This window comes from Carassius auratus, unplaced genomic scaffold (assembly GCF_003368295.1).
Source record: "Carassius auratus strain Wakin unplaced genomic scaffold, ASM336829v1 scaf_tig00216989, whole genome shotgun sequence".
Lineage (NCBI taxonomy): Eukaryota > Metazoa > Chordata > Actinopteri > Cypriniformes > Cyprinidae > Carassius > Carassius auratus.
Window position 1 is genome coordinate 160181 of NW_020528838.1, and position 72089 is coordinate 232269.

General features: G+C 35.7%; 4 protein-coding genes across 6 annotated transcripts; 2 read left to right on the top strand and 2 right to left on the bottom strand.

Moving 5' to 3' along the window:
- The first annotated feature begins 14564 nt into the window (after positions 1-14564).
- On the top strand, positions 14565-29753 carry LOC113099651 (prepronociceptin-like). Its single transcript, XM_026264539.1, has 3 exons — positions 14565-14667; positions 24783-24935; positions 27931-29753. Exons 2-3 carry the CDS (start codon positions 24813-24815, stop codon positions 28519-28521), a joined length of 714 nt encoding a protein of 237 aa, XP_026120324.1. The 5' UTR covers positions 14565-14667; positions 24783-24812; the 3' UTR covers positions 28522-29753.
- A 382-nt stretch (positions 29754-30135) lies between these two features.
- Positions 30136-38392, bottom strand: LOC113099650 (zinc finger protein 395-like). 2 transcript variants are annotated; one of them, XM_026264537.1, is made up of 10 exons: positions 38062-38392; positions 35348-35581; positions 35048-35235; positions 34867-34973; positions 33725-33918; positions 33532-33632; positions 33201-33432; positions 32970-33068; positions 32312-32430; positions 30136-31514 (listed from the first exon to the last, which is right to left on the bottom strand). In XM_026264537.1, the coding sequence occupies exons 2-10, from the start codon at positions 35489-35491 to the stop codon at positions 31403-31405; spliced, it is 1296 nt and encodes a 431-aa protein (XP_026120322.1). In that variant the 5' UTR covers positions 35492-35581; positions 38062-38392; the 3' UTR covers positions 30136-31402. The 2 variants fall into 2 exon arrangements, with proteins under 2 accessions (XP_026120322.1, XP_026120323.1); XM_026264538.1 differs by having other exon boundaries at positions 37953-38392.
- Positions 38393-47843: 9451 nt separating this feature from the next.
- On the top strand, positions 47844-57236 carry map7a (microtubule-associated protein 7a). 2 transcript variants are annotated; one of them, XM_026264532.1, is made up of 15 exons: positions 47846-48281; positions 49756-49869; positions 50093-50167; positions 50258-50421; positions 51908-52013; positions 52138-52251; positions 52408-52556; positions 52660-52781; positions 53123-53310; positions 53626-53782; positions 54049-54220; positions 54532-54633; positions 55217-55267; positions 55340-55532; positions 55843-57236. In XM_026264532.1, exons 1-15 carry the CDS (start codon positions 48161-48163, stop codon positions 55851-55853), a joined length of 1839 nt encoding a protein of 612 aa, XP_026120317.1. In that variant the 5' UTR covers positions 47846-48160; the 3' UTR covers positions 55854-57236. The 2 variants fall into 2 exon arrangements, with proteins under 2 accessions (XP_026120318.1, XP_026120317.1); XM_026264533.1 differs by lacking the exon at positions 52138-52251 and having other exon boundaries at positions 47844-48281; positions 52432-52556.
- A 1628-nt stretch (positions 57237-58864) lies between these two features.
- On the bottom strand, positions 58865-70891 carry LOC113099649 (calmin-like; the record flags this gene model as incomplete). The annotated part of the gene is made up of 12 exons (XM_026264536.1): positions 58865-60496; positions 61750-61808; positions 62751-62829; positions 63243-63406; positions 64904-66874; positions 66966-67048; positions 67646-67839; positions 67928-68121; positions 68910-69002; positions 69086-69169; positions 69259-69354; positions 70799-70891. Coding segments are annotated over 12 exons (3276 nt in total), but the record flags the coding sequence as incomplete, so codon positions are not given.
- Between the last annotated feature and the right edge of the window lie 1198 nt (positions 70892-72089).

Below are 72089 nucleotides of genomic sequence, written 5' to 3' on the forward strand. Positions count from 1 at the left end.
TGATTTTCTTTTATTTATTTGTATGTGATCACTTTTGGAACTTCACAGCAATGTTCAATATGAGCCATCTTTGTACTGAAAATCTTTTCTTTTTATCTGCATTTATGTTTTACTCAAAGAAATTACAGAATTAATAGACTTTAGAATGAAAGAAGTCAATATATTTCTTTTTTGGATGAACTATTTATTTAATAATATTTCCTGATATGTGGAATATTTAGAAAAAAAAATTATTAAAGGAATTGTTACATTTTTTTAATTTGCTGAAAATAGTACTCACCTGCAGGCCATCCAAGATGTAGATGAGTTTGTTTCTTAATTGGAACAGATTTGGATAAATTTGGCCATCATTTGCTCACCATTGGTTTCTCTGCAGTGGATGGGTGCTGTCAGAATGAGAGCCCAAACATCTGATATCTGACATCACAATAATCCACAAGTAATCCACATGTGAAGAGTTGCTTCTTCGTAATAAATTAATGCATCATTAAGAAGTTTTGCACATTTAACTAAAATATGGAGTCCTCTATCCATAGTGAGGCTTTCTACAGTGAAAAAAAACTGAATCAGGAGAGAAATATGCAAAGATCAATCACCATCTACAAATTGTTCTAAACAATTATGTCTGTAGATTTTGATTAGATTAGATTCAACTTTATTGTCACTGCACATGTAAGGTACAAGGCAACAAAATGCATTTAGCATCTAACCAGAAGTGCATGAGTAGTAAGTACAGAATATACAATGTACAATAACTATACAGATACGTATTATGGACATCATTTACAAATTTAAATACTATCAGCATGATATACAGGTGTGCTATGAACATACTATACAGATGGATTATGTAAAAGTGTATGTACACTATAGGCAGAAACTATGAATATATGAACATCATTTACACTAGTGCAATGGACAGTAAAGTGCATAGAAAATATTTCATTGTGCAAATGGGTTATACAGTGTTCCTGGATGAACAGACAGTAGTGCAAATAATAACAACTGTTTTTTGCTTGTTGTAAATAAATAAATAAATCAGTCAGATGTAGTGATGAGGAGGGGTGAGAAGTATGTGTGTGGGGTGTTGAGGGGTGTCAGAGGACAGAGTTCAGCAAGGAGACAGCTGTAGAGAAAAAAAAAATTCTGAATCTGCTGGTCCTTGTCAGGAGGTCAGGAGGTTAAACAGTCCGTGGTCAGGGTGAGGGGAGTCCTTGAGAATGCTGCGAGCTCGACGTAGACAGTGTTTTCTCTGGATGTCCTCAATAGCAGGAAGTGGTGTGCCTGTGATACGGCAGAGGGCCAGTCAGCCACTGAACAGTTCCCATACCAGACTGTAAAGCAACTGGTCAGGATGCTCTCGATCGCACACCGGTAGAAGTTCACCAGGATGTCTGAAGAGAGATGGTTCTTCTTCAGAGTCCTGAGGAAGAAGAGGCACTGGTGAGCCTTGTTGACCAGGCTGGAGGTGGTCCAGGACAGGTCCTCCGAGATGGTGGCTCCCAGGAACCTGAAGCTGGAGAAACATTCAACAATCATCCTGTTAATGTGGATGGGGTCAAGCATGCTTCCTTTCTTCTTCCTGAAGTCCACAATGAGCTCCTTTGTCTTGCTGGTGTTAGGGAGCAGGTTATTGTCAGCACACCATGTGGCCAGGTGCTGTACCTCTTCCCTTTTTATCATTGTCACTGATGAGGCCAATCACCATGGTGTCATCTGCAAACTTAATGGAGTTGGATCCATGCACAGGCTTGCAGTTGTGGGTGTAAAGGGAGTAAAGGAATGGGCTCAGCACACAGCCCTGTGGTATGCCAGTGTTGAGTGTGATGGTGGTGGAGCGGGTGTGGCCTGACCGAACATGCTGAGGTCTGTTGGTCAGAAAGTCCATAATCCAGTTGCAGAGGGAGGTGTTAATGTCCAGATCTCCAAGTTTTGTGGTCAGGTTGGAGGGAATGACGGTGTTAAATGCTAAACTGAAGGCAACAAACAACATCCTAACATACGTGTTGTTATTGTCCCAGTGTGTGAGTTCAGAATGCAGCAGTGTGCATATTGCATCCTCTGTGCTTCTATTCCTACGGTAGGCAAATTGGTGTGGGTCCAGTGTGGGTGGTCTTTGAGGTGTGCTAGGACCAGTCGCTCGAAGAACTTCATAATGATTTGTGTGAGTGATACGGGGCGATAGTCATTCAGGCACATTGAGAGGAGTGTTTTCGGGCCAGCAGCCTTGCGTGCGCTGATCCGGATCAATGTAGTTTTTACATCTGTGGAGGTGAGTTTGAGAGGTTGGTGGTTGATGAGTGTGTGATTTTGGTGGCCATCTCCTTGCTGTCGCTGGTGAAGCGAGCATAAAAGTCATTTAGCTCGTTAAGGAAGGAGACGTCCGTGGCTGTTGGAGCAGAGTTGCTTGTGTAGTCACTGATGATCTGGATGCCCTGCCACATGCGTCAGGGGTTAGAGTTGGAAAAGTGTTCCTCTACCTTCAGCTTGTAGCAGTACTTGCCTTTTTAATGCCCCTTTTGAGATTAGCCCTGGATTTGATATAGGCCTGAGCGTTATCTGACCTGAAAGCAGTGTTGCGGGCTTTCAGCAGAAGTCGCACCTCCTTGTTCATCCATGGCTTCTGACGTTGTTATCTGTTTTTCTGTTGTGACACTGTCAATGGTGGTGTTGATGTAGTCCAGTACAGAGGAGGTATAGATATCAATGTCAAAAATGTAAGAGGACACCAGGAGATGGACTTTTTACTCGAGGAATCACTATTATGTGCTCATATTTTGGTAAGTATCAACGGTTCAAACAATTAAAAAATGTGTTCATGGATTTTTTTTTACTTACAAACATTTAACATTTTACATATTGAGTCATATTGATAACTTGTTGATTAATGTGATGTTTATATCAGCTGTTTGAACTCTCAATCTGACGGCACCCATTCACTGCAGAGGATCCATCCATTGGTAAGCAAGTGATGCTAAATTTCAAGAAGAAACTCATCTACATCTTGGATGCATGGGTGAACTATTCCTTTAATGCACTTGTTTAATTCACTTGTTAATGCACTTTTTGTTTAATTAATCAATAGTCATTATCACCACTTCTTTAGTCAAGCTCCTGGCTTCTTGCAGAAACTGATGCAGCTTCAGGTGATTATCTGAAACCCATTTGCTCCCCTCACGCATCAAAGCTCATTTGGCTTATTCACTTCGCAGCCCTCGTCTTTTAGCCTCTGCAGTGCAGCAAAAGAACAGTAAAATGCATAAAAATGCTTTCAGGTCCGTCAGCTGCAGAGTTCAGTCGATTGGGAGTATTTATCATGGGGGTGCTTTCTATCTTTAGAAAGCCTATCAACACGTCAGTGCAGTCAGGACAAGTGTCCACATCGCACTGTCATCCGAAGACGTCTGTGTCTCCCGGCCAGGACGGAAAGAGCACTGGTGCATCCGTTCGGTTCAGCGAGCTGATGATTGCCTCAGACGAACCCTCCATCTCAAATGGAGGATTCAGTCAAGAGGAACAAGTTAAAACAAAGCTTTTGGTTCAGTTTCATCAATGCATTGCACATACACACATAGCATGTTTCATCTGTGAAATCAAAGAAGCACTTGTCTATATTTTCTAGGATCTAGAATATATTTAATCATTTTAATCCTAGTTTGGCTCCTCTACCCAAAACCTTTCAGTATCCAGTAGACAGACTATATTTCTCAAGCTGTTTATAGTGGTTCTATTCCCATAGTTATTTCTCATCTCATTATTTCTTTGTTTTAAATAGCCAATTATGCTTGCTTTTGTGGCACCATGACACAAACAACATGACGTACAGCTCTTGAAGATAAAAGCCATAACAGATTAGCCACCTGAAATATGATTTGCAATAAAACCAAGATAGTCTTCAATAATGATATGTCTGCAGCACTCATTGAGAAGATAATGGCGATGAAGGATCAATGTGTTTTTTCTCAGGGTCACAAGCCAATGTGTACAAAGCCATTCAAATATGGAATGTCTTAAAGGGATAGTTTGCCAAAAGATTAACATTCTATTATCATTTACGAAATTAAAAATTATTATATATTAAAAATTACAATTATTTTAAACTATTTAGGACACAATTCTGTACACTGACACTTTTACAAATGAAATTGTCTATATTTGTTAAATAAATAAATAAATTAATTAATTAATTGAACTAGGAAAGAATATTGTACAAAGACTTATAGTGATAGAAAAAAAACACTTGGTCAACTTGCCACCTATATGTATGTCAGGGTTAAGTAATTAGAGATACAGTCAATTTTTGATTCCATGATGTCTTTGAATTCACTCTTTCTTCAAAAACTTATCTGGAATAGTTCCTCTGGGAGGCATTATGGGAAGGCAGATAAATTATAGCCACGCTGGCCCACGAGATGTATTTACGCATACAGGGTAATTATCAATTATGCCTGAATCTAATGAAGCTTTTTTCTCATCTGAATTAAATCTCACAAGAACCACTGATCTCTGTTGATGCTGCAGTGTTGTGTGTGTGTGTGTGTATATATATATATATATTATATATATATATATATATATATTTATATATATAAACAATGTTATTATGACACAATTCTGAGAACCTTTTCCTTTTAAAATTCTGTATCAGTGGCAGAAGGAATTGATTAAGAAGTCATGTTCAAAAAGGCTTTTTTTCTCTTTAAGGAGGGAACCCCCATCTAAGCCTGCCGTTATTTCCTCCATTATTCTTTACTGGCTTATCTTGTTAAGAACTTTACTTTAGGAGAATTGAAGCACTGAAAGTGGTCTACAAGTGCGAAAGTATTGAGTTGTACACTTTAGATGCACAATCAAACACTTCCATCATCACCCAGAATATCTGTCAGCACTGGAGAACTGGAAATGTGTGCTACATCACGATGGGTCCATTAACTTAATGGACAAAGGGTGGTTGTGAAAAGGGAAAAAAAGATAGAGAGTGTGTTAGAGAGACAGGAGGGGGCTGGGACAGTAACCTTTGGGCTTTTTATTGGAATGAGATGACACACTCGAGGAGCTCTTAAATGAATGGCGTCTGTAGTGCGGTTTCTGCTGAGAGGGTTGCCCTTTTCTTTGCAGCACGGTCCAACTGAAAATGAAACACTGCTTCTTTTCTCTGAACACCTCAGAGTCAACCTCCCAGCCTCGCTGTGTCCCTGCCAGATGTGGCATCAATGTACCTTTTCAGCTACGTTATCGAACTGTGATGCTGGGTCTGATCTGTGGTTCAACACTTCCTGTTCAAAAGGTTAGCTTCAGTTTCACAAAAATACTTTTTTAAATAGCGGCATCGTGCGAAATAACGCTATTTCATTACGACTCACATAGAAGTGCTCTAAATGCAATTACCAACATTCTTATCGTTGTTATTGTCCCATTTGAGGATTCTAATGTTCATTGGTTCTTTTTGAGGACTCTACTCTGAGCAGTTAATTATATAATCATTTTTAATGTCCACACGCCATGCATACAGACGAGACACGCTTCCATAATTCCTCGCTCCATTGCACTTACAGAGATTGCTGTTTTAGAAATTACACCCAAATTGCTCTCAGCTTTCCGGCCAGATAACACCCAAGGACCTCACATACAACTCGGAGGATTTCCTTGTATCACCTTAAATGAGAAAGACAGGCGTCTTAAAGTGGACTTATCAAGAATGTACAGGGAAAATTTCACAGTTGGCCTACCAGCATAAACACACACACACACACACACACACACAGCTTCTCATCCTTCACAGCTAAAAAACAAGCTCTTCTGGGATTTTCATATTACATATTTCTTTGTAAATCTCTGTGGCTCAAAAAAATGCTTAAAGAGTGCTGATGTCATACTTCATACTTATGATTTATTATAATAAAAAACAATACACACAGTTTATCTATATCCTGCACCTTTGTTCTTTAATGATTAGAGCTTAAATGACAGGTATTGTGAGAAACCAAAGTTTCTGAGCACGGGCAACGTTAAAGTCGAGTCGGGGGAAAAGAAAAAATTGCAAAAAAAACAAAAACAAAAAAAAATTCCATTTGTTTTAAATTATAAGTACCAAAACCACGTCCTACCTCACTGCACGGTGTCAAAGCAGTTAATAATAACAGCAGAGTCAAGAATAACTTAAAGAGGTTGAACTTTCTACAGTCGTTTACTGGAAGTTAATTTACTGGTTGATATGGCCCAATCATAAAGTTTGAACTGGATCTAGCTCTGAACGAATGCTGTCTGTGGAGGTTTAGCCAGTCCACATTCCAGAATTAAATCACTGAGTGTGCTCTAGCCTTAATGTACATCTATTTTCACATATATTCTGCACTGAACAAAAACTCTGCGTTTTCAGCAGTGAACGAATTCTGACCACCTTAAACACCTCTGATTGGCTGTTGCATTCAAGAAATCAAGAGAAATGCCTGTGATTGGCTCGATGAATGCAGCAAAAATCTGTTGAAATAGAAATGTTGATGTTTTCTAGAGTGCAAACACAAACGCCCACTGGATTGACACAGATCCAGGCATGGGCTTCGCTAACCACTCCAAATAGGGAACATTTCAGTATCCACTGGTACCAAAGTTGGAACTTTTAACAACAATATGCACCTGATTGGTTCTTTTTGCAACTGCAGCCAATTAGATTGCTGCTTAACATTCAAATACTTGGTTAGGTCCTGCTTTAGCAGTTGCAAAACGCTTCAGAAACCCTCCACCTTACCAGCTCCACCTGCATAGATCTGCTATGGGGTTATTCGTATGCTATTTGGGTTATTTCATATATGTATGCAGCAGCAGAATTTCTTACATGATCACAGCAGCATGTTGTGGATGCACTGGCATTATCAAGTCTCTGTATTTGCTCTGCTGCTGAAGCAACAGCATAGCAGAACTATTCCCCTCAATTTCGCCCCCTTCTAAATATTTTTATTTGGACATTATGAAAGGGCAAAAATCTTACTGAACACTAAACTACTCCTATAATTTCTGCTATTAATATTATATATGTTCATGGGTGCTTCTTTATTGATATTGACCTTTTTTAAGCAAATCAACTGAGTTGTAAAAGCCACGTGATTAATCATTCTGAAGCTGCAGCAAAACATTTTGAAATGCCATAAAAACATCAAAGGAGCAGACATAGAAAAAGCAGCATTTCGTGCTTTAAAGAGCCCTGCTTTTGAATGATGAAATGTGATATTTAGTAAAAACACATCCAAATATAATATATGATAAAATATAATATATACATGGTTAATTCTGAATGGAGAAAATGCTTTTTGCCCTCATGTTAAAATCATGTTAACCAGCAAAACCAGCCAAAAAATAAAAATAAAAATTGCAGAACATGATAGTCTACACCACAATAGAAAATGAGATAATTTTCTTGTTTCACTGCCTCACTGGACTGCCAAGAGTTTTACATAAATTGGATTAAAATGCAAAATAAACATTTCTGTTTCTGAGATAAGCACACTTGCTGAATTAAAACACGCAATGTGATAAGGTCATATAATAATTTGTAAAGAAAATTGTAGGCAGAGTACAAAACTGCACAGTATCCATTAAGTAGATACTATTCGATTCCTCTTTGCACAAACACCTCTATTAGGACACTTACATTACATTCACATACTAGACATATTTACTCAACACTGAAGTGACCACCTGCTAGTAGCCTGCCATACTAGATATTTCAAACAAGATTTTTTCACAAACATACTGGATCTACAAGAGGTCAAGAGTCAATGAATTCCTTCTGAAATTCCCTGATTGGATCGCAGTCTCAAACACCTGCAGAAAGAGAGATAAGCTACTTATCTTCGAAATGTTCCAAACCCCAGTGTTTCCGCATCCTTTCACAGTGGATTATGGAGAAACACACATAAAAAGAAATATAATTGCCCGTTTACTGTTATAATTACAGCATCGCGGAGCTTGGCAAAGAGTTTTCTTATAGTCACAGCATTATTAAATGCAAATTAAAATCGGCAAATTAACTAAAGCAATGATGATATTCGTGTTGATATATTTTAGTTTGTTTCACTGTGCACTAAACTGGAAAAAAAAGAAAATAACTGACTTAATTATTGCTATTTTCTTTAAATATAGCCTGGAGCCAGCAAAGACTCTCTGTCATTCCTCCTCAGGGTAATCATAAATGAGCTGCAACTCCTAATGACTATTTAATTAGCGGCTAAAATGACTGAAATAATGAAAGGGATTTGTCATGGCTTGACTGTCAAATGAATGCATTAATTTACACCATCCGTAAGTTTACATACAGCTTGCAGAATCAATAATTTTTCATTTTTAAATAAAACAGAAAATATATTTTTAAATATATAAATAAGAAACTGCATGCATAAAAGACTGAACGGTCTCAAAAATGTGGTCTAACCAAACCTCAAGTTCTCCTCATGTCTGGCAGCATCTGTTTTGGCTCCTACAGGCAGAACGCTGAGCATCATACAGGAGAGTCACATTAATTTGGCAGAAACACTCTGACTAAACAAGTGTGTGGTTTTGTTGCACAATGGTGATTCATTTTCAAGGAGATTTTGTTCGGCAATGTGAATGGCTGCCTTCCATGATGTATCATCTGTTGACAACAGTCTGGTGTGCATTGTATGATTAATTAAATGTGTACCTTTCTGCCATCGGGCGATTTCATAAATGCTTAGTTTGACAACATCTGTGCACATTTTCATTTTATGTGACAGATCATGTCATTTTGTGCACATTTTGTGCAGTTTAATCAATAAATCACCTGTCAGTGTTTGACAAATTCTCTTTTATTTAATAGTGTTGTTTACTACAGCAAGCATTAATATATTTTCACAAAATCTCTAACCCAAGTATTCAACTTTTTTTTGCGTGCTTTAATCGTGCAGCATATTGAGGAGAGGTGTGTTATTATCACTTTTCTAAGAAGTCAGGCTTATGATTTTCATCAGTAGATGATAAAACAGATGAACAAATCCCACTGAAGGAGAGACTTGAGAGAGATCTCGAGACCAGAATATCATGGTGACTTGGAGCTGGGTTTTCTTGTGAGAAATAAACCACCAAGCAACCACCCAGATTACTATAGCTGTACCAACTGGTATTTTTGACAGCAATACTAGTAACTACAAAGAAGAGGTGCGCAAATACATAGCAGCATCTTGGCAATCACCTCAACATCTTGCACCATTATTGCACAATAATCAGCAACCAATACAGATTAAATCTAAAAAATTTCATATTAAAAATAAAGTTTCTTTATCAGCATCTATGGTTTTATATTATAAGACATTTTGATGTTTCTATACACTAGTGATTTATTAGTCAGCCTGAGAGTCAGTAATCCCCTTAAGGCCATGTAGAGTCCAAATGTACTGTATCCCAGTCTGTCTATTGAGCAATGATGAAAGAATCAGCTGGTAATGTATTCTGATAAAGTTTGCTGTGGTGAATCACAGTAAGTAGCCATCTAATGCTAATGCTGGTGGCAGCCTGTTTAGTGCAGAGCGCAAGTCAACAAATGTTAGCCTTCCGTCTGGAGCCAGCTTTAGTGCACATGCTGTTGCCCTGATCTCAAGCTCTTATGGTCTCTCAGTTTCTAAGGCACTAAGCATGGTCATTAACCATCAACATGGTCACTTTCCTGTGTAAATGTACAGGGGTTGATTTGGTCAGAGTGTCCAGAAACCCATATGCATGGACTTAATATGACCATGGGGAAAAGGTTTTAATGTTTGACCACAGTATAGTCCCACTATTTACTCTCATGTTGGAAAACATGTTTTTGACATCTTGTTAAATAGTGAGTAAGCTTGTGGCAAGCATAATAGATGTAATTTTTCTTAATTGAGGAACTATGTGACCATTAATACTTAAGCAATGTTTTTAATTTGTTGGCTTCTTAAAGATGCTGCAAATGCCCTTTGGCGATAGCACCCTACATAAATATCATGAGAGGAATTTTTCAATTAAGTTTCAACATGAAGCTCGTACTCTTTGATTGACAACCACTCCAAAACCATTTTACTCTTTTGCAGTTCGCCCTTGGCGATAGAAATTGATATGACGTTGTTATACTTTTAGCTATGCTAAGTGACAAGGGCAAATTGGAGCTGTCTTGAACTTTCTAATAGTTCCATTGCATTCCTGCATCCTAAAAATTGCTGGTCTAGACACTCAAAGCCAAACTTGTCTGATTCCACACATAACATCATTTAATATAAAAGGCACGAATAATACACAGATGCATTATTAAATGTAGCAGGATTTACATTGGCAAAACATTTGAGATATTTTGCTTTGTATAAGATGCTTTTATACAAACATGCATTGAAGCTGCATATTTTACAGTATTTTTTAAATGTTTTGCTGGCACCATTTTCTACCATTTTCTCACACAGAAACAACTGAACCACTGAAGAACACTTAAGTACAAAATGTAAAATTTTCAGAAAACTGATGCTGATTCATTTGCATCTATTATTTCTAAAGTATTTCTAATTCTATGAATTAATCAAACAACTCAACAAAGGAAAAAAAATACTACAAATGAGTATATAAATCTTGAATAAATCAAATGTTTCTTGTTTGTTAAGTATTTGTTAAGAAAATATGTCATTTAAATCCCACTTGCTTGAGATAATTTGATTGTGTTCATGATTCTGAGCAGAAGTCATTTAGATTTATTATTATGTGCACATGCAGACTTGTTAGGTTCCAGTCTAACTTTGTTTTATTTGGTCTGAAGCTCCATAAAAATGTTTTGTGCATATTTATCTCTTCTCCGAAGTTGAAAAATCTGAAGTAATGTTTACTTCATATAGGACCAATCCTGTGGGATTCTAGCAGGAGCAGCTCTATTAATCAAACTGATAAATCTCTGTTCTAGCTCATGTTTTTAATGATACTGGGGATTTCTAAGGCCTTTGATTGATTGCATTCATTGTTGTGATGCATTCTTATCAATGACTCTGATTTTGGTTGACTCAACTCGGAAATGTTCAATTTACAATCAAGCGGATGATGCCAGGAAGGAAATACAGCTGTAGAGGGACTCTTGGGAGGGTTTCTGAAATTGCATCAACAAATTGAGAGATTAAGTCCTCAGACACAAGTTTGTAATATCATCAACATTCAGAGAATGTTACGTTGTGATACTTTCATGAATGTGTTACACTTTGGTATCTCATTATCTTTATTCTTGAGACTATTATATATTGGTGACAAACTACTATATAGAAAATTGAAATTAACCTAGCATGGGAAGTAACTAGTCTTAAACACATTAGATGTCCCTCATGAAAACTGGTCATTAGGGCCTGTGCCTGTATCAAACAAATAAAATCTATTAAACTCATATTCAAATGCTTGTTTAATTAATTTAATTACCAGAAACATATATTTTTTTAACTCTTTCACGTTGCATTCAATTGAATTACCACATTTCCATCCCCAAATAAACAGAAAAAGAATTATGTAATCACCATTTCTTCTTCAACTCTGCAGTGATAAATTACAATATGCTTGCAACACTCTTACCCATTCTGGCAGATTAATTATCAAATCACTGAAGAAAAGAAATTGTTAAATTAGGATGGATATTAGCCTTCTTTTTGAAGTCTTTCCTTTGTTATTCACTGCATTGCGTGGGACTCAGATTTCTGTAATATACACATTTTATCTTCCATGCATCATGCCCCGAGTCCATAGCACAATAATCAGCAACCAGCACAGATGCAAACTAACAGTTCTAACCATGGCAGAGTCACCCTAAAGCTGACCCCCAGAATATCTCACAAAATGCTTTCTGCTCTCTCAGCAGGAGTTTCTTCTCTGGCCCTGTCTCCTCAGCATGGTGACACGCTGAAGCCAGATGAGCGAACACAACTCATCCTGTAACGCACTTATCAGATCTCCTCCTCCATGCCATCCAGCTGAGAGCTACAATGATACATCATTTGGGCCAGAAGCCCTTGTTAGCATCACGAGATGGTCATCACAGCGAGAGGCTGCTTTTACCATCACCATAATCAGAGGTTTTCTATATACCCGCCCAAGGACAAACACATGACTGTTTAAACTCACTTTATATGATCTGGCCTAAACAACTGTGGAGCCAACAGCTGGGAGGGCCAATTTTTCTGGTCCCTTCACCTGTAGACAGAATGCTGGTCTGTTCTGATTTGGCTGTTTTGGACTTGCCAGACAAGACTGGGTTTCAATTCACAAGCAGCTCACCGCTAGAAAAGCAATCTCAACACTTTCAAGTCCTTACACTGTATTTTGGATTTGGTTTCATCACCATGAAATAGTTTTATTTTAAAACTGCCATTCATTGTGAGACTATTCAAAGGAGCTTTCGCTATCCGTCAGGCACATTTATCTACGGGGTATTTCATGTAAAAAACACACACTCACCGTCAGACATGTCTTGATTCTGAGCGCTGTGAATTTCTCACCTCACTGGTGTGACTGTCAGTACTCAATAATTGAGATGTCTTAAAGATTGATTTTTCAGAACTTGTTCGGGGAATGTTGCGTTTACTACAGCCCCATCTAACAAAAATATGTCCTAGGAGTATTTAAGCTAATGTTTCCATTAAGTTATGATAATGCTATTTCTGAATATTCTCTGTTCAGAATGACTTGCTTTTAAAAATGTTTCTTGGTTATGCAAATGTTAAGGGGACATTATGTGAACACAACTTTTGAATGCCCTCTGAACATTCTGAAACAAGTAACACCAAAAAGTGTGAATATTCTAAAATGACTATGAATGAATATTCCATTAGCGTTACTGGAAAAAAGTTTGATTAAAACGTGGCGCGAACTTTACCAGATTACCTTAGCCAAAGTTCCCTGCTAGATGGAGTAGTTTTCTAGACGCCTGTTTGACTACAAGCATTTAGAAATTAGAAATTAGAAATTAAATTACTATGATTGGACAAAAGAAAGAATTTAAAAAACACCCTGATTTGATTTTTAAAACTCTAGATTCTTTATATTGTTTTTCACTTTCTGTCAATCACTTCTGGCATACTTTTAGTTTTTAATTTTTCTATAAAAACAGTCTCAAAGAAACTGATAAATTAGAAAGAAACTCATAAATTAGAGAAACTTCCCAAAGAAAACTCATAGCCAATGTGTTCAAATCTGCATAGAATATGAATTTACAAGATTCAAATAATTTTTTTGCTACTAAAAGCAACTATCTTCACAAAGAACAGCAAGTAACACATTGCATTAAAGGGACAGTTCATCCAAAAATGAAAATGCTGTCATTAATTACTTGCCTTTTATGTCATTCCAAACCCGTAAGACCTTCATTCATCTTTAATACACGAATTAAGATATTTCTGATGAAATTCAAGAGCTTTCTGACCTTACATAGACAGTGATGCAACTGACATGTTCAAGGACCAGAAAGGTAGTAAGGATATTGTTCAATTAGTCAATGTGACATCAGTGTTTCAAACCGCAATTTTAGGAAGCAAGAATACTTTTTGTGCAAAAAGAAAACAAAAATAACAACTTTATTCAACAATTTCTTCGTTTCTATGTCAGTCTTCGATGTGCGTTCACTAGAGTACCACTGATGCACTAGCCAGCATTCGTACATGTAAGAGAAGAAATTGTTTCCTTTGAGCATACAAAGTATTCTCATTGCTTCATAAAATTAAGTTGGAACCCCTGATGTCTCCTGGATTATTTTAACAATGTCCATACTGCTTTTCTGGGCCTTAAAGATGGTAGTTGCATTGCTGTCTATGCAGGGTCAGAAAGCTCTCGGATTTCATAAAAATATCTTAATTTGTGTTCCAAAAATGAACAAAAGTCTTACAGATTTGGAAAAACATGAGGGTAATTAATTAGTGACCAAATTTTTCTTTCTGGGTGAAGGTGAAATTTTGAAGTAAAAAGGCACAAATATTATTTTCTTGTGACCTGAACATATTCAAATAATCTTTGTTTTCTTTTCAACTTTGACAGTGTATAAAAGACCTATGAGCATTAAAAAAATTATTTTCTTTGGCTCTGTCTCTCAAGATGTTTGGTTTAATATTCCTAATTTCCATTGTTGACCCTTAAATTCATAATTTAAACTTTTATTGCTTGATCGATATTCATTTTAACTTTCAGACTGCAAATTAAATATTGAGAACAGCACAGATTGAAATTTAATCCATTGCAATGCCAATGGTCACGCTTTTTGCACACAGCTCTCAAAGCATCATTATTGTCTTAGAGCATCGCTTCATCAGAGGATGAATGGACACCGGACACACTGGAATTAGTCTATGGGTATTTTGGGAAAATGTTAGCTTGTATTTTTAGTTTTCTAGTTTGTTCTTAGTGACTGCAATCTTTGACGTAGAAGATAAGTATTGACGTCCACCCATCCCAATACGTAAGTCTTCTCCTGTGTCCTCTCTCTCTCTCATCCCACTCTCGCACACACACACTTGTAAAACAGGGGGTTAGGGGTTGGACCACAGGGAGGGGTGTGTCTCTATAAGACGACCGTGCAACAGCATCCTCTTAGGAAACAAACAGAAGCAGGCGATAGGAGAATATAACCGCCTTCAGTTTCAGCAGATCTGCTCAGGACAGGTGCCTGAACCGCACACAGCTCAGGTAGGCTAACTCAAGGGAGAAACACTTTAGATTCACATCAATTTACTCCGGTCACTTTGCACAAATCTGTTAACTGATTATTTGTAATTTAGCATTGTGCAATATAATGTATTTTTCCATTAAACTTAAATTACTCATTTACTCATCCTCTTGTCCTTCCAAACCTGTAAATAAAATACTTTCTTCTGTGTTATATCTTCTTTTGAAAGAAAGTGATTCAAGTTTTGAATGGCATGAGGGTTTAACTGAGAATATTTTCTAGTTGAACTTTCTTATTAGATCAGGAGTTTATTTTATCAGTAACTATTCTGTACACTTTTATCTGCAATTATTTAGTTGACTGCATGCAAGAAGTAAAAATAAAAATATTTCCACAATTAACTGGCATAAAGAATCAAATTATGTATAAAAGTTATGGTTTATGGCTGTTATACATCTTCTCAAACCTATTTATGTGAATGACAGGGACATATTTTTCACTTTGCTTTCATAATTGTGTCATCGATTGATACATAGTGAAATCAATGCATTTCTGTACATGGCATAATCCAGGCTACTATAGACCCAATTACATTTTAGGGAGAAATTTACTGTACTCTGGGGTGTTTAATAAAGCTAAGAGGAGCATTGGCAGTATTGTGAAATATTTTTGAAAAGGAGCTGACTTTTGGTGCATAGAACGCCTGGCACTTGCTCCATTCATGGACCATTACCATGTAATTTTCTACTATCTTTGTCCAGTGCCTACAAATGTCTTATCTGCTAGAGTTAGTTTGGATTTAGTGCTCAGGTTTCATAGTCGTTCTTTAATTCCACATGAGGTCATTTTGAATTAGCCTATAAATATCATGGATCAATTCTGCCTTGGGTAATCCAGAATGTAGCTTTCTGATGTTGCACCTTGCTGGATAATTGTATACTTGTTCTATATCCAAGAGTGTCACTAAAAGCTTGGTTGGAGCTGAGATTGCAAGAATTGTGGCTATGATCATAAATAAAAAGTGGAAATATTATTTTCTCAAAGAAAGAAAGAAAGAAAGAAACACTGGCTGACTTAAAAAAAAAAGTGTTTAAAAATGTGATTCCTTCTATGCAAATTTCTATTGATTCCTTCTATGCAGATTCTTAATTTTGTATGTTATATAAGAACATTACATTTAGGTGATAATGCCAATGTAATGATGTAATGGTGTAATGATGCCAATTGCCTAAGTTCCTCTTTTTAAAAATATGTAAATGCAAATCCACATGATGAATAATATACATTTTCAAAAGTAAAATACAAAAATCATTAAGGATAGGTGCAGCTAGGATTTTAGAAGTCAGATTATTCCTTTAAAAAGGCCATGAGGTAAACGTATCGGCTCATCCAAAACTCATGGCACAATTTTAGCCATTATGAAATTGAAACCTGATTAGCTGTCCTTGCAGTGCATTAAATTTCCTGATGCACAAAAAGCATAAACATAAGCATAAAGCGTAAGCATAAGCAAAACATATCAGCATAATGAACGGAGAAATAAATAAATTATATATATATATATATATATATATATATATATATATATATATATATATATATATATATATATATATATATATATATATATATATATACAGTACTTATTAAGATTAAGTGACCTAATAAATATGAGCCACATGTTGTAAAGTATTTTCAAATAGCATAAATTACCAATTTTTCACATATTAATATTTTTTTTAACCTTTTTTGTTTTTTAGATCGATATGAACAGTACAGTAGATATGAAGGATATAGGCATTGAATCCTGAAAAAGCTTTGTTCAAAGATGGATGTGTAGTGCAGTGCAGTGCAGCACTGATGTGACTCAGATTTATTATTTCTTTCATAAAACTAGTTATCTTTATACATTCTAAGTATATTATCTACCATCCACCAGTTTCCATACTTTTTTTTACCAGCTATTTCAATCCAGGCTTACATCACTGTTTGATACTGGTCAACGAAAAGCAATGTTAAACTGCATTGGTATGAAGGACTGCACTGCAGGAGGAGTTTGTCCTTAATGATATTTCATCAAGGAGTTTCTCTGTCCTTAGAGTCAGTTTAACAACTGCATTCTGTACAGCAGATGAAACAATTACTTTCACATCATAAGCATGGAAACAACCTTAAGCTTTTTGATGAGATAATCTATTGTTATGTCATGCACATCAATGCAAAGCTCGTCCTGAAGGCTTTGTATAAGTGTGGTGAATCCATCTATCCCAGCCACTGATTATTTAGCATCAAAGAAACAGTTGTGGTCACTGGGCGAATTTTCCATTCAATATGTGGATGCATTTATCTACTATTGAGTTTGCAGGTGTATGTGCACAAATTTGTCTTTGACCTTCATGGGCTGCAGTGGCCCTACTGAGACATACAGGTGAAGCTGTCAATCTGTGTGTTTGCCACTGATTTGAGGTTTTCATTATTTCAGGAGAGATCTCAACAACACAGCTCAGATTGGATCAAACATAAGAGATCACAATATAAAATTCAACATTTCTCATCAGATTCTTCTAAAGCCAAAATATTATCCACCTTCAATATGAAGCTCTAGACTCTAACTGTACACCAACAATTGTTCCAATGGAATTGGAAAGGAATTTAAGGAGAAACATAAATGATCCTTAAGTGAAGCCTAACAGAGACACACCAATGCTATGTAAGAGCAGCATATGAGCAATAAAATGTTCCTCGGGGGTGTTGTTCCATCATTTTTCATTTCATTGACAAGTTTATAGCCAATAATAATGACACTTTTACACATCAACTATTGGATACTAAAGGCTCTTAGCCTAGGTTAATAGCGGATTAGTAATAATGGTCATTGATTTCTTCTTTTCAAACTTATCTAATGTGTCATGCTTGAAGGACACTGACATCATTAATCCAAACCAGGTACAGCAGTTAACGTCATCATATCATCATATTCCACTATTTCTTTAGTTTATGGTGGTAGTGTCATATTTCTCTATATGTCATCGGAATTACGTATTTACAGCAGTTTCTCTAAGCTTTCCATCTCCAGTTGCACAATTCTGATCTAATTAAATACAGCAGTGGGCTGTCCGTCTCCGCCACTGAAAACCCCTATGGTATTTAACTTTGATTATAATGTGTTTGATTAAGAAATGAGCTGTGCAAATCAGCCCCGTTTACCTCTGGAGTTTAATTTAGTGTTTTTAGACAACCGTATTTGGCATACATTGAAAATCTCAGGAGATAACACATCTGAAATGATGTACAATATCTACAGAACAGGAGCAACTGGTGATGAAGACGGGAAATGAACCAGAACATGGAATTCTTTCCACTTGCTATGTTTACCAGACAATGTCTGTCATTTCTCATCATGATACATATGAGTAATGACCGAAATGCTTCATTGTACTCATTAGAAGACAGTTCACGGGGTCTTATCTCCTTTTATCTAATTGGAATATGGAAAAGAAGCTGACAGTGGAAGATGGATTTAAATAGGAAATGTATGGGTGAAATTAACACTTAAATTGTGTTTAAGCTGCTCAGAGTAGACTGTGTGTCTGTGTCAGATTCTGCATAAAATCCATACTAAGGTTATGTCCACATGAAGCCACAGCTTTGCCTATCAAATTACCCCCCCCCCCATCAGCATCCAAACGAAACCCAGAAACCGACACAAAAAGATGTAGCATATATGCCAGACCAGTATATGGCGCTGTAATTCTCAGTTAACACTAAAAGCGGAGAAGAAGACTTGGACTATGCGCATAAACCTTGTGCGTAGTATACAAACAAACGAATGAAAACACAAAGCTGGCATTTTAAGATTTATCTATTCTGGGACCCGGTTTAAAAAAATATCAGTTACACTCTCCCAAAACGCCTGATCCGTGTGGACGAAACGCCTATACGACACAAAATGTATGGATATATAGCTAAAAGTGTGGACGGGGCCTAAAATATGCTGCTCTGATCCACCTATCCTAATGCTGCTATTCAACTTCAAATCCAGATAAAATGAAGCTGAGTATATATTTAATTTATAGTAACGTATTTTTAAACATTTTAATTTTTTTTTTTTTTTTTGGAAACCCACTTCAGTACAAAACATGAAATGGATTACTGTGAGACAAAATTTAAAATAAGGACTAAAGCAACATTGTGAGAGATGGTCATTTTGCAAGATTTAGTTTTAATTATGAATTCAACAGTGAGCTATTAGTCACACTGTGCGTGTAACAAAGGGAGTTGTGATGACGAAGTACAGATCCATTTGCAGGCTTTATTAAAAGAGTGTAGACAGAACATGCACAGTAAGACACCAGCAAACTGGTTACATTCAAGGCACAGGCAAAAGGGTAATCCTACAAGACAGGCAAAGAAAAATACATTATATAGAGAATTTATACAACAAAGAATGAGAGATGCTGAAAATAAATATAAAAATAAGTTAAACAATATTTTACACGTATGTAGAAAAGAATATTATAGTAAATTGATGAATAAAAATAAAAATAATATTAAAGGAATATGGGACATATTAAGCAGTATAATTACAAACAGTTCTGGGCAACAAAGTTATCCTCATTATTTTATTGATAACAACACTATAAAGGACAATATGGCAGATGTGGTTAATAGCTTTAACAATTTGTTTGTGAGTGTAGGAGCAAATTTGGCAGAAGATATACCAGATACATTGTTATCTGAAGATTGGAGTGAAAATTGTATAGAAAAGAATCCTAACTCAATGTTTCTTACAGAGCTGGAAGAAAAAGAAATAATATATATTTTAAATAATTTTAAATACAAAACATCAACCGATTGCAATGAACTTGATATGAAAATTGTGAAAAAGGTAATTGAGGGGATCTCTAAACCAATAACATATATCTGTAATCTGTCATTTCACACCGGTGAATTCCCAAACAAAATGAAAATAACGAAAGCTGTTCCATTGTATAAAACTGGGGACAGACACAAGTTCACAAATTACAGGCCTATTTCTTTATTACCACAATTTTACAAGTTATTTAATGGATAGGAAAGTTGGGGGAATACTCATCGTCGTGCTTGGATATTACTTGTGGTGTCCCCCAGGGGTCAGTTCTAGGTCCAAAATTATTTTTATTATATATAATGATATATGCAAAGTTACAAAGATTGTAAAACTAGTTCTGTTTGTGGATGATACAAATATTTTTTTTTTTTTTTTTTGGGGGGAATTTACAGGAGTGGAGACTATTACTTCAGCCATTAATAATTTTAAACGATGGTTTGATAGAAATAAATTATCGTTAAATATTAATAAAACTAACTTCATGTTATTTGGTAACTGTAAAATTAGTATACAAGTCCGGATACAGGTAGATGTGGTTGATATAGAATGGGTTAATGAAAATAAGTTTCTCGGGGTGATAATAGATGATAAAATATGTTGGAAATCTAAAAAAAAACATGAACATAATAAACTTTCAAGAAGTATTTCAATACTGAATAAAGCAAAACATCTTCTGAACTACAAATCACTCCACATTCTTTACTGCACAGTGATATTACCATATCAACACTACTGTGCGGAGGTTTGGGCCATAAGGATGATTCATGTATACATTCACAAATTTATTATTTTTCAAATCAAAGACATTGAAATTTACTGATCTTGTTTTTATTCAAACTGCACAAATAATGTATAAAGCAAAAAATAACTTACTCCCTGGCAATATTCAACAATTGTTTCTTAATAGAGAAGGGAGATTTAACATTAGGGGTGAGTGCAACTTGAAACAATTAAATTTAATTAAATTTAATTAAATAAAAAAGTTTTGTGTTTCGGTATGTGGAGTGAAATTGTGGAATAGATTAAGTTCAGAACTTAAACAATGTCCAAGTATGATTCAGTTTAAAAACCACTGTAAAAATATGTTTTTTGCAAGGTACAGAGAGGAAGGTCATTGATTAGGTGACAAATTCATTTATATATTAAAAAAAAAAATTCTGGTCAACTGGCCAACTGGTTAATTATTAAAAGTAGTGAAGAAGGGGTAGGACTGAATAAGCTTATGCTTCTTCCTTATCCTTTTCAGATATGTATAAGTTAAAAGGGGAAAAAGGAAAGAAAATAAAGATAAAAAATTGTATCATTATGACTATAACTGTTTGTATTTTTTTATGTTCGAAATAAAGTTTTTTCATTCATCCATTCAATGGTCAGGACAGGCAGCAGTCAATCAAAAACAAGGTAAAACAGACAGCAGGGCTAGATTATATCGCCACCTGTTGGCTTGGCATGCTCTTTACAGTGCTTCATAGCATGCTTTTGCGTTTTCATGGGGATGGAGATTTTTTTTTTCAAATGAAAGAAGGAAAAACTCCATTTATAAAAATACCAGTGTACGTCTGGACATGGCCTTATAGTCCTACTAATGTGAGACAGCTTTGAACTGATGATGAGATCTGATGAGTGACAGGTAATGCAGTTGATGAGCCCGGGCAAAGAATTATGGGAAATGATGTCCTGAGTGAATGGCAAGGCCCTCTAGAGGAGTTCATGGGCACTACAGTTGTGATATAAAGTCACAAACACACACAAAAAAAGAATTTGTAGTTACAATGAATAGAGTTGTAATTGTAAGACATAAAAATATCACTGGGAGAGTAATAAATATTAAAAAACAAAGTTGCAATGGAACATGAATTCACAATTAAGAGAAATAGTTGCAATTGTGAAAAAAAGACATTGTGCAATATATTGCACACTTTGAAATATAAAGTTGGAATTCTGTGATGTAAAATGATATTGTGAGATATAAAGTCACAATTATGTGAAATTACTTCACTATTAAAAGAAAGTTGCAACTGCCAGATAGGCTAGTTGCATTTGTCAGAGATAAAGTCCCCTTTATATTTATTTATACACTGAGACAGAAATAGGCTTCCATGTTTCATATTCAATTTCATATTAAAAAATATTAATTTCATAAGTTTATTTATACAACTGTAATTTCTGAGTAAATGCATTTATGTTGCCTCTGTGCATTATTAAACTGTTTGTGTAAATAAATCTTAAATTTTGTCACAAATCACTAAACGCGCTGCTACTGTTGGAAAGATATGAAGCAATGACATTCTGTAAATAGAGCACTTAGTCTTTCATTTCAAAAACTGAAAAGCTTTCTTATGATATAAAACACACAGTTTCTCAAAGTGCATCAATTTCCTCCCACTTAGTCAATGAGAGATTGTTCTTTCCTTTGAGTAAATGAGATAATTCCAAAGGTCACAAGTTAAATCACTATGTCTATCTTGGTTAAGTCTTTTTTTATTACATAATTGAGTTAGTTAATTAAATCTTGAAGGCCTGTCAAGCTCTGCATCCCACATGTGCGTATGGTTCCGTACAAACCATAGTGAGATTAAGAACTTCTGGGGCACTTGAGGTGCACAGAAAACGTGTACTGTAATCTAAATTTAAATGAGAAACTTCAACCAGAAAAATAGCTGATGAAAAGGAAAAACTGTAGTTGTAAAACAATCCCCACTTGAAATATCACCTCTAAACAATGCACCCTGGCCTAAATCCATTTAGGTTTGTCATCTTGTAGTTTCTGAGAAAAAGTAGATAAATAAATAAATTAAGTAAAAGGAGTGACAAAAATCAATATCCAGTTCTTTCCCTGCTGCATAAAGTTGTGTGTAATTCACTCACACACTTATAATTATGTGTCTTTCCTTGTCTGTTACTCGTACAGTGACTGAATTCAATAAAGCTCACTCAAGGGAAGCCTATCGATTCTCTGTGACTTACACCTTTGCTTTTGTTCCTGGTGACACCTTCAGTACAAGTGTAATGCAGGTGAAACTGATTTATCTTGAAGTTGCTTCTGAACCATGCAACTGATGGTTTGGTGGGTAGCACCATCAGTGCTGAAACAATACATTCATTGGTGCTTTATTTGATTGACAAGGCAGCTGCAGAATAAGGTTATTTTTCTTAAAGCTTTGGCATAAAAAGGAATGAAACACTTTATAGTAATTTCTATTGTTTGCACTAATGTGGTGGCTAAGACTGCTTATAACAAGCACAGTAGCTCAAATCCTCCTCCTCTTGTCCATTTTGCTCCCATTATGCCACAAGCACTAATTCTAGCTTCAATTACTACAGATGATGAGTTTTGCTAATGAAGTACTGGCAAACGCTAAGTCTGTCTCAAAAACATTCAAAAAGTACCTTTACATATGGTTAGCTGCTTTTTTTTTGACTAAATCTAGTTTAAGATTATGTGAGGGATAATGTAAATTTCAGACAGTCATTACTGCAAAATAATCTCACCCTGAAGGAGTTTATTTTTCCAATAATGACCTTCTGACTGTACATTACACTGCTCATTAAATGGATGCTTGCCAAATAAACAAATAAATGAATGTTAAATAATGAATTGAGATGAAACTCTGTTATTAAATGAATTTATCTTAGATTATCTTAAAGCTTCTGCAAATAAAACCAGCCCATTACAACGTAGAAAACAAGTAATCCTGCAACTACCCCAACACTGAAAATAAAACATTTATAATAAATTATAATTAACCTGCTATCATTCTTTTTTTAGGTATAGCATATTTTGCTCTATTTTCAATTCTCTCTAGCAGTGAGTCTCTTTCTGTTTTTTTGTTTAATTTTTTTAACTGCATCTCAAAGGGTTAATGCGTCAGTTTCAATGACCTCATAGACAGCGTACCGAGATGTAGCACCATTGTGCTTTGGGCATCCCGAGTTCAAGTCCCGTCTTGTGGACCTTTCCCAATACCCCCACACATCACCCACTTCATGAATAAAGGCATAAAATGCCAAAATAAATTAATACTTTTATTTAGCAAGAACCCATTAAATTGATTAAGTGACACTAAACACTTTTTCAACGTTTCCATACAAATTGTAGACTGTCTTCAACATTGATTATAATAAGAAAGGCACCAGATCAACATATAAGAACTATAAGAACTGAAGGATAATGGGACAAAAGACTGGAGTAATGATGCTGAAAATTCAGCTTTGCCTTCAAAGGAATACATTACATTCTGAAATATATTGAAATAAAAATAAAAAGTTATTTTTATATATATTTTTAAATTGCAATAACATTTCACAATATTCATGCTTTTACTTAAATTTTGTATAAGCATCCCGATCTCATGGCAATTCGTACATATTTTACAAAGTGGCGAATTCGTACGAGAAAAATTTGTATGTTTTGTGAAAAATCGTGTGTATTTCACAAGGTCGCAAATTCGTAGGAATTCGTACGAATGACCACCCCTAACCCCACCCTGAACAAACCCCTCACAGAAAACGTACGAATTATTATGACCTTACTCACGACTTTTCTAATAAACCACCTCATAAAAAATTTTAATCATAGTTTGTTTACATAACATTGAAGTAATTAAGGTAATTTACAGTTGGTTATTTTTAAATGTATTAGATTTGAGGCACAAAGACGGCTACTTATGTTGCAATTGATTAATCAGAACAGAAGAATGCCAGAAATACTCTGTTATTACTAATATATTGAACTAACACATACACATTAGGGCTGCACAATTAATCTAATTTCTAATCGTGATTACAATTATGGATGCCACAATTATGTAATCATTCAAAGAGCCAATTAATCATTCGAAGTCCACTTATGTTATTCAATGTGCTTAAGAGTTTTTTCTTTCTATGTGTTATCTTAAGGGTTTTTCCCATTATTAAATTTTTTGCTTAAGTATAATATTATAAAACCATTCATATTTTTACTTTTTTATAAATTAAATAAGAAACCAAACTATAGAAGAGCACAAGTGTTTTCAGCTTGTTTATTTTCATATACAAATATGACATGTAGTTGCATCAAACAATGGTATAAACATCATTCAATATAAATTGTGATAATCCAATGTAATAATCGCAATTACAATTTAAAGGGAATAGTCGACAATTAGGATTTTTGTCATAATCGTGCAGCCCTAACACATATATTGTTGTGGTAAGATTTACTTCCAGGAATTGTAACCTATTTTCTTTCTCACACCATCATCTCTGTCTCTACTCTCCCTACAGACTGCACTTCAGCCGTTAAAACACTGCGTGATGAAGACTCCACTGTGGACACTACTGTTGCTTGGACTGTGTAACCCAGCATGGTGTGACTGCCAGAAGGATTGCCTCTTCTGCAGCCAAAAACTGCATAATGAATATGCCTTCAACAACTTGGTAATTCCCTACAGTTTCAATCACTTCACGTAGGAAAGAATATCACAAATGATATCTCTTTCTATCTCTTCTATACAGCAGTGAGTTTAAATGGGGTGCAGTTGGAAACTTTTGCATAGCCTCGTTTTTTCCCCCCCGAAAATAAATACCCTAATAATCTCTCACGTCTTGTCTAGAGTTTCTGAAGAGATCCCAACAACACCATAGATTGTGCTCAGATTGTGCCAAAACTCTTTATAAATTTTTATTAAATTCTCAAACAGAATATACAGGTTATGCCCAGCATATTAATTTTACAGCTTTTTGTTCTTATATACATCAATAACATTTTACTCAGAAAATACACAAGTCTAGTTTTATATGTTACCCTGCACAGATCTTCTACAGCTTCCTGAATTTTATTTCATTTTCTGTACTGTCCAAGACCTATGGCCTCAATTGTATTGAATTTTCCTGAGACACGCCATTAGTTGGCATAATTATAATGATCATAACAGTGGAATGTGGTTGTGTTCTGCAGCTGATTATAGCTCCAAGGAGGAGGACATACTGTCTGATTCATGTCAATAACACGCATTTGAGGGGGAAGACGTGCTAATTTGGTTAAAGATGTCCCTTTGACTCAAAACAGCTGGGGTGATTCAGTTATCTTGTTGTGTAATTAAGTAGAAACCCAATAACATCATTCGGCAAGGCTGCTTACGGAAACTGATGGGCCTGAGTAGCCCTCCATAATGCAGACTCTCCCTGAGGTGTTCTTATCATTTTTCAGCATGAATGAACAGTTATATCCATTTCTGGTAACTAACCAACTCCATCGAAACTAAACTTTTAATTTAAAACGGTTAATTCATTCCACCACATAACAACTCACGCACATTCCATGTTAACGCACGATGGTCATGAAGTTCAAGGAAGTAAGACTATGCAGTGTTGCCAACTAATTTTCAGGTGAAGTTGCTAAATGAAAGTCAATTTGTTGCTAAATCATATTGTGATGTCATTGCGTGATGACGTCATTACGTAATCATGATGGAAAGTTGTGTCACTACATCCAATCTAAACAAAATCTATTTTATATTATGTTTATTTCGATTTGTTTGTACAATAATATAAATACATAATATAATATTAAAATATAAATAAATATTTTTAGATACAACATTGAACAATAATACTCTTAATCAGTCTATTAGTAGTTAGTATGCTAATCTACAATGTTAAAAAAAAAAATATATATATATATATATATATATATATATATATATATATATATATAATTTTTTTTTTTTTTTTTTTTTACATTCTGCATTATATTTTGTGTTTTCGGGTTACAATGGATAATGGATAATATCCTGGGATTGTGAATTACTATAACTTTTCCATTTGTACATTTTTTTTCTTACAGTGTACTAACTGATCAACAAACGGAGGTACAAGCTACTAACGTTGTGTATCAATTAAATTGAACAGTTGCAAATAGCAATTAGAATGTAATTCATATGATGTGTGTACTTCTAGGCATCTAAGGTTTCCACTTTTTGTGTAATTTAGATGGAAAATATGTGCTTTTTATAATTTGAGTCACTTAAACCAAGTTGCCAAAAGTTGGCAAATAAATGTTAAAAATAGCTACATTTGTTGCTAGGTGCTTTTGAAAAATAATAATAATAATAATAATGTTGCCATGGTAGTCTGAAAAGTTGCTAAAGTTAGCAACAAAGGTGCTAAGATGGCAATGCTGAGCCTTTGGGCAAACCTCTGGATTAACGTTAGAAGCTATGGGGAAATAAAGTTAATAACAATATGCATTAAACATGTAAACTGTTGGCATTACAAACCAGTGTGTTCATAATTAAGATAATACACTAAAATAATATGGTAAGACACACCATTTGAACAAAACAAGCAGTTCTGTACGCATTCCTATGCAAATTATCAAATAGGCCACGCCTACCCGATGACGCAATATCTGTCACGCTGTTCTGAAATCCTGTACAGCTAGAAATAGTAAGCAAGCAAATGAGAAAGGGAGTAAGACCTATAAAATTTACAAATGACCACGCCCATTTGTACATGAAGAATAAGGTGGATATGTTCTCATTAAATTCACTTTTCACAAACACTTTTGAAAAAAACAATCTCTGCTCCAGCATATTCACAAATTAAACTGTCTAATCAAGCAATATCCACATTCAAGAGAGCAGTGGTTCCAAACAGCCATCGCAAGTGTGATATTGCTTTCATACAGTAAAATAAACCGTTAAAAATAATGTAACATTGGGTAACTTACATTTTACATACATTATTTCCAATTACAGTTGTCTAGTTTTCTGCCGCCAAAAAAAATTATTTCACACGAAGCCAAACAAGATCAACCGTTGCCATTACCTGTTTCCTTATTGATCGAATCAGTGTTATGAACGAATCGACTCGATGATTCAATGATTCACTTGTAACGTGCAAAACGAGTGGCAAAAACAAACTGCCGTATTATTAAAATTAATTAATAAAATTAATGCTGTATAATTACTTACTAATTCCCCTTTTACCTCAGTAATATTTCTTATTGAGACAAAAAGGGGTGACTTAATTTAATCAATCAGTAGAGCTATAGTGTCAAGTGTTTAAAAAAGGGAGATGTTGAAAATCTTGATAATATTTTTATATATATATTATATTTTTTAAGATATTTGTACAATAATTTGTGGTAAACATGGACGATTCTGATGTCATATAGCTTACTTTGCAATACACTGCTAAAACCAGGCTAAACCAATATATTGACTGGTGTCCAACAAAGGCCAGTAGACTAGCTACTGAACACCCATTTGTCTTGATAGACAACGCTTAAAGCAGACAGGACCAGATGAGATAGCCTAAATGATTTCTGAAAATAAAGTTGCCTACAAGACAGGTGCACCTTTATGTTATAAATGTTGCTGTATTAAAGTTTGATTTTGACAGTGTAATGCGTTTGTGTGTCTTTGTTCAGGTGTGTCTGGTGGAGTGTCATGGTAAACTTTCTCCAGGCGACACCTGGGAGATGTGTCGCAGGACCACTGTGGAGCAAAACCCAAAAGCCTTGCTATCGGTTGGCTATGGCGTGCTGAAAAGAGCGGAAGAGGAAGCGGACACCTCTCTACCTGTGGACCAGGACGATGGCCAGGGTTCTGAAACCCTCCAGAGGTTCGCCCACATAACACAAGCCTTGGGAACAGATGATCAGGACCAAGATATGCAGCTCAGTAAAAAATACAAGTTCCTGCAGGTACAGTCAGCACAAGAATCTGAAGAAGAGCGAGATGGAGATAACGAGACGGAAGGCGATGAGGAAGAGGCTGCCGTCCACCTAATCAAACGCTTTGGAGGCTTTCTCAAAAACAAGTATGGCTACAGGAAGTTCATAGACCCTGGAAGGTCTTTGCAAAAGAGATATGGGGGTTTCATAGGCGTCCGCAAATCTGCCCGTAAGTGGAACAACCAGAAGCGTTTTAGTGAGTTCCTCAAGCAATATTTGGGCATGAGTACTCGAGCTAGCGAGTTTAATAGTATGTCTGCTGATGTCACCCAGCAGAATGAGTAAGCCTTGACCTTTAAAGCGAATAAACTTACCCAGCAAACCATTCATAATGCTCATTCGAAAGATATCATGCACGGTTCTCCTCAAACACAATAGTCCCACAGGGTTAGATGTGGATTTACTCACCGAAGCATCTAATCTGTGTCAAACAAAGCTTACATATATAAGCTTGAAGTTTGAAGAAAACTCTTCACATTCAATTTGAGACATCTATAGATTGCATAAGATGATTGATATTGTACATGATGGCCCATTTAGTGTAATTAAACATTGTGCAAAGACCATTTTGAAAACGTTATTGGTTCCAAATTCATCTCCTTTTCGACACTGACACCTATTGGCCAATGAGAGTTCCCATAATGAAATCTCCATGAAAATACTTGAAACTGAGATGAAATATCAAATAGAGAGGTAATTACTAGGCAAAATAGAATTATTAAAGAATTAGTTCACCAAAAATGAAACATTTGTCATAACGCACGCAAATTTATGTCATTGTCAGCTCCAAATGGAACGTAAATACGCATTTCAGTCTAATGAATGCATGAGAAACAGACTAAAATGTAAGTTTTTAATTTTAATCTTAACCAAATTTTTTCTTCCAAATCTCATATGCATGCACTGAAACCTGCAATTCTGTCATGTGCTAACCAATTATGAATCAGTTACAATCTCAAATCTATTATATGGCTTTAGAAGACTTGGAATATAGTGCACAAGTCATATGGACTATTCTTTATGCCACTTTTTGGAGCATAATGGGCCATAATTTCCAATCTTCTAACGTTGAATGCAAAATTCAACCCGATCAGGAAAACATAATTTTATCAAGTTGCCATTTTGTATGAATTTGTACACAGTAAATGTACATTTCTTAAGACCAAATAAGCATGAAGATCCACCCCTGAACATCACTGGAGCGTAAACAGATTGAACAAATCATACAAATTATTGTCATATTTATTGTCATAAGATAATGTTGGGAAAAGATCAGCTTTAACAATCTGCTTAATATCTCTTAAAATAAAATGGGGTCTGAATGATATGGGCATGAGTAATTGATAGAATTTACATTGTGGGTGTACTGTTCTTTTATGAGGATTAAGGAAAGCTAATCTGTTTACGGTCTCTCCCAAAAAATAAATAAAGCCAGATTTTGCATAAACCATTCTAGCAAAGACTCATCACTGTAATATGCCTATACAAACAACAAATTCTGTCATGCACATGCACACAGAGTTTGCATCCTCATCTAACAGTGGGAAACCTAAAGCTTTCATTTTATTTTTTTGAAACTGACAAAGTTGATTTTTATTTGTGCAGATGAAATGATGTATTTATGCAAACATTGCCGAGTCATGCTTTTCCCTTTATTCTAATAATAAAAATCATGATGTTGACTTAATGAACTGTACATAGTAACTGAACTATGTCAATAAAATAGTTTACTATTTTCTGTGGCTTGTCATGCAGCAAATGATTGTGTGTCCTGAAGTATTTTGTTCATTTGGATTTCAAACTTGTAATATTTCCCATCAGTTCTTCTTACAGCATACTGAAAAGCATTCCACCTTTTCATCCTCAAAAGGACAAATATTAAAATTAAACATTCTATGGTCATACTTGTTTGCACAAACGTTTATTTTTTAAAAAAGGTCTGAAGCAACATGAAGTTTCATGAAAAGAAATTATACTTTTATCTTGAACAGCTCTAGACTTTTCATAAAAGAAAACACTTTGGAAGTACTTTTACTTGAAAAATGTACAAAAAGATTGTTTTCCACGAGGTTCATCGAGTGTCTCTCAGACTAGGATGTCCTCAAACAGAAAGGTGTAAAGATTTACGGAGATCTTCAGGGTAAGGTACATTCAGATTTATGTTGTCAAAGCATCAAGCTTTGCAAAAGATGTTGAGCTACACATAAAAAAAATATATATATATGTATAGATGTGTTCAACAAAGAATTTGGACCCAGTATTAAGAGTATGAACCAATCAAACAGTTTGTAACATGTTTAGCATAAATGGTCAACAGATTGATTTTTGCAGAGTTGTATATGATGTATTATCTTGCTTGCACACTATTTGGCAAGAACACAATCCAAACAGGTGGACAGCCAGTGAGCAGACTGGGGCAAAAGCACAAAAGTAAACGAATAACTGTATCAGATCATGCATGTTTACACAGAAAAATCCTTAATATTGATGTGACAAAAGTGAATCGTCTCATTCCACAGAAGTATAACCTGTGACACAAATACACAGATAATGACATACGATTTAACACATCGCAGATATCAAAATCGGAATACAAAATGCTTTTTTCCTTTTCAAAAGTTTGTTTGATAAAATTTTGCACTGGAAACCGAAGAAAGAAAAACTGCATCTCAGCAAGTAAACATGGCAAACATGAACAAACGTTATATGCCATTAATAAAATGTATTCCTCTTTCTTGTTTATCTACAATTAACCATAAGCTGCCAATTAGGCCCTTGAAAGCAATGGACCACGGTAAAGACCTCCTGTCTCATATCAGTAATTACGTTGGAATGATAGGTAAACTTTCCATCCATGTCTTATGTCGACACTGTTTACATCACACTATACAAAAAGTAGATGGCTGCTTGTAAAAGAACGTCAGACTTCATCAGTTCTTGATTTAAGAGATAGGAAGACTGCATCCTTTTTGCTTTATCATTCTTCCAGCACCTACATGGTTCCTTAGCACAATTCAAAAAACACATAATCGCGATAAAAAGTAGAAAAAAAGTGTTAAGTCACAAGGTGCTCTTTTGGTTTCTTTGAACCATAGTTCCAGGTAAGATGCCCTTTTGGGGGTCTCTGTAAGGTTAGTGTTCTGTTTCCATCGATCTAAAGAAGGAATCAGTCGAGGAATCTCTGACAGGCCTTTTTCCAGCGGCAGGCAGTGCACCACTGGTCTCGGTGTTCAATGCCATACACCTTTCGGCATTTCTTGGCTTCACCCCGAATCCTCCTAATAATATGATAGAAATTCAGAGTTATATTTGACATCTAATTTCAACACAAAACAATAAAAATTGCTACTGATAACATTTTAAAGGTGAACTATGTAAATTTACATTACTGTTCATAAGTTTGGCTCCAGTATGACTTATTTATTCAGCAAGGATGCATTATATTTCATCAGAATTGTAAGTGAAGACTTAAGAGTGTTACAAATTATTTTTGGAATTCAATTTCTTTTGAACCTATTTCTGAAAACAAAAGTATCACAGTTTGCAAAGAAAGTATTAAGCAGCACAACTGTTTTCAACATTAACCCTATTCAGACATTAACTGTTTCTCATGGGGACGCAAGGTATTTTCAACATTTTTTAGGGGTCACTCGGTGGTTTTATTGCCATCCGAATCCAGAACGCCTGTGTTTTTCCTCCTACCACATGTCTGAACTGGACTAGAATTAATCCATCAGAATTGAAATCGTGTACAAGTTTTGTATTTAGTAGTTTTATATTTATTACCACAATGTTATTTCTCTTTTCCTTTTCATTTTTCCCTGCCCACCCAATCTTGGTTACGTCAACAAAAAAGCCATTACAGGTGGAGAAATGTACAACATATTGATGGAAAAAATCATGAAAACTATTTTTTTTCTTCAGAATAATTGGTAGTCATCAGTTGTGCATAATAAAGCCAATCATTTTCTGATTTCAAGATCAAGTTTTTTTTTTTTTTTTATTCCAACCTTAAGTTCATAAATTATAAAGAGTAAGAGATTTAATAATTACTAAAAACACAAACTAATCCCACCTTGAAGTGCAATGGTTTCTTGGAGGTGAAACACTGGCAGGATGTGGCCTGAAGGTGGCATTGTTATTTTGGAGCCACTGTTCACCAACACTAACTGAACGACGGCGGAATGGTGAGCCCTGGGGAGCAGAGAAAGAATCCAGACCACCATTAGTCTAAGAATGACGCACTGCAGATTACATTACAGCTGCAAACACTACAGTACAAACAATGCATCAATGCAGCAAACCTGTGAACTGTTACATGCATTAAGGCTAATACATGACACCTTATTTCAGAAGATATTAATCAGCAAGCAAGATGTTTAAAACTAAGCAAGCAATCTCAAAATATGCAATTAAGATTTTTTGCATTATTTTTTTTATCCTGTGTTCAGACAAAGAGAACACGGTGTCCTCAACTCCACTAGATGGCACTGCAATAGCATCCACATTTATTGTGGGCGGAACAAAGGACACAAAAACAACATGTGCATGTCCCTCCCATTTCCAGTGCAAAAACACAGAGCGCCTTTGAGACCATGTGGTGCTTTGTATGATCTGAAATCCTCAGAGAAAATGTTGCATAAGCAAACCATCAAAAAGCCCTCTTTTAAGACCAATGTGCTGAGATACCTCCAGCCTTGTAGATGAAAATGGTGAATGAAGCAGACTCTCACCTGTTTGCTTTGGTGAACTGTGAGAGATGGAGTCCGATGACAGGACACTGGAACAGACACTGGTTTGCTCTGAGTGACAACCTGAACGGATGGAGGAGCCTGAGGAACGGACATCAACATTTTAAACAATCCTCTATGTTTGTTCATTTATGTCAATTTACTTGTAAGTGACATGACACTGATCCTATCTTTGAAGGAACTACAAGTGCGCCACAACGTCAAGCTTCATACCTGGTAAGAGTGCTCAGAATGGACCTGCCAGAAGCTGCCCGGGGCGGACTGACTGAGCGGGGTGTGCTGAAGCATGTCTGGGGTGGAGGGAGGTGGGGGCGTGAGCCGGCTGGGACTGGATGGAGAAGTGCAGAAAGGCCGGTGGCCACCAGAGGGAGTTGTTTGTTCCAAGTCCTGATAGACTTCAGTGTAGTAGAAGTCTTCTTCCCTTAGGGAGTGCTCATCACTTTGTCTGCATAATACACAGTATGATTACGATAAAAACATCCCAGATTGTAACATTGACTGGTAAGAACATGTGGTTGTGATATTTAAGGCTTGTGATTCTTACCCAAGATGAGAATTTCTAATGTGACGTTTGATGCCCACTACTGTGGTCAGAATCTTTCCACAATTTGGCCACAAGCACCGATATGCAACTTTTACAGAGTTCTATAGGGCAAAAAACAACGAAAAAAAAAGATGAGCTACATTCTCCGTAAACCAAACCCTAATATATTATTTTATTAGGTTTTACAATGTACCTTGCGTTTCCTTGGCATTGGCTCGTTGAACAACACTTGATCTAGTTCCATGTCCAGGCCTTCATCGACGACAGGGGTGCTCTTGTCCACCTCTGCGATGGGTGGGGATGGGGCGGGGCTCCCGTTTCCATGGTCGCAGCTCCAATATCCACCATCAGATGGTTCGATAGCACCATTTTCCATTCTACACAAAGCTAACACAAACAAAAATAACAGAGGTGAAGGAGAAGATGTGATTCATCTAAAACGTAAATGTCCTTTAAACCAGTGGACAAGTGTCCAACATGTTAATTATGAAAAATTTTAAATAAAATCTTAATTATATAAATAAGTATGGGATAATACAAATTAAATAACTCATACTATATAAAATGTAAATGCACAATAAATTATAATGTATAAATACACTACATATTTTTTAAAAAATTACAGAAATGAATGCATTTATTGAGCACAAATCCCTTAGAGTTTATCAAAAGAGACAGTAAAGACATTTATAATGTTAGAAAAGATTTCAGTTTCAATTTAATGCTGTTCTTTTGAATTTTTCTTTTCATTTAGATTCTTAAAAAATTTGTTTTTTGAAAATTTAGAAAATTCAGCTTTGCCATCACAGGAATAAATTACATTTGAAAATATATTTTTATATATATTTTAATTATATATATATATATATATATATATATATATATATATATATATATATATATATATATATATATATATATATATATATATATATGTTTATTTATATATTTTTTTTTTTCAAATTGTTACAATTTCACAAAGTAAAAGTTTTTACTGCATTTTAAATCAAATAAATGCAGCCTTTGTGAGCATACAAGACAAAAAAAATAATTTATATAGTTATTTTATTCAGAAGTTTCAAAATGTGGGTTTAGTCTGGTTAACTCTGGTTAGAATCTTTCAGGAGTTCTTAAAAATGATAAGCAATCCTGTACTAGCTCCTTCGTTTAGACTCTAATAGAAACTGTTCGTGTAGCTGTAGGGATTTCTTCTTGGTGACTAACACCTATCTTAGTGAGCGCCGAGTAATCTCAGCTGGTTTATGCCGGATTTCTGCATTGCATTGCTGCTTGCAACTTTTCAAAAAACAAACATTAATGTAATGCTCTACTAACCTTGAGTTGCACTCCCTGGAGCCGAGTGTTGGACGACTGGACTGCACGACAGACTTGTAAGCACCATTGCAGCCATAATTTCATCCATGTCCACTGTCTCAGGACTCCTGCAGTGTCAAAGTAGAGTTATAATGGAGTGTTTTTCAGATTCAAAAGCTCAGCATTCGTCATTCAGACATACCTTCTTGGCACATCAATGGACGAGGAGACTGAGGCGGTGTGACTGGTCGTGGGGCTCGTCCACACGTCTTCCAGCTTGCGATGAACGTGCTGGTTGAGCTGCGGCAGGAAGATAGACACTTCATTGTCCACGTGGTTATGCTGTTCGACCACACCTCCACATTCTTGGCCGCCACAGTGCACATAAACCTAAAAATATATCAGGTAAAACACCATGAAGTAGCAGAGCACACCATTGCTGGCATTGTGTACCACAAAGGAGAATTTCATATTTGATTTAATCTACAAGGATAAAACCCACCTTTTGTCCCGGGTAAAGCTTGCTTCTGTGAAGCCCACTGTCTGGGCACCCATGGGGTCCCGTTTCTGTCAGGCCCTCTGCTGAGGAACCACACACCAGGGTGCCCAGTGGGGACCGCTTTCCAAGCCTGTTCTTCGGTACCATTTTGCGATCCTAGCACCGTGTATCTTCTCGACTGCTTTGAAGAACTCCTGATGGAGATTCAGCAGCACTATTCAGACAACGAACAGGAAGCTAAGAAGAGAGAGAGAGAGAAAAAAAATATACTTTTTGGACCACTCAGCACATTTTATTGGCAGAAAGAGCGCCTGATGTTCTGTAGATAGCAATTATGTACATCTCATTTGGTGGTTTTATTATGCCCGAAAAGTTATCTCCATTTGGACACCCTGCTGTATCAGCACTGGAAATTGAAAAATCAAACAGTCGACCAAAAGTTCTAACCAAACAAAAAAGCATTTATGACGTAAAATCATATTTAATACATATATAGCCTATGATTAAATAATATATCTAAAAGTGCACCATTACAAATGAATTACATTTTCATTTACATTTTATAAACGGATGAAAGCCAGGACACTGGTGTTTGTGCAAAATATTAGTATAAATCTCAACATTGTTGTCACTTGTTCAATCTGATCAGTGAAGTCAGTCTGAGTCACCAACCATCGTTATGTGAAACATCCGGCAAATAAGAGTCAAATGGTTAACACATCACAGGACGAATGACGCAAAATTAGAAGTTTACGTGCAACTATGCACAAAGACTCTGAGTCATTGTCAGCACAGAGCCAACCACGCAAAAACTACTTTAAACTGATGCAAGTCATAAAATTGCTATGGTCATGCTAGGCCCTCTAACCTCAGAATATTCACCCAAGAGTTTAGCAGAAAAATTGAGCATTATTACCAGCTGCTGTCAGGTATTAAGTTTCCTATTCCAGTAAAGGATGATTCAAAGTAATTGTAACTGACTGAAGAAAAACATTTCCTTGGTTGCCAAATACTACACATTTGACAGCATGAAAGAGAGAATACTTCTATTTTTTATTTGGAATTCTGTATAAAGTCGTAATAATAGAGGTGAATGTGCTTCATCCAAAAATGTTAAATACTGTAAACAAGTGAATAAGAGCTAGATGCTAAAAAGTAAAGACATTTCTAATCGGCCCTAAATACTTCGGTTTCAAATAAATGATAACTTTCATTCAAACATCATAATCCTGAAAATTTTTAAATTTTCTGTTTTCAACACTTGGTATTAAAATAACAATATAACTGGTAGGCTATTAGACAAGTGAATAACAACATAGCAGAAAAATAATGTGCAGATGATTAAAATGACTTAATATTGTGATTTGACCTCTTGTTGACATATGAATGCTGCACAACATGCAGTAGTTAGAATGTACAGTAGGCTATCCAAAGCAGATGTGAATGATTAAAATGTTACTGCTAGTTTTTTGAGTAATAAGAACGTACTAAATTTTTTCTCGATTTTGAATTAATTTTTTCAACCATCCTGCATCAAAATCCCTTTTCCTTTCGTAAATCGGTTAAACAAAACAAAAAAATCGCACTCTAGATACATATGCTGTTATAAAAACGGAAGAAAAATAAAATGTGTCTGATTGAATGGTTTTGGTTTTTAATGGTAAACGAACACACATTCATAACTAGTGCTAGAACGTTCCATTTATTTCCCGCTAATCGGCTCTTTGCAAAGAACCGGTTCAAAAAAAACGATTCAGCAATTACGTCATAGCGTAATACGTCATTGCGTGTTCCCTAACACACCGGCGTGGCATATAGTACATGTTTCTAAAAAGATTCACAAGACGCCATGCAGGCACGTAGCACTATTTATTTAAATAAAGGTGATTACTGTGATTTAATCTAACTTATCCCATTCGTTCTGTTAGAGTCACGTTCAAGAACAAAGTCAGTTAGAACTTGCAACTTAAGTTTGCATTGAACAGTCTCAGGCGCTGATACGTTTTTGCACGTTTAATACAATATTATTTAATAAACAAAATTGGCCTCGTATAAACTCACATACAATTATAAACGTTTTAGTTGCTGTTTGGCTATTAAAACAACTCGTGTCGGACATTTTCGAAAGACAGCCAGTCCGATCACGTTCAGACCGGTTTTGTGAACCGGTGCAATCAATTCATTGAAGATAGATCTAACTCAAAAGAACCGTTCGTTAAAGATTCGCTCATTCATAATATTAATAACAGCGTTTGAGTTGCTCCCCGCATGGCGACGCGACTATGCACAGCAGATTATCATCTAGTATTCATTCAAAGCGTTAAATGCTGTCTTTGCAAAACTGACCAGCATGTAGCAGCTGGACAGTTAATCTCTCCCAATGCCAAAAAGTTCGTTTTTGCAGATTTCAATGCCGAATTAATGATCCAACTGGACTTTTCCCCCCAGTTATTCTCGGAAACTGTTTTTCATAACAAATGCAAAAGTTCACAGTTGTGTTTATAATGAATTTTTACAGAAATCTAACACAATATTTCCCCTAAAATGTTTTAAACGAGACACAAGTATCAAGCCTTTTCAAATAAATTCACTATAATAATGCACTAACCTCAAGTGCACCGAACAATGCAGTCTTGATTGAGAAGCACATAGAGCAACGATAAGACACGAATGCATTAAAACAGGAGAAAAACTTTCAATGAACGCTGCGCACGTACCTTCGCCAAATTTCAACACACCCCCTTTCCACAAGGCTCACTCGTCGCTCTGACCGGCTGTAACTTGAAATTTTCCTTTTTCAGAGCCCAGATCGGCTTGCGTTTAGGTATTCAAAATCCCGGACTGGAGTGGTGGGGTTACACGAAACTGTACATGTTTGATGAAGCACCAGACCGTAAGAACATATGTCTGTTCTAATCTACAGTGTTCACTTTACATGCCATAGACGATGCGAGAGTTTGTTTGATTTAGTTTTAATTCGCATTGCTTCCGTCTCCACAGAGATGAACCGTTCAGTGTAATCCGGTGCCGGGTTTTTCTCCCAGCGGCTTCTAGCGGGCTTCTGCTTTTGTAGTAAACAACCTGACCATGTGGTAGAGATCTCGATGCTCATTGGCTAAAAACCGCTTTCCAGGACACACGCCCTACAATTCCAACTTGTTTACGCAGAAGTTGAGGAAGGGTCAAAAAAGAAACACAATGGACACACATAGCGCACTGTATTTCACGTACTGCCACACCACTTTCATTTAAACTCTGCGGATTTGCATTGCTCCTGTAAAATGCATTTGAACAGTAATGCATAGAAACAACGTGCAAATAGCTGCATTGTTGCATACTTTGCAAACGTCTCCTGTATATTTGTTATATTTCTATGCTTTTGATTTCATGATCTGAAGTGTGCATTAAATTTGCAATAATTGAACAATCGTGTAGGCGTGAACCTGCAGAAATATGCAAAGTGCTGGATTTGTTTTTGTGCATATGCACATCGTGCTCCTCGTGGTTAGTTGATGTTGCACGTTATGCATTTCCTTCACAAGTTTAACCTTGGGGTCAGAGTTGTTTTCAGTAAACAATATGCTATAAATATATGCTGTTATAAAATATGCAACATACAACATGAAGTGATTCAAAGACAAGGATTTGCCAGAGTAGTCTTCACGTTTTCGAATAACTCAAATTGTTTTAAAAAACTGATTAATTTTTGACAATGTGCTTTGGAACCAGAAAATACACTTGGGGGAGGGGGGGGGGGTCTTATTACAAACGAGAGTTAATTCATTGTAATAGTTTGCTATGAGAGGGTTAATCTATATATTTTTATCTAATAGTAGGTGTGTTGTCTTTGAATGTACAATAGAAAGCATCTTAGATGCTTAAGTTCAGTAGCTGTGTTTTCTTTTCTTTTTTCCTTTTCCAGTAGCTATGCTTTCTAAAGGCGGAGGGTATGAAAGGGTTACATAATAAAAAGCTTTCCCAGTCTGGTGGCATCGCCGCGCGCCATTGGTCGATCGCTGTGACGCAGCTCCCCACGCGCTGCGCTCGTGCATCAGTTGAGGCCAATGAACGCGTACGTGCGCGAAAGCACATACACGTGTGCTAGAACTTACAGAACCCGCGCTCTGCACGTCGGCCACAGAACAGATCTTGGTGTATTTCCCAAACTGCAAGAACAGGCGTCACGTGAAGAGGGGCTTTAAATCCGACAGTGTTTTTTTATTTATTTTTTATTCGCCATTGAACGTGAGTATCAAGCGTTAAAGAAAATAGGTCAAAGATCATAGGTCAAAGAAATAGGTTTATAAATAGCCTGTATATTTAAAAGATGTTGTCACTTCCACGATTTCAACGTTTTGGCAGCTACTTGTGACTAATACATATAGAAATGTGTTAATTTTAAATAAATGCATGATGCAAACTTTTAGTGCGTGAATTGTATATTTTCACTGTGTATTAGTATTTGTGTGTATATTTATAAGCAAAACAAAAACATTTAATAACACACTTTAAGAATTTATTATATGAGGCATGCAAATATAAGATCTTGTATCATCAATAAATCCAAACTATGCTTAGCGTTTACGTATCAGGTTGATTCATGAGATTTCATTCATTTTTAAAGAACTGGTTAAAAACATGAATCAAAACACCCTCAATAATGTTTGGGGAGACAGAATGCATAGGCATAAGACATTAAATGTACGAATTGTCACAATGTAAGATTCTGTGGTAATTGCCCCTGTAGTGAATGCGTCCTTTTATGTCATCTAATTTTTGAAATAACGTTACATATTTTGCGTTAGATCTAGTTATGAATTCAGTATAGTTTCTGTTTAACATAAGGGGTAATAACAAAAAAAGGATGTCAGAAATTAAAAAAATAAACCGTTTAAAATCACATGCCTATACAAAGCTCATAGAAATGCATGTTGGTTTCATGTGTGTGTGTTTTTTTTAATGTCTACAAAATTTGTGACTCCCCCCCCCTTACATTTTCCATATTTTTCAAGGTCACAATATATTTTACAAACACAATGCATTCCAGTCACTAAAATGGTTTCTTGTATGTTGTTTACACTACTCAGACATCAATGTACTAGATAAGTATCAACAATCATAATGCAATTGTCTCATTATTTCAGATCTAATGATTTCGAAGATTATGTAAGAATTTCAGCATCCTATATTCCTTCACAAAAGTGAAAAAAGTATGAAAAATACCATGCCAAATACTATGGAGCAAATATTTCCCTTAACAAAAGAAAGTCAATCTCACCAGAAAAAGAGGGTTAATTCTAAAGCATCTGTTACTTTAATTACATCATTCATGCCCACTTGAATTCATACATTTGTTCAAAACCTCAAAGTATTTACTAGTATGCTGCTATACAAATCCATAAACATAAACAAACCAGTTGATATGAGAGAGAAAGTCTATATTGCACCCTTACGAAGAATGTATATGAATACAGAATAATTTCACAATACTGGACTTCATTAGAAAAAGATTAAAAGGAAAATCTTCATTTTTGTTTAGGTCTCTTTGGTAATGATGCAGAAACTTCCCCCTCCTCTTCAGATGGAGATGACACCTGATTTTCTTGTTTATGTTGCATTTATCTGTGACCACCTGAATAGGGATCCCTATTTGTCAAAACAGGTGTGGCCAGAAGATCAGGCTTCCTCCTCTAAGGGACACTGACCATTCTTGTCTGAACCATTGCATAAAGATTCAGCTTTGACTCAATTCAGTCAATGCTGAGGGACAGATCGGGGGCTCCTATAGTTCCTATAGTCTCAAAGTTTGATGGGGACTTATGGGAGTCAATGCCACAAAGCAGGAACTCAGCCTAGTTTCAGAAGGACACAGAAACCCTTTATCTCCAAATAGTGTAGAGGATTGTTTAGTTTGAGCATTTCAGGTTGCATAATAAAGATGGTGGAGTTCTCTGCAGGCTTTTGTGCACCTGAATTAAAAAAAAAATACTTCTATGTTTGTATTGTCATGTGAAATTTCACTCAAGAGTATTTTAGAAGTAGAACAGGGTCATCAGAAGTGCTTACACTTTCTCAGAGAGTTTGCAGTGTTACCGATCCCGCAGTCGTTGTCCCAATCCCGCCATTTATTTGAGGTTGTAGGCTTGAACCTGCAGAAAGCACAGATATATAGTCATACGTCAGATCATCCAGTGTAGTGAGAAGTGAAGCAGTTTCACTGGGATTAAATGACTCTTGTGGTTTGAATTCCTTGCAATCGTGTTTTTGTCCTGGAGAGACGTACCGTGAGTGAGAGTGTGACTTCTCCAGGGTCTGTACTCACTGCCACCCTCCACAGCCTCTAAACCTTCAAAGACGAGATTAAAGTGCATTTGCTGAGTGGGGTTGATAGCATTGCTGAGAGATTAACAGCTATTTAAATTCAAAAGATATTCATTGTCAGTGACAATGCAGTTTACCGATTTCATCTTCTGTGATGTCATTATCAGCAGGGTTTTGTCTGGCGCCTCTTGAATCATTCATTTTTGCCTGTTCAATTGAGATTTACAATTGAGCACAGTAATGTTGTATATAAATATTTTTACATTTTAAAATAACTTTTAGATTTGAATATTTAAAAATGAAAAAATATATACGTTTAAAATTAATTTATAATGTAACCAAATAAAATAAATGTTGTTCGTAGAACTTCAAAGAATTCTGGAAAAAAATTATCACCTTTTCCACAAAAATACCGGAAATTAAAAAAAAGTGTTTGGAGCATCATTATTAATAATTAAGCACCAAATCCCCAAATATATATATATATATATTATATATATATATATATATATATATATATATATATATATTTATTTTTGGGGGGGGTGGGGGTTATATATATATATATATTTGGGGATTATATATATATATATATATATATATATATATATATATATATATATATATGGGGATTTGGTGCTTAATTGTTTTTTTTTTTTTTTTTTTTTTTTACAAAGTATGACACTCACCACGCTCACAAGTGTGGATGATTTCTGCTGCTCAGGTACACTGTGGCTGTCCAACTCAAATGAATGTCTGCAAAATAATAAATCACAATGATATGATGAAGTCTGTGGTCATGGTGATTTTTTTTCTTTCTTTTTGCACTAAACGAGTTTAGTTTTTTGGTTTAAAACACACGAGTAACAAACGCAATTTATGTCGCTAAACAAGAATTATTGCCAGTGCAATAAAGTTTAAAGCCTAAAGTTAATCCCACGTGCACTGAAGTTCTTGACTGGCCTCTGGTGGCCGACATTCAAACAACAGCTCAGAGTACATCGCCAAATAAATCTCAATCAAAAATGCATTTTGAGATTATATTGGATTAACATATTGAATAAACAAATAGTTTAACTGCTTATATTAACTATATAAAAAAAACTATCTGTGCTAAGGAAAAAAAAACCCTGCATTTCTTTAACATTTATCACTGACTGACCGTTCTTGGCTGGCCTCTAGTGATCGAGATTAATACTGCAACTAAAAGTAACATTTCCAAACGAACGTGAATGAATCACCAAATCCATTATTTTTATTACAAAAAAAGATTGTTCATTTATTTTTAGTTTTTGGGAATTTACTCTTGAGTTTGAACAATGTGAATGAGACTGAAATGCTAGCTGGTATTTGACCCACTGGTTTATATATCATCATGCAGTCAGTCTGCATTGACTTCATAAACTACAATCTCACAATACACTGCTTATTTCCTTGGTCTTTCTCATGTATTCATATGTCAAGCATGAGCTAGTATGAGCAACATGCTGCTCTCTTTGTTTAGTAGAAGAGCCACATTCCTCCCTCATTCCTTGCAAATTTCCATAGTCAAAAAACTTGTGATGTGATGTCTAGGTATGTAGCTTATAGCAACAGAGTGGGTGACTTGTTGCTACATACCTATAGGACATGTATTGTTTCCGGTTTCAGCTGACTTAATCATTTAAAGATTATTATTATTATTATTTACCAAATCCACAAAATCTCTTAAAAGGACACTCAGAAACCACTCACTTTTTACAGCTTGCACAGAGAACGAGGAGTGCGATGCTAACGATGAACAGGACGACTACGGAAAGGAATGCAGCCTCTGGTTGCTCTGTGACCGCCCAGCCTACGAGATCTGTGCCGATTGGTGCCATGATTGTGGGACCTACAGAAAGACAGATTAAATGTTGAATGCATTATGTCACCGAAAACAATTGATGTAGAAACAATCACTCAGAACTTGACAGTAAATTTCATAAAGAATTGCAAAGAAACACTACATTTTTTTGAAACATTTTTATAATTCCACATGATCATTTACAGTACTTGTTCATTTGGGTGCTCTTCTCAATGTTACAGTGGCAATTATTTTAAGTCACGTGTATATAAAGTGTGTAATTAGAAATCTTAACATGATGTAGACATTTTAGAGAGTATAGTCACTGTGGACATCATACAGTTTTTATTGCACCTGATTCCTAGTGCTTTACGCACACAAAAGAAGCCAGCTAGTTCAAAATACATTCAGAGTCCTGTCATGCAAGTCAGTCACATACTTACCATGACATTCAAAAGCACCCTTTTACAAGGACTGTTTTTCCTATCTCATGAAGCACATTGGTTAGCACAGAAAGAGGTTTTCATAAAATGTTTCCACTGGGATTACCAGAAGTCTGTTTTCATGTTGGCAAGTGCTGCAATGAAGCAGTTTTAAAGCAACAGAAAACATGGGGGAAAAAGCTGTACTCAAGAAGGCACAGCTGGCTCTTGATAAACCAGATGAGGCCTCTTGCTCTTCTCTGAAGGACTCTTAAACATGTAACACCAGTGCAGGGATCATTCACCCAAAGTCATGTAATGAAGTTTTCAAGCTCACAATAATACCATAAAAAAAAAAAAAATCATAAAATTGATCTACCCTTAGTCTTCTCAGGCCATAAGGCGGCTCCGCATGACAAACAGCCCAAGAAGCCATGACGGATTTGTAAATGAATCATGGTAGTCAGACCTTTTGAATTAATTTGTTGGTCCAGTTCAGTAAAAACAGTCTGAATCTGGATCTGACTGAGCCGGTTCTCGACTTTACCAGCTAACAGTGGTTAACAGCTCACTAGGGAGGAATATTTTTATTGACAAACAACTCAGTCCGTTTCACACACAAATCTATCGGCTTCGGAAGACTTGGAATATAGCGCAAGAGTGGTATGGACTATTTTTATGATATCATTATAATGTTTTTATTTGCTTTTTGAAGTTGACAATTCCGTACTCTTGTAATTAGTGTGTTGCCTGGAATAACTAGAAGCAAAATGTTTTGTTCCGCAGAAGAATGTAAATGTTCCAGGTTTGGAACAGCATGATGGTCAGTACTGTACATGGAATTTTTGGGTGAACTATTATACAGAATGCACATTCTATGGATTTAACACTGCTTGTTTACTATTCGTAATAAATTTTAGCAGGGATTGATTTTGTCATTTTACCATGACAACAAATCTAACCAGTATAACCGCTTTTAATGAAATGGTAAACCATCTTTCTTGGTTGTTGTTGTTGTTGTGTAGTGTGGCATGTCTATATATAACATATAAATATAATTCCAAACTTTGGTACTACAGGTACGGTAGGTAAGCCTCACCCCAAAACCGAAATGACACATGGAACAGGTTTCAGAACAAAACTTTGAGATCCACCTGCTCTTAGTCATTTGCGAACAGTGAGAAACAAACCTCTCCCAGTTTCACTGCTCCATTATTACGCTCATTGAACAATAAGAATGTAAGACTGAAGAAACCTTCTTAAGGAGACCGAAACTAATTAACTAACTATATAATTATTAAAACAAAACAAAATGTGTTCTCCAAATGACATGGTAATGAACAAGTCAGGACTCACTTTCATGCAACATGACAGGTGCAAAGTATGAGCAAAAATATAGTGGAAAAAGATAAAGTACCTGTACAGATGATAATTCAATGACCTCCTTCTGTCAGTGAACTCTTGTTTGAAGCATTCAGATGCAATCCTTAGGCAGTTTCTCCTCCGCTCTTGTATCCTACATATCAGTACAGACAACACACATCCGTCAGTCAGCTCCTGTCAGCACAACACTGACTCTACCTTTCTGACAGGAAAGGAAAAAGAGCTTTGACAAGCCACCATTTCCTCATTCTTTCATTCGCCTTCACATCAGACAGACTGCCAATCACTTATTGCCTCCTCATGTAGATTCCTCCCTCTCACACCCTTTTTCAGATGTAATAGCTGATATCCAGTTTCAGAAGCAGATCAAACTCAAAAAAAATTCACGGATGACGTTATATAATAAACACCCAAAAAATGTTATTTATTAAAAACAAATATGATCTAAACAGCACATTGCTGTAACCATCTGCAGGGACTTACAATTCCAGATAGCTACTCCTTGTTCAGAGTCCCGAGACAAACCTGGAAGTGCCTCCACCCTGGAAGGACTCACCTAACCTGCTTAGAATCTGCTAACTAGTCTCTTTGTGGGGTGTTTTTAGTGTAACTAACAGAGCATTTGCATTTACACAAATTAAAGACTTGTACTTTGAACCCTGGGAACAATTTTAAACAATTTTCTTGCCTTTGATGCTTGTTTCCAGATAAATCGAATTTGCATATGATAAATGTAATGTTACAATATTGACGAGACTAAAGCTAGCATTCAAATTTGCTATATATTAGTACTTAATAAAAAATTATTTATAAAAAAGATCATACATATATTCAATATTCTCTCTCTCTCTCTCTCTCTCTCTCTCTCTCTCTCTCTCTATATATATATATGTTTGACAATTATACATGTCAATTCTATATATATATATATATATATATATATATATATATATATATATATATATATAATTTTTTTCAATCCCACTCTACAAACTAAATTCCAACTGTAACTCAACTGTTTAATATAACATAAATGATAAAAGTAATCATATGTAAAACAGTAACAACATTTTAAATGTAATAATTGCAGATTCATCAATTATATATATATATATATATATATATATATATATATATATATATATTTATTTATTTATTTATTTATTTATTTATTTATTTTTATTAGTGCTGGGCAATTTTGTTTTTAATCACGATTAAATTGCATGACTGTTAAATCGCAATTAATCGCATTGTTATGCACAAAACTAATAATGCTTTCAAAAGTTGTGTATTGTGCACTTTTTTAAATTAAAAAATTTGAAGTACTGCTATATGAACAAAAGTGCAATAGCATTTGGTGTGCAAACACTTTAAACAAATAAGGTGCTTTTTACAGCAGTATTAATTTTACGTAGTAGCAGTTAAAATATTTATTGTAAATCTTAACTTATAGCATTAATGTAATTAAATGAAATATAAAACAAGCTATGTGTCACTGCCAAGACATTAATGTTTTTATAGAAAATATTTTATAGTTTGTTTTAGAAAAACAAGTTATGCTCAGAGCCTCGATCATAACATTATAACAGTCACCTTCTGAGAGACCAGCACGATGACGGGACCCATCGCAGCAGAGTGTGACGCGGGACGACACTTGATGGCAAGGTAGAGACTCGTGTATGCGGGAGAATAATTAGGGTGTGCTTACACTAGGCAATCTAAACCCCCAAAGCCAACATTTTTAGGTTAATATTTAACATTTCTGCAGACTAGTTACCATTGTGACAACATGCCCCACCTCGTAACGATCAATTTGTGTCCAACGAACTGTAAAAAAATGTTTTATGCAAAAATGTAAAGAATTTTCAAACAGCTTTTCTAGTCAAACAAAATGTTTGTTTACATGAGATAATTAACGTGGAAACGTACTCTAGCATCCGTCTCCTCTATAAGCATGATCGGTGTGGCTTAGTGGTTCACAGATTTGATTTAGGAGTTCACCCATCCCATCCCTTTAGGGTGATTGTCCCAAAAAAAAAAAAAAGACAATAAATAGAAAATATTGGTTTAAAGAAGACAAATGCAATAAAATACTTGTGAGCTATGACACAAAAAAGCCACCAATATGGATCCACAGTTGTTACTGATAGCAGAGGCATGACGTCATCTCTCAGTCTGAGAGCAGATCTTCAAGTCAATCAGATGTGAAAAACACATACCCAAGACATGGGACTAGAACCTTTAATTTGGTCTGCAACTGGCTACATATTTTATGTCGCAGGTCACAAATCGATATGCAGGATGAAAGCGGGTTTTCTCTACTGCTATTTCTGGACCCTGGCATGCAGTGTCATGCCTCACACAATTTTGCATATCACCCAGGCAACCATTTAGAAAAAAAAAGCGATTGCATCCAAGTCTCTTTTGTTGTACTGTGAATACTTCATCCTTGCCGCATCTGCTTGCATGCCGTCAATATGACCGGCCAAAGCAATAAAAATACCTCTATAAATTTTTAAAGGGAAACACACCTCCAATAACCACAGCTGCTACCAGCTGGGTGGGTTTCTTTTGTGAGAGCATGGCACATGTGCTCTCTGTACTTATGGATGTTCACTGGCTTGCTTGCTGTGCACGTGTGATGGACGCAGCCAAGACAGGAGCAAATCAGCTGCTCACCCAAGCTCCCTCAGGAAGAATATCAGTCTCACACTCTGCCTCTCTCTCTCTCTCTCTCTCTCTCTCAACCAGTCTATTCCCTGCTAGAGATGCACTGATAAGCCGTTGGCTGGAGTGGAAGACTTGAGCACAGGGAACACAGATGCTCTACATGTATTAGAAGGACACACACACACTCACTGTAAGATGCCAGCTCATCTGAGCCTGGCAGAACAGGAGCGGGAGTGGAGGAAGACAGAGCTGGGTCTCGCTGCGATCTCGGAGAAGGGACGGATGAAGATGTGCGACACTGCAAGGAAACAGAGAGGTTGGTGAGATGCGGACGATAAATATGACATTTATTAGAACTGCAATATCATCTGCTAATACGGCGTCCAAAATTAACTGAGCATATGCATCCTAAAATACTGGATACAAACATATGGATCCTTTTAGTCAGCATAAAGCTGTTAGATATACCCATTTAACTCTACTGTATATACTAAACAACAATGCATTTCTGCATGGTTAGCTCAGACAGTGACGTATTTGGAATGGGTTATGTATGTGTGTGATGATGCTAGCTGTGCTAAATGTGTTTATAAGGGTCTCACATCACATGATAGATGTCTGTTATGTAATGCCTCCTGATGTCAAGCTCATCTAATGTAATTTTCTAAACCAAGTGACTAAAATATGCATGCAAATTCAGCAGTAGGTTCTGCATCCGTTGTGCATCCCTCGACAGCATGGTTGTGGTGATCTGTAGTGTAAAGTTCAGCATCGCCACTTACACTTTAGTCAGGTGCTGAATTTGTTGTTCTACACAGCAAGAGCAAAACAAATGTTGCCTTTGTAATGATGTAAAAGCCCTGGGCTGTCTTGATTCAGAGGACAGTCAAAACTGGCATGAGACAGGCCTCGTGTTCATCTTTATATCTGCCTTTTGGCACTCAATTTTTGTTTATAGAGGTGTTTTTAAAGACACTGAGAAAGGTTTAAATAGTATGGAAGGCCAGACCTGTATTTGTTGAAATACACTTAAGTCAATAGCTTTATCAGAATACACTAAAAACTAAATTATCATCTTTTTTAACCCAAGGGTATTAGTTCTGGGTTAAGTAATGTTGCATGGTTGTAAAGCACCACTTTTAGGTTTTGCTGCGTTATGACACTGAGATGCTAAATGTACAGAGTATGAAGTGTCAACATAACCCAGGGTTTAAAAAACAAAAGTTTTTTGTCTGTGGCTAAAATGGTTAAAATATGTTTACGAGATAGATTTATTAATTTCAAGGCTGCAATTGTTGATTCATTCATTTCATTCAGGATCAGTTGAACATTAGAACAGAAACATTCGAATTTAAAAGTCACTACTAATGCATTTACTTAAACTTTACAAAAATATTTTCTTAAAGAAACGTTATACTGACAACAAAATTACACTATCAAGGGGGAAACTCCCATAAGACAATGGGGTTGCTACTTATCTGAATAACAATGTAACTGATACATGCGTCACTCAAAGTTTCGAAGTAATATCATCGTGCTTATTTCAAGAATCTTTAAAGACAAAGAGATCCATCATGAAGGCTTCCACTATGCTATGCCTTCCTCATTGTCATAATGTTGTAAATCATCACACCCTGACCTTCTAACCTGCCTGTCTGCTTTTCAAACTGGGTTAAAGAGTTTGGTAAACTTCAGCAGAACGTTGACCAAAAAACTAAAAGATTTTCAGATTTTTGGAGTTTTCTATTTTTTCTAAACACTCAGTAAACTGACTCTTCTTTTTTTTTTAGGTTCCAGATCTGATGTTAAACCCACAGCCCTGGAGCAAAAAAGAAAAGCATGTGCTCCACTGAACATCAAATCAGCACAGATTAATATCAGCAAACGAAATGGAAATAATACAGGTCTATAAAAGCTCATATTTATCCATCAATTTAATTAGCATTTTCCTTTCTCCAAGCCTTCTTGTGCCTGATACTGCTGCCATGGATATAAAAGGTCAAATATGATTCACACTTTGGAGCTGAATCTTCCCAGTTGCTCATTTATTCATTCATTGCAACAAGTTGTATTTATAATATTATGTGCTGCATGCAAAAATTTCAGAATGATTATTTTGTAATTTAGAATTAAATGTGCTGAAAGTGGACGAGAGACTGCGATTGGCCCGGGAACGCAGAGAGGCATACCAAAAACAGCTGGGTATTTTTCTTACTCTGAACATGTAACATCATAGCCAAATAAAGAACAAACAGAAAGCTTTAAGTTTTTTTTGGTGTACCTGAACTGTAGCACTGCGCGAGCGCGGTTGGCTGGCGAGGGAAGAGCGGGCCAAGCAGTTCTACGAGAAACACCTTGAGGAGCGAAAGAAGAGGTTGGAGGAGCAGCGACAAAGAGAGGAAAGGAGGAGGATGGCGGTTGAGGAGAAGCGCAAACAGAGACTCAAAGAAGAAAGAGTGAGTTTATGCATGAGAAAAATGGTGACCGTTGGTTGGTGGGAGAGATTCTGTTCCCAAAACAGTTTGGACATTATATAAAAAAAATTTTTTTTTAAAAAAGAGTCAATTAAAAATTTGAATTAATTTTCATACAAAAACAACCCCAAAACTATAAACAAACCTGTTTATAACTCCAAATACTGGTCCGATGTATATAATAAGACACACACACAGTTAACTTATTTCAAAAAGTGAACTTTTACATATTCTAGATTCATGACATGTAAGGTAAAACATTTCAAAATCTCCAGAAAGCTTGTCAGCAGATGGAAGCATAAAGTGCTCCAAAATCTCCTGGTAGATGGCTGCATTGACTTTAGACTTGATAAAACACAATGGACCAACACCAGCAGACATCACAGCACCCAAAATCCTCACTGACTTCAGAAACTTCACACTGGACTTCAAGCAGCTTGGATCCAATGCCTCTCCAGTCTTCCTCCAGACCTTGATTTCCAAATTATATGCAAAATTTACTTTTATCTGAATAGAGGACTTTGGACCACTGAGCAACAGTCCAGTTCTTTTTGTCTTCAGCCCAGGTAAGATGCTTCTTACATAGTTTCAGAAGTGGCTTGGTAGCCCTGTTCCTAAAGACGTTTTAGCATGGTGACTCTTGATGCACTGACTCCAGCTTCAGTCCACTCTTTTTGAATCTCTCCCAAGTGTTTGAATTGGCTTTGCTTGACGTTATTCTGGAGCCTGAGGTCATCCCTGTTTGTTCTGCACCTTTTCCTACCCAATAGGAAATCCTTTTTTCCTTCCAGTCAACTTTGCATTTAATATGCTTTGATACAGCACTCTGTGAACAGCCACCCCTTTCAGTAATGACCTTCTGTGACTTACCCTCTTTGTGGATGGTGCCATGATTGTGTTCTGGACCATTGCCAAGTCAGCAGTCTTCCCCATTATTGTAGTTTCAAAGAACAAGAACAAGAGATACCTGGAATTTAAACTGTAGCGATGGTCATTTAATGAATCTCAAATGTAAATATTCTAATATGGATTGGAATACTAAAATACTGGAATGTTGAATTTTAGAAGCTGCAAGATCTAATCATCAAAAATTAAAACCATTTGAATTGTTTTACTTTACATGTCATGAATCTAGAATATATGAAAGTTATACTTTTTAAAATTATTAAAAAAAAAAGACCTTTTTCACAATATTCAAAAAATTTTTACACACACATACAAACACAAACTACTATAATTTAAAAAATAAAACTTGAGATCAAAAACTTTTCAGAATCATGAGAAACCACTATAATCAAATGTGTCCAGATATTAGACTGTGTCTACCATCTGTTTGTGTGGGTTTCATAAACACTGTAGCACTGTTTGCAACAACTATGATGAAAAATTGCTGTGGAGATTTTGCAACCATGATTAAAAACACACGGAGCATGGGATAATGGGAGTGTTTTTTTATCCTGTGTTTTAGGAGCGTTATGAGTCTGTGGTGCAGAAGACGATGGAGAAAAGTCAGAAGGCCAAACAGAAACCTGGCCACTGCTCACGAAGGGTCGCCAGGAATGAAAACAATAATGGTGAATATTTCAACATGAGATTTAAAATGCAATACTGTAACTGGCACTAAAACTCTCTTCTAGCCTTGCATCTACTTTCCCAACTCCCTTTCTGTTAGTTGCTCTGCTTTCTGCTCTCCTCTAGCTAAACGCCGCTCTCTTAGTCAATGGGAGATTGACCTTGTCCGTCGTCTTCAGACTCCTACCGTCTCTTATCTAGCCAGAAGCAAGAGTGCTGTGTGTCTGTCACGAGACACAGGTATCACTTTAGACTGAGGAATTCACAAATTGCAAGGAAATCACAAATTTGGAACTGGACGTAATAAATATCGGCTTCCCGTATTCTTCTTCTCATGCTCATTGCTTAAACCTCTCCGTACTCATTCATCCTCATTACTTCACCATACATCTTCAGTTGTTCATATTTGTCGTCGTTCAGCCTCATGTCATACCATGAACTCAAGCATCACACGCAAGCTCCAGGTGCACTGCGGGAAAGTGGCAAACAGGCCTGTAAGCTCAAGTCCAAACATCGCCATCCGAAGAACCACCAACAGAGAGCTGGTGAGAGTTCACATTCATTTTTAGACCATTTGTTGAAATATAAAAATCAATGATTCTTTGTTGCATGACATACTGCATGTAATTTTTACAAAAAATATTTCAGGCGGTAAAAGGCAATTTTGTGGGACTGGACTTGAAAAAGCCACAGCTACAAACAACAACAAACAAAATCAAGCCCAAACAGGACACAAAACCACCAGAGAATACTGTCCTCCCAACATCACGGTATGTTTTATATATTTGTACAGCAAAATCTCTTAACTAAAGTCTTTCAATTTAATATCACTGCTAAATATAGCAGTAATTTTCATGTTTATATCATTGAATGTCATGTAGAAGAACAATGGTAAGAAACATCTCCAGCAGCAACTTGCAATTTTACATTTCAACCACAGGTGGCGACAGAGAGGCAAAATGCTGTAGTACAGCTTTAAAGAGCTCTAGTGATTTCACTTTCTTATAGGAATGAATAAAACTAAACTTAAGTTTCCTCACACTCTCAAAAATCACAAAATTATACTGTTGGACATTATGACCCGTTCTCTCTTTATTGACCCGTTTCAAAGGCTGCAGAACAGATCACATATCAGACAAGCCACACTTAAACAAGACAGTTTGCCTCCACTGCAAGAAGAGGAGGATCTAGAATCTGAGGAATCGCTTGCTCAACAATGTCTGCAAGATAACCAACTCCTGTCGAATCCAGCTACTAATGGGCCTTCCAACCCATCAGCAGGCTCTCAGATTCCTAATGGTTAGTGAAAAAAGTTTTCCAATAATTTCCACATTTTAATAACATTACAAATTCTGTTTAAAATGTGCTAAAATTGCTCTTTGTGACGAGTACTGCATTAGGTTACTGTACTGTGGAACAAATGAATGTTTTGTGTAATATATATCTTCGCTTTTTTCTATATATACACACACAAATCTTTCATTTATTATGTATAATTTAAATAATATACTATATAATAATTTAATTATCTATATGAATATCTATATATTTCAGATATTTATAAATTTATGGAAAAAAAAATCCTTTCTCTCTCTAAAATTTTTTCACTTTCAGGACCAAGTCAGATTGGTGATGCAGCACAATTGAGAGCTGCTGCTTGGACTACAGATGCTGAAGAGGCCACTCGCCTGCTGACTGAGAAAAGAAGACAAGCTCGACTCCAGAGAGAGAAGGAGGAAGAGGAGTGCAGACTGAAAGAGGAGATGGAAAGGTTTTTTTTTTGTGTATCCTTACCTTTCTTGAATGTCCTCTTCTATGTCTTAGTATTTTACTGTAACTGATTTTGATTATCAGTGCTGAATTGTTTTTTTGAAATGAAAAAGGCAACAATCTAAGTTGTTCTTCGCTGAAGTAATTGGACAATTAAATGTGCTCAAGTTAAAATTCTGTATTAGAAAACACAGAGTTTGGACTTCATGGTGACAGATATAAATTCTTAAAAGTGCATTAGGCACCTAACTGAGCTCATCTTTGCAGAAAGAACAGAGAGGAACTGGCCCGTCAAAGAGTTGAAGAACGAGCCAGACAAGAAGCAGAGGCCCTCAAACTGGAAGAGGAGAAGAAGAAGACCGAGGAAGAAGAGCGACTCAAGGCTGAAGAGGAAAACACTCGCAGACAGAAAGAGGAAGAAAATAAGCTTCAACAGCAGGTGTTAAAAGCTTTTGGCTGTTTAAATCATTTTTCCAAATGTTAAATCATATGAAAGTGTAACCAAAAAGTGAATACAATTTGAGCTCTGGCTTTAATTTGAGGCTGATTTGACCAGTGGGAAGTGCTTAAGAAAAAGATTCCTTTCACACTGACATACCATCTTACTTGTCTTTTGGTCAAGTTTTTTGGCCTCTGACCATTTTTTCTCCCACCTAAAATAAAGCTACGATCATGTGTTAAATGGATCATTGGAAATAAAAAAATAAAAAAGTAAAAAAAACTCCTATAACCTCCATAATGTACTCTCAGAGGGAGCAAGAGGCTCGTCAGAGGGTGCTGGAAGAGCAGCAGAGACTGGAAAGAGAGAGTCGTTTCCAGAAAGAGGAGGCCGAACGCCAAGAAAGGAAAAAGGTACAACTTAGAAACAGACAGCTATTTAGCCAACTGTGAAATTTCACCCATAAAATGAGAAGATCATTTATATTTTGAACATTGCAATGCAAAGCTTTGGGGTCAGTACGTTTTTGTTGATTTTTCTTTGAAAGAAATTAATACTTTCATTCAGCAAAGACGCATTACACTGATCAAAAAAGAAGAAAAAGAAATTAACAGAAATTACAGTTTATAATGTTACAAAATAATACAAAGTGCTGTTTTATTAATCAAACCATTTTATCATGGTTTATCATGGCAGCACAACTGTTTTCAACATTGATATTAATAATAAGAAATGTTTCTTGAGCAGCAAATCAACATATACAAATGACATCAAAATTTTCATGTGACACAAAATTCAACTTTGCCATCTTAGGAACAAATAAAATGTCAAACATATTAAAATAAAATAAGAAGTAATTTTCACAATATTACTGTTTTTACTGTATTTTGTTTAAACCAATGCAGCCTTGGTGAGCATGAGAGGTTTCTTTCAAAAACACAGAAAATCTTACCGACCCTAATGTATATTGTGATTTACATTTTTTTCCCAAATCAGCGTCTGGAAGAAATCATGAAAAGAACAAGAAAGACAGAGTCTGATAACAAGGTAAGACTATCACTGGCAGGAGCTTTGTTTATGCCTCCTCTAGAGGCCCTGCTCACTTTTTGTCCCCTTTAGAAAACTGCGTCAGTGAAGGACAACTTGCCTTGTGAGAACATGAAGCCTGTAATCAGGCTACCAGGTACAGGACAAGTGCCAAAACTGGAGCTGAGGGACGAGGAGGATATGCTTCCTACTGTGGCCTTTAAGGAGCGACGGTCCTTCCGCAGTCTTTCTGGCCTGGATGAGATACAAGCCCATCAGCAAACCGGTATGTGAATACATTCATCTGACTGCATGTTATCTCAATAAACATTAAGTTAGTAATATGCAACTCAAGTTTAGATTTGATTATTTAAGGATTCGATTAAATATTATGCAAGAATGGCTATTAAAGTATAATTTAAAGATATCTAAAGCAAAAACCATCTGTGTTAAAAAAAATTAATTATTTGGTAGAGTATACTATTAAATGCATGCAACCGGTTTTTATATTATAAATACATCAGAATTAAGTATTTAGAATTTGACATGCTATGTAGTTGGTATACAAAATGTTAATGTTTTCCCCAATGCTTCAGAGGTTATTTAACCCACGGACCCGTCATATGATGCCAAGACCATCAGAGCAACTTCAGCAAGCTTGTCTTTCTGAACAACACAAAACATCATATGCACTTAATTTCCCTGCACTTTAATAATCCTGTAGTTTAATAGTCACACTTCTTTATCTGTATTACAATTCTCGACTGCCCAGTTAAATGCCTAAATTACAGCTTTATTTGCTAGAGTGACATCATGCATCGCTCAGAAGCCAGATAAGTTTTGGTATGTGGTAAGATTCACTTAATAACAATAATGATAGTAATAATAAGAATACTTGAATAATACTTATGGACTTAAAGATAGACTACCCACCAAATAAAACTTGAATTATTCATTTTTAAGCTTTAATTTCATCATATTGTATATTATAGCCAGTATGGTTTTATGAAGACAAATGCTTTCTCCGCAAATGTCTGAGCAGTGATGTAATGGTCTTATGGATTTATCAGTCTTTTTTTTTTTTATAAATATACACATGTAAATGGTAATTCACCTGCATGACTGCATACTGTAAACTACAGTTTAAAAGTTTGGGGTCAGTACAATTTTTACCAATACTTTTTTCTGCAAGAATGCATGACAATGATCAAAAGTGATAGTAGAGACCTAAGATTGTTACAAAAATAATATCGAAAATAAATGCGGTTCTTTTCTAATCAAATGATCCTAAAAAAAAATGCATTTCAGTTGCCATTAAAACATAAGCAGCATAACTATTTTCAACATTGATAAGTTTCTTGAGCACCAAATCAGCATGTTAGAATGATTTCTGAACAATCGTGTAACATTGAAGACTGGAGTAATGATGCTAATATTCAGCTTTGTATTTACAGAAAAAAAAATATTAATACATTTTTAATAAAATAGATGCAGTCTTGGTGAGCATGAGAGAATCAAATCTTACAAACCCCAAACTTTTAAATGGTAATGTCAGTGTATTTTATATCTGTGCTAGAAACTATTCATGTAATTAAGGATCTCTCTTTTCAATGCTGCTGCTTTGACTCATGAGGATACACACTTATATACAGAGGATAATGTCCATCTGTCCTTATTGCTTACTAGTGCTTTTGTGTCAAAGTATTACACCAAACCGGTGAGCTCATGAATTTCCATGGTTTCTGATTTTACACTGCTGCTATTTAGCTGTTCCAAATAAAAACACCCTCACCCCAACCCCTTTTAATAAATGAAAATGTATGATTATATTATGTGCTCGTCTGCCTTATAAACATTACTATAGTGTGCCGCCGGTACCTGCTGAACTTGTGCAATGATAGAGGCTTATGCAAATATGGTCTAAAGATGTAAACAGTTCAATTAAATGTTTTTTTTAATCAGTGTAAGTAAATAAATAAGCTTAAAAAAAAGATTGGTTGTTGGTGTTATTTTATTTTTATTTTTATTTTTTATTTTATTTTACCACAGTCTAGTAAAACACAATTAAAAAGGAATAACCATTGCATTTTCCACTTGAAGTTTCACCACACGCTGAAATGATCCGAGAACTGAATGTTCTTGTACCCAGAGAACATTTACATGTTTGGTAAAAGGGCTGCGAGTTTGGCAAACAGTGACGAAACCTCAGATGAGAAGAATCGTGGAGAACTGAAGCAAGTCTAGCAGAAAGGACATGTAGTTCAGTACTGTTCCTTGATGAGTCTCTAATATGTTCTTCGGTGCTAAAATTAAGTTTCTGTTAAATATGGAACAACCATAAATGTACAAAAAGGACAGAAAATGATTCGTGACACTGATGGTCTAGAATAATATTTGTATACAACTTTAATTGTAGAAGTATGTTTTTTTCTTCAATATCAACGATTTATGTTTATGCATTTAATTTTAAGCAACATTTTGTAATGTTTTAATAATATATAAAATCTTTTACTAGAATTAACTTTACATGACTTAAACAGATTATGCCAAAAATGTGACGTTGTATAATGTTAGTAATAGTTAGCCTAGTCTCTGACAGGCCAAATTACCCAATTTATAAAGTTGTATGTCAAGCTAGGTTAATTTCGTGTTAGATAATAATTTATCTAACATATCTAATCGTTCAAAAAACATGGGACTTGTGCCTCTAATGCTTTAAAATAAATAAATGGGTCAACAAATTGTACCCTATTCCTGGAAAGTGCCACAAGCAGCCATAACAGACATTGAACCTCGAGGGACTGAATTTGGAGCACTTACCAGATTTTGTGGGATTAAAGGGAGTTTGAACAACATTTGGTTGGATTATCCGGGTAAAACCGCATCAGATGACAAAAAGGCATCGCTGTTTGAAGCCAACAGTGGAATTCTCAACTAAATTTAGGCTAATTGCATCACCTGTCCACAGCTGCTGCTTGACTGTCTGTGAGGCGACCAACTGTGAGCCGTATTACGTCACCTCATGCTTGATAAAGATAAACATTAAGTATGGCAAAGTAATCTCTCTGTGCTTATCCTTCAATTTTATGTGTTTATTAAACCGAGGTGTGTCGACAGCCTGATAAACACGACGTGAACATATATAAACAAACGTAGATGTTCGAGTCGACCAGCAGATGGCGCTACTAGCAAATTAAAGATTTCAGCATACCCGCTGACTAGAGGGAGATTGACGCGTTCTAATGCTGAATTATCTTCACATATAGGCCTATGCATCAAATTTCCAGCATTTCAGAATTAAAAACGTTATTTGTTAATATGCTCTCATGCTTAACGACGCATGCAGTACGTCCTTTCACAATTTCTTAAGTAAGTTTACTTGTAAAATTTAAACTTTAATGCAAACAGCTGCTTTACATATACTGGGTGAAATAAATGTGTCTTTAAATGTGAACTTTTAAATAATGCATTTGCTGACTTGGCTTTGTAAAAAATTATAGACACTGAAACTAAAGTAGTCTAAATAGTAAATTCAACATTTCATTCTTGCATTTTCAGAAATTAAAATGATAAATGTATGAAATCAGAATACAATAAAGCACACAACAGACACAGCATCCAAAGGATATATCATTTATTGCACTACAGTGCATTTAAACATGAAAATGTAACAGTTTTCATTACAAAAGCAGGACATGGATTCACTTGGTCACTTTAAAAAATGTTTAAAGACACAAGTTACTTCCCATACACATTCTCATGCAGGACGTTTGGCTTGTTTGCAATTTCGGACATATTTTGTAGGCTTATAAATTTATGAGGATGCATTAACATTCTGGTTTTAGGCCAGAGTTTAATTTGCAATGATCATGCGACTAGCTCTCAGCAGCCAGTGTGCTTCTTCTGTTCTGTACAGTTCATATTTCAGCTTACAATTTAGGAAAACGTAAGAAATAACTTTTTACAACATATTACAGGCCCCACAGGCTCAAATTAAATCCTTCGGTTTTGGGATTTATATCAGTCCAGAGACCTAAAAACCACCACTAACACCTTCAGTGTCCAAAATATTATGATTTCACTCAATATATTGTATTTATAAATGTGTAAAATGACCCATAAATCTGTTATCTTGTGTACTCTTGCTTTTTGTAGAATGCATAAAATATTTACTGTAAGTGCAGGATTTATTATTAAAATAATAGGCAAATGCATAATTTGTTCATTGTGTTGGGGATAGGTTTCCGTATCTTTAACTGAATCTTTGGCAGTCCTTCTCTTGAGTCTTTTTAAAAAAGTGCTGTTGACACCATAAAAGTGTCTCTAAGCTTAGAGAGCCCTATATGATGTTTCTTAATATAGATCTATACCATAATACCCTGGCCTTATCATATCAAAAATGTTAGCAGAATATAATCTAAGCATGTATTTGTGCTGAAAAACCTTAATTTTTACTATATAATGCAAAAAATAAAAGGGGTGTTTCTAATGTGATCACTTAAAAAAAAGATACATTCAAAATCTCATAGCATTATAGCTTTAAAGCATACCAAAAACCTTCACTTACTTCATACAAACAGACGCACAGTCTTACAGATGCTTTTTCTTCATATAATGTATGCCTAAACAACATAAAAGGCAAGAAAGCATGTTCTTCAGAAGCATTATAAATAATCTGTTATGTAATTGTGCTCCATGTGCACTTAATGCATCCATACATTACCCAGTTAAAAGTTGACTGAAAACAAAAACCCTCCAACCAAGAGAGAAAAAAACACTTTTTCTTTGTGTGCAGATGTGAAAGGAAATACGAAAGGCAACTAAGCTGATCAATATGGCCAATCTTTTTTATTTATGCCTTAAAGACCTGGGTCAGAGGTCCTGGTTCATGTTAAAGGAATAGTTCACTCAAACAACAAATACATTCTGTCACTCACTCTCATGTTCCACTGAACACAAAAGAAACTCTTTATCAGAATGTCTGTACTTAAATTTTCAGGTGAACTACTCCTTAACTAGAAGGACATGATCAGAGTTGTAGGTGTGAACATTAATTTTCTTATATATGTATTTTAATATTGCAGTCATTCATCTGTGTTAAAGAGGAGTTTAGGGAGCGTCCTTAAATCAATCTGAGGCAGGACAAGAAGGCAGTACACAAACAGCCAAGCTGCCAAAATGATGTAGACAAGGTCGGACAAGGTTGTGTCATATGTGGTTTCTGGACTCGCAGCAGTCTTGATCTCCAAGCTGTAATGAAACAAAAAGAGTGCACAAACTATAAGTCAAGTCCATTTTTTTGTAAACAAAGCAGATAAAAAATACACACTGATGCTTTAAATAAATTTAAAGGAATAGTTCACCCAAAAGTAACCCAGGATGTAGATGAGTTTGTTTCTTTATCAGAACAAACTAACATTTTGCATCACTTGCTCACTAATGTTTCCTCAGAAGTGAATGGGTGCCACAAGAATGAGAGTCCAAACAGCTGATAAAAACATCACAATAATCCAAAATTTTCCACCCATTCACTGCAGGGTGAGCAAGCAATGTAATGCTAAATTTCTCCAAATCCGTTGTGATGAATAAACAAACTCTTATATACATTTCAAATGACCTGAGGGTGAGTAAATGTTAATCTTTTTTATTTTGGGGTGACTATACCTTTAAATACCTATGAAATCTTTTTTTGTTCTTGCATTAGTCTGTGTCTGTTAGCTCTGAGCCTAATATACAGTAAATGCTAGTATCCTCATAACAGTTGACTAAATCTTTAGCAGATAAACATTTCAAATGTACAGTCTTTCTCTTTCAAGAAAACAAACCAAAAATATCGATGGATCATCTTGTACTGTGGTTTCAATAAAAATATGTCACCACTGGACACAAATGCTTGTCAAGTGACTTGTCAGAAAAGTAAGTCAAGAAAGCGTCTTGTCATGTTAAATAACTGCAAAAACAGTTTCAGGCTAGCAAGTATCGGTGTGTCGCAATACATTGTGCTTCCATATTTCCTAGATTACTGTTGCTGCAAACGTTTACTCAATTTCATCACTGCAGGACTGGCACTGACAACATAAAGCATCGTACATTTGAGGATTAAAAATACCTTAGGGGCTTAAACACAACCCATGCCACACCCCCAAACACCCTCCCATCACAGGTACAAAGAAGACACCCAGTCTGAACAAATACAAACACTCCTGTTTTATTGATGTGAGGTCTAATAAAACAGGGATGGAAGTGTTTGCCCGAACAGGTTTTAAGTGCACTGAGTCAACTCCAATTGCTACATTGCATGAGGTTAGGGTGGAAATTGGGATTATCTGTTTCTGTAAAACAAGATAATTACAATAATACCACACCCCAGGCTGAATCACAGATACAAGTCTTTGTTTTGCATTACAATTTTTATTTTTGATAACTTTATCAAAAGGTTTATCTTATAGGTTCATCTTAATCCGTCTTGAAGATATTCAGTATGAATGTATAGTTTTAGTTACCTTTTATTTATGATGGTACTGTCCACTTTGCTGCGGTCTAAGGCCTTCCCATTTTGTCCCTAGTGAAAAGAAAACAAGAGATTGGTGAAACCAAATAACATGTAAATTAACAGTACATTAATGTAGTACCAGAAAATAAGGCTGTCAACTTCTATCGATTTTAACTATGTGGAACTTACACTGCAAGCTGAAATCATTATAAAACAATGTTGTTCAAATGTTTGAATTCAGTGTGTTCTTTTTGTTTGTTTTCCAATAAGTCATAAGTCTGTTATGCACACCAAGGCTGCATTACTTTGATCAAAAATATGGTAAAAACAATCAAATATTATTATTATTTAAAATAGCTGTTTAAAATTGTAATATATTTCAAATGTAATTTATTTCTGTAATGCCAAAATGGATCTTAAATGGATATGTTTTTAGTGTCCTATGATCCTTTAGAAATCATTCAAATATACTGATTTGAAGCTCAAAAATATTTCCTCTTATGATCCATGTTGAAAATCTTTTGTGTAAACATAATTTATTTCAGGACACTTTGATGAATTGAAAGAGCAGCAAAATGTTTTTTGATATATTATATCTGTATTTATTGCCTCTTTTATGCATTCATGCCAAATAAAAATATTAATTTCTAAAAAAACAAACCCAAAAAAAAACATTTGATGTCATTACAAAGTTGTAAAATTAGGGGGCACAAACAGGAACATTGCCACAAACCCCTATAAATATAGAGATGACCCTGAGGATGAGCAATCAAATAATTCAAAGAGATTTTTAAATTTGAATGATTGTTCCTATGTGGTTGCTTAGGTGTTCTGACTATTGTTTAGCAGATTGCTATGTGGCTTCTAGTGTTTTCTGGGTCTTATTTACAGGCAGAAGTCAAAAGAGCCCACCCAGGAGTCTCTGTAATACTCTTGCCCCTAGATACATCTTGGATCCTTTAAAGTCTATGCATTTTATTGTAACTAATAATACCTTTTGCATTAACAAACCTTTGATTCAGTGATGTCAATGACCTTTCTCAAGTGTATAGTAGTCAAAGGTTGGCTTGCATCCCTCCCAGCTCCTTCCCTTTTAAGAGAATGACAAATTTGTTATGGCTGATAAAACACGTTTCATATGCCTCACTGCACTTTAAGAAACCATATATGGAGCCAAGTTACAATTAAGCGGATCTATTCATGACAGATTGAATCCTGGCCAAAAGCAGAGTAAACTTCATGACTTCAATCAGCTGTAAATGGAAAACACACATTTTTTTTTTACATTAACCCGACATGCTGTAAGATTAAAAAGTTTGCATCATTGATCTGAAATGGATATGACCTGTTCACCAACCAGTTTTTAAAACTAAACATTAAGTACATTTAAGGCAATTTGCAATGGATCTAAGAGGCTTATGAGGTCACATCCTTCAGAAAACAGAATGCTCCCCTGTGGCACGGGCTGAGTATCTGTAGCAGACTCTATTAATAGAGCTGTACCTCAGAGCCCCAGTGTTTTCTGTGGCAGCAGCGCTGGTCAGGTCGTCATCTGTCTTAACGGTCTCACAATGCTCAGTGGGTGAATCAGGCTCCACCGCGCCCCATTCTCCCGGGTGCCTGTCAAACGGGCTTTGCTCCTGGATATGCATGTATCCCGCTCTGTCCTAGTTGGACACATGTAGAACAGAGTGAATCTATAATGCAAGACTGAACTTCAATATCCAGAATAAGATAACGAACTTCCACTTTAGTAAAATTATTGACTGTCCCTGCAACAAGTACTGAATTATTTCAATAACTTATTGTTAACAATACTAAAAAGCTAAATAATTGACATTTTACCTAGCAGCAATACATTAAATTGATCAAAAGTGACAGTAAGACATTTAAAATGTCCCATAAAAACTTTCTTTGTAAATCTTCTATTCATCAAAAATCCTGAAAATGTTTAATATTATGAAAATATATAAATGTTTAAAATATTGTGGTTTCCATAAAAATATTAAGCAGATACCAAATCAGCATTTAAAAATTATTCTGATTGACCATGTAACACTGAAGACTAAGGTTATGGCTGCTAAAAATTCATCTTTGCCATTACAGGACTAAATTGTATTTTACATTATATTAAAATAGAACAGAATTATTATTATTATTATTATCATTTAATTGTAATAATATTTGACCAGGCAAAACATTTGGGCAAAATCTTACAAACCCCTTTCTAACAGTAGTATATATAGAGGTGAGTGATAGTTCAGATGAACTATGGAAAATATATACTATTTATACCAATAAATGAGTTTACATTTTTATATATCAGAATCACAACTACTATATATTTTTTTTTTTTTCATTGTCCACTCTTATTAAAACATCAACTGGAGACAAAGGAGAGAGTAGAGAACCAGACTCGATCTGACACAGCCCATATGAGCACCACAGCTCATTATGAACAGTAAAAGCATGTGTGGCTCCAAGAATGCCACACCAAAGAAATGTTTGACACTGTAACTGAACCCAACTACAGAGAGCTGATCCACATACTCGTTATGTGAGGGAATTGAACAGTCACACTTTATTTTAAGGTCAAATTCTTGCCATTTACTACGATTTTTAACTCAAACTCCTAATTTGGTGCTTATTAATTGTTAGTAAGGTAGTTATTAAGGTATTGGGTAGGAATGAGGATGTAGAATATAGTCATGAAAAATATGTGCTTTTATGCATATGCTTTTAGTTTAAGTACTAATAAACAGCCAATATGTTAATAATAGGCATGCTAATAAGCAACTAGTTAATAATGAGAATCAGTCCCTATACTAAAGCGTTACCAGTTGAACTTGTCTTTCATAGTTCATCTCAACTATCAATCTTTAATCAGGAAATTAAAGCATGTTAAAGAGGAAAATGAATACAGTATTAGTACTTTTGGCTCTGAATATTTGGGCTATACTCAAAGGACTTGATAGCAACTGTAACAGATCATTAAAGGAAAGATCACTTTGAGTAATGCTCTGAAGTGAACTACATTTGGAAAAGGAGGTCGTGACCTTGAAAGAACTCATATGCTGATACCACTGCTTCTGTTTGTAGGTCAGTCCACGCATTAAACTGCGCCTTGTTTTCTAGGCCATAGGAAAGTGAGAATGAAAAATAACCTTTCTGGACTTAAATCCCCTGGCGTGGTCCTCTGAAGTGTCTTCAGTGTCTGTATCTGATTCAGTAAGTGAACGCTTAGGAGGTGCCGGCTGAAGCGGAGTCATGCTGAGGGACAGGCGTAGCTCTGCGGGACGTCTTTCAGGGTACCCACGGACTCCAATTATAAACTTTGAGTCCTCAAAAGTGGTCTCCTCTTCAATTGGTAGTTCAGTGCTGGAAAATTCTGAATGAAGTCTGTGCGGGCTTTGGGAAGGTGTAGAGTCATTTTCTCCATCATGGATGCTGGTGTCAGAAAGAGGCTCCACACTGGCTTCAGAGACTGAATTCAGAACTTCATAGTGGGACTCCACTACTGATACAGGTCTGTTATCCTTGGCCCCTCCAGGCTCCGTATTGTCTGAAACCTGAGCTTGGCTTTCACTGTTTGTATTGTGAGAAAACTCTGTCCTCCTTACGCCGTCTGACCCACTTTCCGAGTGGCTCTTACCTATAATAAGCAGATCTTCATGAATAACTTTACTCTCTCTTGGTTCATTCTTGAGATCACTTACAGCTCCATTTAATTCATTGTTCTTTTTCCTTGGATTGTCCTCAGAGTTTCCTTCTGATTCACTGAAATGTCTCGAGTCTGATTTACAGTCCTTCTCAGTTGAGTTTAAATGGGACAGACAATCGTCACCCTGTTCGCTTGATTCCGCTGAGCTTTTTGCCACAGGACCTCCACACATATAACACACTTGATCTTCATCAGGAATCTCAACTTCTGTTTGGCTCCAATCTGGGATAGGTTCTTCTGGCTCCTCAAATACCACATCCTTCACCTCGCTTTCCAAGACAGCTTCTTGTTCCCCATCACGGAGGTCACTGTTCTCATTGGTTTCAGAATGACCATTTGTAAGATTTTTGTCTTGTTCCTCTGTTGGTTCTTCAGCCAAATCAGCACACAGTTTAATATCCTCCTCACTTCCTGATATAGAAACCATCTCGTACTGCAGAACTGGACATTCAGGCTCACTGTCATCCTCAAATATGAAAGGCTTCTCCTCAGGTCCATCCGTCAAATCGAGAGTGTCCCTCTGCATGGCTTTTGTATAGGAATCTCCAGATCCCAGATCTCCACTCACTTCTTCATCAACATTGGAAGTGAGTAGACTCTCATCTTCAGGTTGAGCTGTCATGGCTTCCTTATTATCCTGAAAGTATCCCGAGTCACTTTCCAAACATGAAGAATCATCAGACGATGGCTTGACTTGTTCCTGGTGTTCCAAAGGATTCGTTTCGGTTTGTTCTAAAGATTCTGATTCATTCCTCATGTCTTCACTGGGCAAATGATTAGCAGATTGTTCTTCTTTCAGATCTAAGATGTATTTGTAAGCATCGTCCTCCTCAGATGGCGCAGTAGATTTGGCATGTAAACTATCCATTGAGCCGAGAGAATAGTTTCCCTCATCTATGAAAAGCTCACGGTCCAAATTGTTCTCCGGCGTGCTCTCTTGTGAAACTGGTGATCCTAAATCGGAGGTCACTGGTTCAACGGTACCAGCAGTACTGCTCTCGATTATCGGATCCTCATTAATCCGGTGAGAGTTAGTAGTCTCACTAAGTACCTCGCTCCACGAGTCTGGAGAGTTAACAGCAGAATCCGAAGAGAACGAAGGTTGCGGAGAGCTAATGGTGGACACGTCTGTGTTCAAGTCCAAGAGGGGCTTGTCAACTGCAGGACTTGGACTTGAACCCACCGATGACCCTTCACTCGCCCAAGGTTTGTCCTCAGGGGACTGTGGAAGGACTGGGGAGGTGATCTGCTCACGATCTTCAGACACTGAGGAGATGAAGATCTTCGGTGGTGGCTGAATAACATCTTTCTTGACCATATAAGACTCCCGTTTCCTCTGTACTCCATTCCGAACAGGAGGTTCGTTCATTCGAGTGCCGGCTTTGTTTCGCTCTAGAATATCTAATGTGTCATCCTATAGAAAACAATTAAGGAAAGCACATTTAGTTTAGAAGTACAATACTTGTCCTATATTGATGTGATGTAATTAGATGAAATGTTCCTACCTCCTCAATTCCAGGAAAGTGCTCCAAAAACTGGGACACATAGGTCATTACGGACTGTTCATCAGGTGGGTTCAACATCACATCTGACGAGTTATATCACATAATTTTAGTTAAAATGTGCAAATGTATTTCAAAACAAATCAAAGCTACAGCAAATGGAAGGTAACTGAGATTCAATTTGTTACACAAGTAAATACAATGGCCAAAAAAGGTATTTGGACACAGCCTGACTTGAATATTGAATATATTTTGCTTTACATAACGTAATAACAAAGTGCAATTAATTTAACATTTAAATGTAATAATTTAGCAGTCACTTTTATCCAAAAGTGGATGAGAAATAAGGAACATTATAAACACTTTATTACAAGAACCAATGAGAATATTGTTATATGTTTAAGTAACAGATAATAAGAGCTATTTAAGAATAACAATGAGTTATTTAAATGTATTTTATGCAACTATTAACTATATATAATTATAATTAACTATTAAATATATACTTTATCATTTTTAAGTGAAACTTTTTTTAGAAGAAAATTCTAGCATTATTTATTTGCAGATGCCACTTGATTTTGATACGTAATGTAATTACATTCATGTTTGTTAAAGGGTGACTTCAGTGTACAAATACAAATAGATTTTGGGGCTGCAAAGACATCCAACACTTTGATATTTACCCTCAGGTTCTAGCAGTCTTGGGATCCCAAGGCTGTAGTGTGCTGTTCTGAAAGCTTCCTCAATGTTCTCTCTGGGCGTTCGGAGCAGCGCTCTTCTCATATCAACCAAACTAGGGTCAATGGACTTAATCACAGCCAGGAAAGCCAGACCACTTGTCCAGCTCTTTCCAAAGTCCTGCACAGCAACTCCATATCTGGAAGAACACAGTATCCAGCAATGCTTTGAATAAACGGCCAATCTCACTTTAAAAAAAATTCCCAGTGGCCAATGAAATCACTTACTTTCTAGTACGTCTCTGGACCCATTGCAGGAGGGTCTTGATCACCCTTCCATGACCTCTTGGAGCAATGGTGGGTTTTCTCTCATCTGAGGGCGTGCTGGAGTGGGAAGTGTCTGAATCAGAGCTGGTGGGTATGGATGACAGGCTGGAGGAGGAAGGGAATTGACTCTTAATGTTCCCCGTGAGTTCTTTGATCTGTAATACAAACAGGTCATTACTGAACAAGTAGACGACAGGCAATTTCTCAGCGTGGTGGCTTTTCCTATCATCCTGCTAAGTAAACTCTTTGTTCTATCTTAACACTGACACTGATCTCTTAAGTGATAAAAGAGTTGCTTTGTCTCTAGATAAAACTAGATAAGATTAGTGCACATTTGGACCCTAAACCAATATTATGCGATTGCCAAGAGATTCAGAATGTGCATATTCAACCACTGGTCCAATTAAACATCACTGTTTCCCACAGCCTATTTTTTTAATTGCACTTAATCCAATGTTTAACTATTTATCCCTCCAAATCCACTTAAATATATGGTTAAATTTATTAAATGTATTTTTTTTATATTAAAAATATATTATTATCATTTAAATGTGTATAACTGTAAGATTTTTATTTTAAGAAATTATTATTATTTCACCCAATGATGGATAGAATTGCTCAAAAGTGACAGTAAAGGTTTTTACATAGTTACAAATGCTAAAGAAATACTAAAATGAAACGTCTATTAAAAGAACCCTGAAAATAAACTGTTTCACATGCATTGCCAAGAGATTCAGAAGGTGCTGTATTTGCAATTGTTGGTCGAATTAGACATCATTGTTTCCCACAGCCACTTAAACCCACAAAGAAAAGACTCTTGAGTGCCAATTAATTCATTGCTTAAATATTTACCCCAGTAAATCCAATTAAATGAAGTCTAATCCAAATGCAATCAAGATTTAAGAATAAAGAAACACACAGGTAAAAAACAAGATTACGCTACCTGAAAAAACAATATGATGTTCCAGATAAGCCCAAGCACTATGGATGGATTGCCATCTGCAATATCAGCTGCATCAATGCTGACTAATTTCACCTATAACCAGAAACACATTCATCACACTTTCAGGAAGTTTTATTTGTTTTTTGTGAGGGTGTGTGATATCAAATGATACTTACGTTTCTTTCCTCCAGAAATGTCAATACCTTGGCGATGTTATTGAGCCTAAAAATACGATGCGAGGACGGCTTGAAGCCATGCAGCTGAAAGGTCAAAGGTCAGCATTTTCTTAGTCATTCGTGGGAACAGATTAAGTACTATGATTCAGAAAATCTGGTGAAATGATTCTCACCAGTTTAGATCCTGAGAGTTCTTCAAGTAGAGCCATCAGAATCTTCCCATCCTGGATATCACGAAACAGATCCCGCACCTCCAGACGAGGGTTGCACTGCACACCAAAAACACATGCAGTTCGTGCAAAATCAAGAAATATTATATTTCTGTCACAATCTATATATATAAAAGGTGAGAAAAATGCTAATGAATATTTAAAAAAAAAAAACATCCAAATATCAAATAATTAAATATCAATTATATTGTTGTCCTAAAAGACAAAGATCAAATGCTTCTCATTGTTCAGAGAGTTTGTAATCAAAAGTCAAAGATTTCAAAATTAAATACTAAAATATTCATAAAATATTGAATTATATTAGATCAAAACTGCTTTATTTTTAGGAGACAGATGTGAAAAGTTGATACTTAAAACAAAACTGAGAACTCTGAGCAGTTCTGAGTGATTTATTTACAGAATATGATTTAAACAAGCCAACACATGTATGTATGTTGAGAACATTTCCCAGAAGAATAAAAAGGATATGATGGGACAACAGTGGAAACTGGAGGGTTAAGGGTGAAATTTTCCACCAAAACAAATCAGACAAAGTGTAATTGTCCAATAGTGGGTCGAAGTTTTGAGAAGAAGCCAAACTCGGGGTCACGGAATAGAGTGACATTGTGTATGAAAACAAAGGATTCATCACTGAGTGTTTTCAGTCAGTATTATGAGACTCTGAAGAATGGAAGCACTACAATCTATAAGCTGTCTACAACACAAGAAGACCGGCGGAGAGCTGCCAGAGAAAACAAAAGAGCAGGCTGAAACGAGTCGCCCCGCTGTTGTGTTCAATGACTAATGCCTCATGCAAATGTATGTGTTTATGTGTGTTTTGTGTCTGTCTCGCCATTTCTGGTAACTAATGAAAGGAGAAGGAAAAATCTGAGAGTGAAAGTGGAAGCAGGGAGTCTCAGACAGTTAAAATCAACACTTTTTTGCAAATGTTAAATATTTTAAAATATCATTTTTATTATTGTAAGTAAAAATGAACTTAAGAAGCATACTGAATTAATTTGAAAAAACAATAGGTAAGATATTATATATATATATATATATATATATATATATATATATATATATATATATATATATATATATATATATATATATATATATATACTTTTTTATATTTCAATTAACTGCATTTTGAAAAACTAATTAAAAAATGATTCAAGTAAGCAATTGAACTGTATTAAAAAAGTACAATACATTTCAACCACTACTTCCCCAAAATACATTTCCTCAGGCCTAATATTCTTCTTACAATTTAGGTTAATGTTTCTACCTCATGCATAATTAATACTAAGAAATTACAATTTCAATTTCCTTCATTAATAATTCAGCAGAGAGATAGAGGTATTCACTTCCTGTTTGTATTAGGCTATGTGTTGCCAGCACAAAGATGGCTGGATAGGTCTGCAATGATGAAATTCTGAACATCTGAAGTCTATAGACTACATCTACTTGGTTCATAGGATCTAAATGAATTTTTTCAGACCTTCTCTAGATGTAGATTCATCCATCTGGTGAATGTTCTCTTCTGCACCACCTCCCTCTCAACTGGAAGAGAAACAAAAACAACAGCGTCACGTCAGCGGAGGTAAATGATGCACAGAGATGAAACGGCAACGGGAAGAAGTTGCTTCATCTAAAACAGCAGCTCTTTGTCATTAATCACATGTGACCTGGAGCAATCGCTCACTCGTGAGCACACCATGGCAACAAAGGCCAAACAGAGCACGATCATTACAGTCAAGGTGAAATGACCAGTGCCCTCCACTGAGCCGTTTTATTTAATGAGCAGCCAACGGCAACCTGTGCTTGTCTATGCATTATTACACTAAGAATGCACTGACACTTGTAGAAACCTCATTAAAAACTAAATGCTTTACACTGTGCTCCAAGTGTAGTGCTGACATGAAGAACAAACATTAATGCACAGCATGTATAGCAAGTATACAATAAATCAGCGAGAGCGTTTTAATATACAGTTTCACACAACAGTTATACTTAATATGCTAACAACATCATGAAAAAGCCTTTTATTATAAAGGGTTTATGCAAATCCCAGTTTGAAACACCTATATTTATTACAATTTGTATGTAAACTGCTTTATTGCTATTTTGTCTGCTTGTTTGTGAAACACCAACAGAACAAACTTGTAAATAGAAAATGTTGCTTAGATAAATTGTCACATTCAATTAAAATAAAACATTTACACTTGCGCCAAAATTTTTTAACTATTAGCGCTGCATTGAAAAAAAATAAATAAATAAACGCACATTTATCCCCCAAACTACAATATATTTTACTTATCTAGTTACCTTGCGCAAGTTAACATTTATAAATAATCAAGCAATGTCAATTACACATAATGCTATGTTAACCAATAAATACATTATACATATGTCTTAATATCTTATATCTTAATTAAGTTGGCTTGAGAGAGCCAACTTACTGATATTGTATTTAAACTTCTTCTTATTATTATTCTTCTGAGACTAAAGCTGTTGACTGCTACTCCTCCTAGAGCTTTAACTCTACAAACTCCAAACTCAGCCCAGCTCTTCAGACTGATCTGAAGTTAGTTGCTATATCTTTTTAGACTGATCGGACTTATACTTTTCATAAAACTGAAGATTAAAAATCATAAAAATCCCATAGACTTGCATTGAAAAGCCTCTGCTCATCTGAACATTCCGTGAACTCCAACTGTCAAAAATTCTAATCTAAACACACTGAAGCCCATTAGACTCAATCAGACTAACCTATGTACTATTACTAACCC

Coding starts and splice junctions, on each gene's coding strand:
- LOC113099651 (XM_026264539.1), top strand. CDS start 24,813: ATGAAGACTCCACTGTGGACACTACTGTTGCTTGGACTGTGTAACCCA. Junction 24,936..27,930: donor AATATGCCTTCAACAACTTG/GTAATTCCCTAC, acceptor GTCTTTGTTCAG/GTGTGTCTGGTGGAGTGTCA.
- LOC113099650 (XM_026264537.1), bottom strand. CDS start 35,491: ATGGTACCGAAGAACAGGCTTGGAAAGCGGTCCCCACTGGGCACCCTG. Junction 34,974..35,047: donor TCCATTGATGTGCCAAGAAG/GTATGTCTGAAT, acceptor TTGACACTGCAG/GAGTCCTGAGACAGTGGACA. Junction 32,431..32,969: donor CAGTTCACCAAAGCAAACAG/GTGAGAGTCTGC, acceptor TCTGCTCCCCAG/GGCTCACCATTCCGCCGTCG.
- map7a (XM_026264532.1), top strand. CDS start 48,161: ATGCCAGCTCATCTGAGCCTGGCAGAACAGGAGCGGGAGTGGAGGAAG. Junction 50,168..50,257: donor GGCATACCAAAAACAGCTGG/GTATTTTTCTTA, acceptor CCTGAACTGTAG/CACTGCGCGAGCGCGGTTGG. Junction 50,422..51,907: donor AGAGACTCAAAGAAGAAAGA/GTGAGTTTATGC, acceptor CCTGTGTTTTAG/GAGCGTTATGAGTCTGTGGT.